General features: G+C 45.6%; 1 protein-coding gene, 1 non-coding gene and 2 pseudogenes across 2 annotated transcripts; 3 read left to right on the top strand and 1 right to left on the bottom strand.

Annotated features, from left to right (window-relative positions):
* The first annotated feature begins 14,216 nt into the window (after positions 1–14,216).
* On the top strand, positions 14,217–32,703 carry NNMT (nicotinamide N-methyltransferase). Its single transcript, XM_059707818.1, has 3 exons — positions 14,217–14,476; positions 15,198–15,405; positions 30,374–32,703. Exons 1-3 carry the CDS (start codon positions 14,323–14,325, stop codon positions 30,804–30,806), a joined length of 795 nt encoding a protein of 264 aa, XP_059563801.1. The 5' UTR covers positions 14,217–14,322; the 3' UTR covers positions 30,807–32,703.
* On the bottom strand, positions 18,835–19,134 carry LOC132241636 (UPF0729 protein C18orf32 homolog; annotated as a pseudogene).
* On the top strand, positions 29,807–29,984 carry LOC132242405 (U1 spliceosomal RNA; annotated as a pseudogene).
* Positions 32,704–37,308: 4,605 nt separating the features above from the next.
* LOC132242369 (U6 spliceosomal RNA) lies at positions 37,309–37,414 on the top strand. Its single transcript, XR_009454574.1, has one exon. It is a non-coding gene; the product is annotated as a U6 spliceosomal RNA (small nuclear RNA).
* Positions 37,415–61,586: the final 24,172 nt, after the last annotated feature.

The following is a 61,586-nucleotide window of genomic DNA, read 5'->3' as shown; positions in this document are numbered from 1 at the left end:
AACGGTGACGGGGTCACGGGGGAAGGTTCCCAGAGGAAGAGGCAGCCAAGATGTGTTAACAAGGAGGAGGTGGCTGGAGAGGCCTGCCCTGGGGGAGTTGCCAAAAACACAACCGTGGGCAAACCTGGGTGAATGGAGAGATGCTTCCTTCGCCTGCGGGTGGGCTCCCTCTGAGAGGAAGGGGGAGGGGGGGATAGAAGGCAGCTCAGGGCCTTGGGCACCGAGAGCCTCTAGGGGGTAATCCAAGTTCATGAGTAAATATTTACTTAGCATCTGCCAGGCTCGGGAATGTGAGCATGACTGACTCAACCCCTGCCCTTGCTGGGCCCACAGGCAGTGGTGACAGCAGTGTTCTGGGAGGTGAGGCACCAGAAGGGATTGCCTAATGCGGGGAGACTGGGGAGGGCTCACAAAGAGGCCATGTTTCAAGGGCCCTTAAACCAACAGTACGTGCCGGGCTCCAGGCAGACAGTGAGGTGGGTGGGTGGGCTGGCGAGTGCCCAGGTGGAGGACCGGCGTGGCCCAGGTGGGAGCTCTGGAGACACCAGGCACGCGGGGGGAACTTTATCAGGAAACATGGACCGAGTGACCACCCGGTGCCAGGCCTCTTCTGTACTCTGGGGGTGCAGTTGAGGAGTCCACCAAGGCCCTGCCTTCCTTCCACTTGGGAGGAGCAGGGAAGCAGGTGAGAGTTGACAAGGTAGGGACACTGTCGCAGCCTGAGGAGCCTTAAGGAGGAAATAAGGCCCAGTTGGTTGGAGCGTCGGTCCCCTACACCAAAGGCTGCCGTCGATTCCAGCCAGGGCACATACCTAGGTCGTGGGTTCCATCCCTGGCTGGGGCACACATGGGAGGCAACTGATCGATGTTTCTCTCTCACATCTATGTTTCCCTCCCTCTCTCCCTTCCTCTCTCTAAAAAGAAAAAAAATCAATAAAAACATATCCTTGGGTGAGGATTTAAAAAAAATTAATAAAAGAAGGAAATAAACAGGGTGATACTATGGAGAGCAGGGCAGAGGACATAGGTGGCGGCTCTGGCAGGTGCTGAGATGGGCAGGCGAGACCGGGACCTGCACGCCAGATGGTGTGCGAGCAGGGGCGGGGCAGGGGCCAAGCCCGCAGCCGCCCTCCCTGTGGCCGTGCTCCCCAACACTGGCCTGGAGAGGCCCCTGGGAGCAGAACCTGCGGGAGAGGGGGTGGCTCCCTGCCTGTTTGCATTCTGCCTGTGGGCCTCCCGTGGGGAAGCCCTCGGAAATGTTCTTGCCACCCGCCCTGCGTTCCAAAGGAGGCCCCAGGCACTCAGACCTGGGGGAATGCTGGGCATGAGTGGGATGGGTGGCACATCCCAGAGGACAAGGCAGGCATCTTTGTGTGTGTGTGTGTGTGTGTGTGTGTGTGTGTGTGTGTGTGTGAGAGAGAGAGAGAGAGAGAGAGAGAGAAAGAGAGAGAGAGAACATGCCCCTGCCTGCCCTTCAGGAGGAGGGATGCATGCAGTCCATGGACGACTCCTTCCAGACCAGTGGAGACCTGTTTATGTTTCCCTAGCCCTTCTCTCTCTGGACACAAGGGGGCAGCAGAGCCTTGGTCTTGGCAATCGGCAGAGCCTGCGTGGGAAGGCCTCTGCTCTCAACCTGGTTGGTCTATCTCCTGCTCCTTTGCCTGAACCTTCCCTCTTGTTCAAGCTGGAATCTGCACGGGGAGTCAGGAAAAGGAGGGCCACTGCCATAACAGAACACCCTGGTTTCCCCTGCCCCCACTCAGCCACGGTCCCTCCCCTCCACAGGGAAGTCAGGCCCAGGAAAGCTAGCCCAGATCTGCCTGCTCCAGGGCCACGCTGGATGACAGACAGGCCGAGGGAGAGGGACCCTGGCTGGCCCCCAGAGGGAATTTCTCTGGGCCTGGCTGCTGTCATGAAAACCTCCCCAGAGCCCAGGAAGCTGGGGCAAGAGGGCCAAGTGCAATGGAGGGGGCATAGCAAGCCCATCAGGTCCACTAGACAGCTAGGAAGGCCCGTGCATGTGTGAGGTCCCCTGTAGTAGTAGGAGTGCAAAGGGGAAGCAGATTCCAAAAAGTTCACGATCAAATGGCCACTGGCATTGCCATATAGTGTGGTAAGTCCAGTGAGAGATGTGTAGGATGTTGGGGACCACAGAGGAGGTGTGTTAACCTAGACTTCGGGTTGGGGTAGAGGGAGGTGAGAGAGGGCTTCCTGGACGTAATGCTAAGGTTGAGTCTTGAGGATAAAAGGGTGTAGCCAGTAAAGGTAGGGAAGGCTAACAGTGTGAGCAAGAGACCCAAGTTAAGAAGCAACATGGCAACCCGGCCGCTGTGGCTCGGTGGTTGAACATGGACCAGTGAACCAGAAAGACACGATTTGATTCGTGGTCAGGGCACATGCCCGGGTTGCGGGCTTGGTCCCCAGTGGGGGATGTGCAGGAGGCAGCCAATCAATGATTCTCTCTCATTATTGATGTGTCTATCTCTCCCTCTTCCTTCCTTTCTGAAATCAATTAAAAAAATTTTTTTTTTAAAAAGCAACATGGGAGGGAGATCAAAAGTTCCTGCATCTGACAAAGTTCTAACATCTAACAACACCTTTAATGATGCAACTTTTAATAGGCTCACGCTCCACGGTCTGGCTCTTGCCTAGCACTGCGGGCAGTTCGAAGAGCTTCCTGGACAGTTTTGCCCATTTGCATAGGAGATTTGGGGAACCGAGTTCTTCCAGACGAGGGTCTCCAGGATTAGGGGAAGCTAGATGCTGGGAGGGAGACTTGGCGGCTGAGAAATTAGTTTCTGGTGGGACTTCCCCTTTGGGGACCTTCCTCTTCCCTGGGCCTTCGCAAGTGACTCCCCTTCAAATTGGGGACCGATGGGGAAACTGACAATGGAGGTAGTGATGGTTTTATTCAAGAGGAGTCTAGAGGTTAAGATGGTAAACAAATAACAAATATAATTCTAAAGACAAAAACCATAGGCTGCTAAACATTGATTAACTAGGTAACGTAAAACTGAGATACCTGCTTGAGTCAGACAGAGCGGGAGAAATGTTTGCAATGGATAAAACCAACAGAAGAGGAAACTCCAAAGTCAGCAAATATTCTGCGGCAGAGATGATGTAACGCGTCACCACTTTCACGTCTTCTCTTTGGCACATAGCTAAACACTGCTCAGCCCCCTTGCCTCGGGCATGTAACTGGAAAATAAGCATTTATTTTGTAAAGCCCCTGACACTTGGGGTTTGGTACATCACCTAGCCTGCCTCATTAATGCCCATGCTTAGATGTTCCAAACCGACCTGAGACAGGCAAAACTTCAAAAGGGTACAACGTCACTTATTTTCATCAGACTGGAGAAAAATTGCACGAATTGTGGAAAGGGTTGGAAACGTGTATGTGTGTGTGGTGATATAGGAACTCCCATAAGGAGTATCCATAGGGGAGTTTTTGTATCTGGTTTAAGAAATCTTTTTCTATACCCAAGCTCACAAGTGCCGCTTGTGGGATGTAGACCGATGCAGCCTTGCTGGGGTCCTCACTAAAATTAAACACACAGATAGCTTATGACTCAGCAGATCTACACCTGGGAATATACCCCGTAGAACTTCTTACACAGGTCTACACAGAGGAGACATGGATAGCTACAGAAACGTGTTGGGGAGTTAGAGGCAACCTGGGTGTCCTTCATGGGGGAGTAGGTAAGTAAATGAGGGGGACACATACTTGCCACAGAGAATGTGCAGTGGCAAGTAGTGGGCCACACATACTCATAGCAGCGTGAATGGGCCTTAAAAGCAAGTGAAAATGACGTAAATAAAAACATATGCATGCAAACCAACACTACGTATTTTACAAATCTATACATAAAGAATCGGCACTCAGCAGCTTAGGTGGGGAGAAAGAGAGTGGAAATGGAGGGAGAAGAGAAAAGGGGGTTGAATGAATGCTCCACTCCCCCAGGCAGACAGGGCCTACGCTTTCCGCGTCTCCGCCTGAGGCCGGTCTCCTTCCGGAAGCTGAGTCCTGGGCGGCTGCTACAGCTACCCTCAACTTTTTCCCATTCCAGACATGGTCTCTTTTCATTGCCTGACCTCATGCTATTTCAACAACTACACGAAACAATAAAAGAGGAACAGAATTAAAAGATCCAATCTTAGTCCAAACAGCTTTTGCTCAGAACATAACACTATATGCTTTTTAGATATATAATAAGCAGATGTAGAAAAGAGTGAAATGCAACATCCTTATATTTGTACAGGATGATGAGCCACAAATATCCTAAATATATATAAGATAGCACCACAATGACTAGTAGGAAGCAAGAGAAACACCAGTGGACCCTGGACCAGGTCCTGAGTGTAAGCAAGCATGTGACAAAGGACCCTCCCACCCAGCCGGGAAGGAAACCAAGCAAAGCATCCAAACAGCACAGGAGCCACCTCAGCTCTCAGCCTTGCCCCGTGGGTGTGCGGAGGCTCCACGCTGGTACTCATTCCCACTGGGTTTTGCTGTTACATCTGCTGGGCACACGCTGATCTCCCGCAGGCTGGCCTCCTGACACCCCAAAGCCTGAGGCCCTGATGCCATGTCCTTGCAGTTTGCAAACCTGCGATGGGTGGGCTGCGGCTGCTCACCTCTTGGCGGGAGTATGTAACTGGCCTTATTTTCCAAGTAGCCCTTAGCCACCCCACCCCCACTATCTCTTTCCTCCCATCACTCTTCTTTAGCCAAGCAGCTCTCCACCTTATGCCCTGCCTTTCCTTCCCCTCCTCAGCATCCTCCCCTCCTTAAGCCTGGGCAGTGGATTCGGTGGCCAGTTTAAAACTTGGAGATGCCTGCGTGTAGATAACCAGGTAACTAGAGTTTCTGGCTGAAGCAGTACCTGTGTGGCCACGGGTTTAACCCAGCCATCTGTGAGGCTGTGCCCTGCTGGAGGGAGCCACGTGGAGCACAGCTGTGTGCACACAGCACCCTCTCCTGGTGGCCCAGCCTCCTCTCTTCTCCACAGCCGGCGGGACGCCTAACAAAAGGAGGAAGCCAAGGGGTTGTGGGCTCCCAGAAAGGACTCCCCGCCTCCCTGCACTCAGGCTCAGCTGAGTCCCCTGGACGCGCCATCGGCATTCATTAAAATCTAGAGCAGGCCCCGTGGCATCACGTGGCTTGGTGTTTTTGTTTATTTTTTATTAATTACTGAGCGCATGGAACCCGTTGCTGGGTCCTCAGGCTCCAGGGGCTGCTTGGTTTGGCTTGGCCTTGGGTTCTGACCTGGGCTCACAGCTGCCTCAGGCCTGGTGCGAGCCCAGAACTGGGGTGAGGCCCGGTGGGGAGCTGCTGTGCTGCGTGAGCCCGGCCCCACGCTGCAGGGAGAGATGGCCAAGCGGCTCCACCGCCAGGTGCGCCTGGACGCCCTTCTCCCCGTGATGGCTGGGGTGCGCCTGGGCGCCCTTCTCCCCGTGATGGCTGGGGTGCACCTGGGCGCCCTTCTCCTGGTGATAGCTCGGGTGCACCTGGACGCCCTTCTCCTGGTGATAGCTCGGGTGCACCTGGGCGCCCTTCTCCTGGTGATAGCTGGGGTGCACCTGGGCGCCCTTCTCCCGGTGATGGCTGGGGTGTAGCTGGGCGCCCTTCTCCCCGTGATGGCTGGGGTGCACCTGGGCACCCTTCTCCCCGTGATGGCTGGGGTGCACCTGGGCGCCCTTCTCCTGGTGATAGCTGGGGTGCACCTGGGCGCCCTTCTCCTGGTGATAGCTGGGGTGCACCTGGGCGCCCTTCTCCCGGTGATAGCTGGGGTGCACCTGGGCGCCCTTCTCCCCGTGATGGCTGGGGTGCACCTGGGCGCCCTTCTCCTGGTTATAGCTTGGGTGCACCTGGGCGCCCTTCTCCTGGTGATGGCTGGGGTGCGCTGGGCGCCCTTCTCCTGGTGATGGCTGGGGTGCACCTGGGCCCACAGTTTCTTCTCGGAGGTAAGCAGAAGCTGTGGAGGGTCAGAGGAGCTGCTGCCTGCTGGGGTCTGCGTCGTGTCCAAGTGTCCCAGGAGCTTCCCGGGCCCCTGACCTAAGCAGGCCTGGTTGCCCATCTCAGAGAAAGCCTCTCCCAGGACCGGAAGAGGAGCTCGGGGAGGGAAACTTGAGTGGCAGTTTCTATCAGGCTCCCCGCCATCCTTGCCACCTTTCTGTTGAGCTACTCAGTTACCCTTTAACCCCGTCGGATAAGGTTGATTAGAAAGCGCGGTGCCGGGCTGCTCACAGAGGCCCTGGGAAGACTCTGTGACCAAGCGCCTACCTTGATGTCACATCTGTGCTTGTTGCAAAGGGGGCCGCAGCTGCACAGGCAGGAGCTTGCTGGGAATGTGAGCATAAGACATTCACAACGTGTGTGGAGAGTAATGTAAAGTGAACACCAGGTGACCGCCCCCAAGCTGAGACGCAGAGCCCAGAAGATCCTAGCAGCACCGTTCTCAGGGGGAGCATACCCCCAATCCCCCAGAAGCAACCACTGTCCTGATGTCTAAGCAATCTTTTCATTGTTTCTCTTGACAGTTTACTCTTCGCTTATGCTTCACTAAATAATATTGCATACTTTTGCCTGTTTTGAAGCTTATATGATGGAATAAAAATGTAGGTCTTCTTTATGACTTGCTGCTTTCACTCCACATCATTGGAGAATCAGGTATTTTAATATTTATAGTGATAATTGGCTCATTTCCATTGCTGTATACGCCAATTTACTTATTTCTTCTACTGGACGTTTAGATTGCTTCTGGGTGGGGACTATTGCAATCAGTAATGGTAAGAACATTTATGTGTGGGTGCCGATTCGGTGCAGGTATGCCCTGGGCTCAGGCTGTGCACAGACTCCACGCCACGGTCAAGGCCGTTTTCCTGAATGGTGCACCTATCCACACGCCCACCAGACATGAGAGAGAAGAGCTGTGATCCAGGCGCTGGTGCTGCTCAGATGTTATTTTTGTCCGTTTCATGGCTGTGAAGCAATTTGCATTTCACTAATGAGATTAAACATCTTCCCATCGGTCTGTTTGTTATTTGGATTTCCTTTCCGATAAAGGGTCTGTTCAGGTCTTCGGTGTTGTCTTTATTTTCACTGTGATTCACAGAACTTCTCTATAGAGTCTGGATCCTTGTCCGTGGTCAGTTTTATGTGTTTTAGTATCTTTTCCCACGCTGGCTTATCTCTTGGCAATCTGAATGTGTCCTTGGTTGAACAGGCATTCTTAACTGTAATATACTCAAATCTACAAAGCATGTATTTTCACGATGGTTTTTTGTATCTGGTTTAAGAAATCTTTTTCTATACCCAAGCTCACAAAGGTAGTCTTCTATATTTCCCTCTAAATCCTAAGAGTTTTGCCCTTCATATGTAGTTTTTAAATCTTCCTGAATTGATTTTTGTGTATAGTGTGAAGAGAGGTTCTAATTCTATTTTCTCCCCTATGGATACTCAGTTATTGCAGCACTCCTCTTGGAAAGGTATTTCCCCGCTGAGCTGGAATACCACCTCTGTCGGATATCAAATGCTCATAAAGGTGGGGGGGTGTTTATGGGCTCTCTACTGTTCCATTAGTCTATTTGTCAGCCCTTGGGCCAAGACCACACAGTCTTAATTACTTTAGCTTTATAATAAGTGTTATTTCTGATAGAGCGAGTCCTCCTACCTTATTTTTCTTCTTCAAGAGTAGCTACTCTTGGCCCTTGGCACTGACATATAAATTTTAGAGCCAGCTTGTCAGGTTCCAACAAAAACCTATTGGGATTTTAATTGGGACTTTACTGAGTCTATAAATCAATTTGGAGAGATATGACATCTTTACAATGTTGAGTACTCTAATCCATGAAGTGGTGTATTTCTCCATTTATTTAGGTCTTCTTTAATGTCTTTCAATAAAATTTTACAATTTTCTCCATCAATGTCTTGTACATATTTTGTTGGATTTATTCGTAGATACTTCATATTTTCTAATGCCATTCTGAGTGAAGTCTGTTTTAAATTTCATTTTATAGCTGTTGCCTGTTAGAAATGAATTTGATTTTTATGCTGATTTTATATCCACAAACTTTGCTAAACTAATATTAATTCTAGTAATTTATTTATAGATTACTTTTTATTTCCCATACATACCATCATTGTTATCTGCTTATCATAATAGTTTTATCTTTTTTTCTTTCCAATCCTTATATTTTTATTTTCCTTACCTACTGTGTTGTCCCAGACTATAATAGAATATTGAATAAAACTGGTAACCATTAGCATTCATGTCTCTGTCCTCAACTCTAAGGGAAAGCTTTACAATGAGTCATTATAAGGTATGATGTTTGTTAAAGTTTTTGTAGATAATCCTTATCACATTAAGGAAGTTCCATCCTATTCTCAGTTTGCCAAGAGCTGTTTTCATTATGAATGGATGTTGAACTTTTTCCTCTACATAACTATTGATTGGATCAGAAGGTATTTCTTTTTTAATATGTAAATGTGATGATTTATATTAATTGATGATTATTAAATGTTAAGTCTTCTTGTATTCCTGGGATAAACCCACTGTGGTCATAGTGTAGTTACTAAAAGAATAGGCTTTTGAGTTAGACCGCTTGAGTCAGATCTATGAAACCTGGCTGTCCCACCATCTAACAGGGTAACCTGGGCAAGTTCCTTAACCTCTCTGTGCCTGGGCCTCCTGGTATGTTGAAACAAGGATGGCAATAGGACCTAACTCACAGAACTGCTGTCAGCTCTAGGAATATGTCCGAAATGCTTAAACCAGTGCCTAGAACAAAGTAGATGCCATGTGCATGTTTGCTAGTTTGTTGACTACACAATAATTTATTTAGGAAGTTAGTACTTGTGTTCATGAGTGATTTCAACTTACAGTTTTTCTTTCTCATAAATAAACTTGAAATTAGGGTTTCGCTAAACTTCTGAAATTAGTTGAAAGGTGTTTTCTCTTTTTCTATTCTCTGAAAGATTTTGTGTAAGATTAGAATTATTGGTTCCTTGAATATATGGCAGAACTCATTTGTGAAGCTATTGTTACCAAACTGAACCGGGCCAATTACTCAGCAGTTGCTAGCCGAGGAAACTATGCCTAAACGTCCAGAACTTCGTCATCACATGCGCAGTTAGAAACATGCCTATGCAGACATCACCTGTCAGAAACGGCGGAAAACCTCTGTCCGGGGGGAGACTTGGGTATTGGGTGTAATGAGAACAGTTTATGCCGAGGTCAGCGTACACTCCTGCAGGCCGCTGTGGGCAGCCACGGCTGGTTTGAGACAGATTAGCCCCCCGGTTCTGCAAATCCTCCTGGCTTCTCCCTGGAAAAACAAAACAAAACAAAAACAGGTCTGGCTTTCGTCAATGTCAGGGAGGGCATCTGTCAGGGAGGAAAGCTTAAGTCTCAGCCCTTCTGTTAAACTCTGAGCAAATTGCAGGATGTGGTTAGGGTGGCCTAAAGGGGTTTACAGGTTAATCTAAACCAGCAGTTCTCAACCTGTGGGTCGCAACCCCTTTGGGGGTCGAACGACCCTTTCACAGGGGTTGCCTAAGACCATCGGAAAACACATATATAAATACATATTGGTTTTGTGATGAATCACTATGCTTTAATTATGTTCAATTCGTAACAATAAAATTGGGGGTCACCACAACATGAGGAACTGTATTAAAGGGTCGCGGCATTAGGAAGGTTGAGAACCACTGACATAAACAAAGTTATGAATTCTAAATAAAAGCTATTCTATGCTAGGCTGCCTGCATATGTATATATAATAGATTATACCATCTGCCCTGAAGGTTTTATGTAGGAACAATTTTCAGTTTAAATTCTTTGATAGTCTCTTCGGGTTTTGTAAGTGTTATATATTTACTTAGGACCTGGTAAATCTAAAATTTCAATACATTGGCATAAGGTAATTCATAATATCTTATTATCTTGTAACTATCTACAGCATCTGCCATGAGGTTCCCTTTTCAAGTCCTAAGATTGGGTATATGTGCCTTCTCTCTTCTTCGGTGATCGCTCTAAACAAAAACTTGTGAATTTTATTAGTCTTTTTGGGGAGCCAACTTTTGGGCCTTGCTGATCTTCCCTATTGTATCTTAGCTTTTTATTTCATTAATTTCTGTTCTGTATTATTTTTTCTTTCTACATATGTCTTTTTGCTGTTCTTTCATAACTTCATAAGCTCATAGATTTTCAATCTTTCTTTTTTAGTAGTATACACATTTGAGAAATAGAGTTCCCTTTAAATACTGCCTTCACTTCACATTTTGATATGTAGTATTTTTTATTATCACTCAGTTCAAAAAGGTTTATAATTTTCAATATGATTTCTTCTTTGACCCATGGTTTATTTATGAATACTTTCCTTAAGTTCCAAACAAATAAGATTGTTCTGGTTATCTTTTAATTTTTACTTTTAACTTAAATGCATTGGTCAGAGGATATACTCTATATAACTTTATTCCTTTGAAATATGTTGAGGCCTGCTTTATGAGCAGTATAGTAATTATTAATGGCCTCTATATTTTTGAAATGAATGTGTAGGTGTTGGATGCAATATTTTATGTATGTCCATTAAGTAAGTTGATTAAAGCTGCTGTTCAAAGCACAAGGAAAATAGTCAGTCTAGAATAATAAAAGCATAATATGCTGATTAGACTGGATGTCTTTCCAGACATCCTTCCAGACGACCTTCTGGATGAAGCCAGGGCTGTGAGGGAAGCCCAGGTCCCGGGTGCCTGCCAGTGGCCGGAGGGAAGCCTAGGTCCCAGGTGCCAGAGGGAAGCTGGTGCTGGCAGCCGGGGGAAGGAAGGCCTACTCTTGCATGAATTTCGTGCATCAGGCCTCTAGTACCATATTATCATAATAACTATGCATGGTGACAGGTGGTTACTAGACTTATTGTGGTGATCACATCATAAGGAATATAAATGTTGTACACTTGAACTAATATAATATTGTATGCTAACTATATTTTAAACAATCCTGCTTTTACATATATTCACTGATGTTTTTGTCTGTTTTAATATATGACTTTCTTAATTTATACTTTGTATTTGCTCTGACAGGTCTGTGTTTCTTTTTCTCTCAGTTTTTGTCTTCTTCTGAATTGATATGTTTTTGGTCACTCTGTTTCCTCTCCTCTACTAATTCCAAAGTTAATGCAATTTGATTATATTATTTCTGTGATGCCTAAATTGCTGGTAGGTATTTTACTTCGGATCCCATGAAGCACTAAATGAGTGAATGAGACAGTGAGACAGAAAGAAAAAAAGCCAGTGCAGGCTACATTGATGAACCAGTTACTGCTATGGGGAGCTGGGACCTCTGGGAGAGCATGGAGAACAAGTTTCTGCATTCCCATCCCACAAGCAAGGAAGCTGGTACATTTATTCAGAACTGAGCTTTCATTAGCTGCATTAACGCCCTATCCTTACTGGCCTGCCCTACAGTGAGGCTGAATATACTCCTGCAACCAGAGAAATCCCTCAGGCAGAGTCTCAGGTGCTTGCTGTAGGAAAACATTGACATGTGTGGCCATGGTAAGTGCCGACAGAATGTGGGCAGGCACCATCATCTGCTTAGAATGACATCATGCATAGCTAACTTATCAAAGTCTAAAGACAATCAACACTTTACCCTTCCTGGGCCCTACACAGGTCTAGAACACTTCGACTCTATGTAGTCACCCTTCCCTGAAATCCTTAGGCTATTGTTACTGTGTATTTTAATTCTATCTCGCTTATTTTAACCACATATGGCATTATTTTTCAAATGTCTATTAGAATTACCCACATATTAGCCTGCTAACTTGTTCTTCATTCTTTCTTGCATCTCAGACCTTCTATTTGGGTCACATTCCTTTTGTCTGAAATAGGTTATTGGTATATTGGAGAGTTGCAAACATTTGCCTTTTTGGTCTGACATGTCTTTATTTTGTCCCAAATCTTGAAAGACTTTTTCTGGTTATATAATTCCAAGTTAACAGGTATCTTGTTTTAAGCTATTGACAACATTATTTTCCTGCCCTCCCAAGCCCCCATCCAAAAAAAGTCAGCTCTCAGTGTACTTGCCACTCTTTAAGGGTAATTGGTATGGCCCTAGCTCCATGGTCGGCAAACCGCGGCTTGCGAGCCACATGCAGCTCTTTGGCCCCTTGAGTGTGGCTCTTCCACAAAATACCACGTGCAGGCGCGCACGTAAGGTGCGATTGAAACTTCGTGGCCCATGCACAGAAGTCAGTATTTTGTGGAAGAGCAGGTATCTCTCCCTCTCCCTTCCTCTCTGAAATTAATTTAAAAAATATAAGAAAAATATCGCTATGAAAAATGGCAGATTTTAATGCCTATGTTTGATTTAGGATTTTTATGGTTTTGATTCTAACATTTAAATCTTTAATCTCTTTTGAGTTATTCTTGTGCATGGTGTAAAAAGGTGGTCTAGTTTCTTTTTTTGCATATATCTGTCCAATATTCCCACCACCATTTATTGAATAGACTAGCTTCACCCCATTGTATGTTTTTGCCTCCTTTGCCAAATATAAATCAACTATAAAGGGTGGGTTTCTTTCTGGGTTCTCTATTCTGCTCTATTGACCTATATGTCCATTTTTATGCTGTTTTGATTACCATGGCTTCATAGTATAGTGTGATATCAGGCAGCATAATTCCTTCAACTTTGTTCTTCTTTCTCATGATTAGTGTTGCTATTCTGGGTCTTTTGTGGTTCCATATACATTGTTGGAATGTTTGTTCTAGTTCTGTGAAATACTATCTTGATAGGAATTGCATTGAATCTATAAATTGCTTTGGCTAGCATGGACTTTTTTATGATGTTAATTATTCCTATCCATGAACACTATATATTCTTCTACTTACTTGTATCTTCTTCAATTTTTTTTTTACAGTGTATAATCTTGTGAGCACAGGTCTTTTACATCTTTGGTTACATTTATTCCTAGATATTTTATTGTTTTTAAAGCAATTGTGAATGGGATTGTTTTCTGAAGGTGGCCACTGAGTGTGTTGATTCTGAGTCTCTTGTGAGAGACTCTGATGCAGGCCAATATAAGATGCTGCCTGTGACTGGCTCTCAGCAACCTGTTGGAGCCACAAGTAAGACACAATTTGTGGCTACCTCTGCTGGGTGTGCACAGGAAGGACCAAGCTGCACACCAAGGCTGGCTTTTAGCAGCACCAGGTCCAGGGGCAGGTCAGCAAAAGTCCTAAGGCACCCCAAGATCTGCCTCTGCCTACCTCCACCTGCTAGCTGCCTGTCAGGCTCAGTCACTGAGAGAACCTCTGGCTGTACTCCTCAGCAGGCTGTGAGCTCCACAGTGTGGAATGAGAGGGAGTCCAGAGGGTGGGGCTATTGCTTTCCCCCAGGGCGATGCCACACAGAGGGGAATGCTCCCCTCGAGAAAGATGGCAATGTGGTGTGGGAGAATGACCCAGCACGGGGATCCTGGCAGCTATCCCTTCAGCTCCTCCCAGAGCCTCAAACCCCAGTCTCTCCTCATGCGATTCTAGTCCGCTTCACCTCCCCTCTGCTGGAGCCCCGGTGAGTGGCAGTCTCCATGTAACTTCTGTAATCCTTGCTTACAAGACTTCTCTCCAGCTAGTTTTCAGTTGGTTGTTCAGGATGATTATGCTATAATTTAGTTGTAATTCCAGTTTGGTCCTGGGACGAGGTGAGTGTAGCTTCCACCTATTCTACCACCATATCACATCCCTCCTCATTCAGGATTTTTAAATTGCTCCTCACTCTTCCTTTTTCCAGACCTCATCTGAGACTCCTGAACACATTTCCTATCCTCGTCCTTCTCATCTTTTCTTTAACTTGTTTAAATTTAAGCCATTCTTTGTGACCCTCTTTCCTGGGATAATCACTGTAAGAAGGAAGAATGATGTACGGTGGGGAGGTGACCCACCTCGCTGGACTTAGTAGTTCTATGAGTTAAATCATTTCCCCGATGAGCTCAGTTGATCTCTCCTGTCTATAATCCCTCCAAGCTGAACTTTGCCCCTTGGCCAATATTGCATGCAGCTCATGGCTCTGCCCCTGCCACTCCCCCCTTTGCGAGGATCCCTTCCCCAGGAATTTCATCACTTCCTAGAACAGCCAAACTTTTTTGGTATATTTCTCTCAGTTAGTGTTTAACCAAACACCTGTCTCTAAGGGGTGGGCTGAACTGACAGAGGAAATGTTAAAAACATGAGACTCAGGAGGACAATTTCTGCAGGGACTCCCTGGCTTCTGGAGGAGAGGGAGATAGGGCAGTGGACAGGTGGCATAGGAGAGAGACACAATGGAGTCTGGCTTCACCTCCAAGGACACCTATCTGAGCCATTTTAACCCTCGAGATTACCTAGAAAAATATTACAGCTTCGGGTCCACACAGTCTGCAGAAAACCAGATTCTTAGGCTTCTTCTGAAAAAGCTTTTCAATATATTCTGTGTGGGTAAGTTCGTCTGTCGTCTGTGTCTCCTACCTCCGCTCCCCACCCCAAAACGTGAGTCATATAGATAAGAGTCTCAGGGCATGACTGGAATTTTTGTTTAGTCATTGCTATTTAACAGCCCTTTTGGCATCACCTTCTTATGTAGCTAAGATAAAAACTAATGTTGGTGTGGGTATTTTACAGTTTACAAAGTGCTTTTATATCCATTATCTTGTTGGGTCACACTAAAGGGAAACCAGAAGACTGGAGTTCTGTCCTTGATTCTACATGGATTTGCTATGTGACTAGAGCCAGCCATTTAACTCTTGTGATTGATCACTTAAGAAATGGAGGTTCTAATACTTATTCTGTTCCTAACTCAATGGACTATTGTGAATATGCATGAGATAAAGACCTCCCAACATATGAAGAACTGGATGAAGACATTATATAAACTCAAATTTAAAAAAACAACACTTTACCCCCAAAATATTCCTTAATAGTTTTGAGTAGCATGCCTCCACCCTAGATGAGGGAACAGAAAATGAAAGTCTGTTTTAAAAAAAAAAAAGACTTTGACAGAATAGTCATGATGATCTATGTGGTGAGATGACCTAGGCGTTCTGTCTTTGGGGCCCTCCGTGGGGCTCTCCATCATAATGCCGGCAAAGGCAACGCAAGTCGGCTCTACCGCCACCATATAAAGCCTAATTCCCCTTCCTCATTCCTTCCTCTCACCCAGCTGGCGTGAAGGGAGACCTCCTGATTGACATTGGCTCTGGCCCCACCATCTATCAGCTCCTCTCTGCTTGTGAATCCTTCAAGACGATCATTGCTACTGACTACACTGATCAGAACCTGCAGGAGCTAGAGAAGTGGCTGAAGAAGGAGCCAGGGGCCTTCGACTGGTCCCCGGTAGTGACCTATGTGTGTGAGCTCGAAGGGAACAGGTAGAGAAACTGGGCTCTGCTTCTGGCCTTTCTGAGGGGACTTGGGTGACAGTTTGTTTTTCAGAACCAAGAATTATCCTTAGAGTCCAAGTTGAAAAGCAAAGGAGAAAGAAATCCAAATGGAGAATGAGAGAGCAAGAATGAGGTGGGGATGGGGAGGTGTGCGCATGCACCAGAACACAGGTAGAGGGCTGAAGAGATGCACACCGAGCCAAGAGGAATAGAGCTTTCCAGGCCCGTGTGTGGGCTCAGTGTCCTGGCCAGGTACCTTAGGACCTTGTTTTAGGACCACTTCAAGAGGCGAAACCAGCTCCTCACCAGAAGCTCTTGGGTGTCAGAACTGTCCCCCTAGTGCCATCCTGTTGCTAGCCACCCAAGCACACAGGATTCTGCTGTGAGGGTGGCTAAGCTAATACCCCAAAAAGCTGACTCTATTTTTTTTATTGATTTTTTACAGAGAGGAAGGGAGAGGGATAGAGAGTTAGAAACATCGATGAGAGAGAAACATCGATCAACTGCTTCCTGCACACCTCCCACTGGGGATGTGCCCGCAACCCGGGTACATGCCCTTGACCGGAATCGAACCTGGGACCTTTCAGTCTGCAGGCCAATGCTCTATCCACTGAGCCAAACCGGTTTGGCTGACTCTATTTTTAAACTGAGATTTGCAGCATAAAGGGATTATTTGAAAGGAACTTGTTGCTTCCCCATCCATAAAGTGAGAGCTTTACATACTCACAACTCATGACCAAAATCTGACCCCGCCTTATCAACAAGTGAATTTATGCCACAAATCTAGCTTAAATTGCTCCTTCTCCCCCATGAGAAACTGGCAGTAGTCCACTAGGCAGGAGTGACAGGTCTGTGTTTCACTGGCTTGTGCTCCTGTCCTGATGTGGCTCCACTCTGCTGCCCAGCCGTCTTCAGTCCTAGAGCACCATGTCTGCTGCTACGCATACTGCTGAGGCCCCAACAACTCCTTTGCAAACTGCATAAAAATACTACTTTAGCCCTAACCGGTTTGGCTCAATGGATAGAGCGTCGGCCTGCGGACTGAAAGGTCCCAGGTTCGATTCCGGTCAAGGGCATGTACCCGGGTTGCGGGCACATCCCCAGTGGGAGGTGTGCAGGAGGCAGCTGATCGATGCTTCTCTCTCATCGATGTTTCTAACTCTCTATCCCTCTCCCTTCCTCTCTGTAAAAAAAAATCAATAAAATATATATATTTTAAAAAATACTACTTTAGTATTTTTCCTAGGATCCTGCTGGCCCTGTCTGCTACTTGCTCAGTTTACTTACTGTTTTTTCCTGCTCTTGTGGTTGTTTTTTGTTTGTGTGTGTATTTTTGGTGCATTCTTTCTGTCTTTCCCCAAGGATTTAATTTTTACATGAAATCTCTCTCTTCCTTCCCCAGTCCATTTTGCCCTGTATTCCCCCCTTTGCTCATATAATACACACTTTGTGTGTTGCACCACGTCCTCTGTCTTTCCTTTTCTTTCACAACGGGAAAGCATATATATATATTTAATTCACATATCTCAAGATTTGGTCTAGAAAGAGCTCTAATTTCCTGGCAAGACAGGCCTCTCAAAAAACAAGCACTGACACTTTTACACATGATTGAAGAAATTAGCTCCTTCCTCCCTCCCTCCCCCCCCTCCTTCCTTCCTTTCCTTCCTTCCTTCCTTCCTTCCTTCCTTCCTTCCTTCCTTCCTTCCTTCCTTCCTTCCTTCCTTCCTTCCTTCCTTCCTCCCTTCCTTCTACAAACTTGTACTGACCACCTATAATGTGCTGCAGTGCTAGCTACTGGGATAGAATGGTAAATGAGATGGAGGAAGGCCCTGTCTCATAGAACTCACATCAGGAAGGCACACAAGTGCCACATCACTTGGGTCCTCAAGACCAAGTCAAAGATTGTTGACTTCACATATAACAGGAATGCAGAGAGGAATAACCAAGACAGTGCTGTGACCCAATTTGTATTTGTAAAAATCTCTCTGGCTGTTGTGTGGGAATGGATGAGAGGGGGTTAGAGGAGAATGAGAGATGCAGAAAGGAGACAATTTAAATCCAGGTAAGAGATGGTGGTGGTCTGGACTAGGTGATGGAGAGAGGTAGATGATTTTAAGATGCATTTTTGAAATAGGATGGATAAGCATTGGTATCACATATCAATGGTGACTTCCATATTCCTGAACTCAGAAAACAGGAGGATTGAGGCAATAGTCCTGAATCTCAGGGGAAAATATAAGGAAATGTGGTCTTCACATGTCCCTAGGAATGTGCCACCTCCACCGTCTTCCTCTGGAGTGGTGCTCATTTCCCTGTCCTTGTACTTACCTCTGGCTGCCATCTAGTTACCAGCATGCTCATTGCCTTCTAAAGCTAACTCTAAAGTCTGTTCTTTAACCCTCCCATATGCTTTGAACTGTTTGCTAACTTTGAGCTATTAAGGGTGTTCTACGCTTTATCTTCATTTCTTTACATATCATTGCTGCACTTACTGTTAGCAAACATGAATTGTCAAATGGAAATAAGCAAGGTGACTCATGGTGGTACAATTCTTTATAACTTTGGTTGTGATTTCTTTGACTTTACAGATCAATTTAGGAGAATGGGTATATTGGCTCTTCAGTGTGTGAGCATGGCTTATTTCTTCACTTATTTAGGACTTCATTTCTCTCAGCAATATTCTGTAGTTCTCATGTTTTATTTTGCTAAAATTTTCCTTTGTGTCACATTTTGAATGCTATTGTTAAATTTATTTTAAAACGTTTTAATTTTATTTTATTAATTTTTACTTCATTAGCTACTATATAGAAATACAATTGATTTTTGTATATTGGCCTTGTGTCCTGTGATCTTGCTGACTTCATTAATTAATTTATGAGTGTTTTTGTAGATTCCATAGGGGCCGTTTTCTTTGCTTTTTAGAATTTTATAATATACATTAGACATTTGTATACGTTAAGAGGTATTCCATTTTTCAAAGACATTTCCTCTAGCTCCTGTCTTCGCTATCTTCTCCAGAGCAGTAAGCAGTAATTACTACTCTTGTAGATGAGCTGCTCCATTGTGTTGGGCAGTGGTTATAACTTTATGTTTAGAGTCATTATCATCTCCCCAACTCGTTTCACCACACAGTCTCACTGCATTGTTCACAGTAAAAATACGCTCTACTCAGATTTGAAGCACCTACTCAAAAGCTAGAGGCCCCGAAGATGTTTGGGTGCTGGCTTGGTAAGTGTTGACTGGCACCAATGTCTATTTGTTCAATTACTAAAACTACAATAATAGAAATGAAAGCTAACTTAATGGAAGAGGAACTTGGGAATGAGATCATTAAATATAACTAATACATTGTAGATACAAATGCCATGTATTTCCTGATTACTACCAGGTAAATATCTAAACTGTCCAATATCTGGCCTAAGGGGAAAAGGTCAGAGACTCTCGGGTCCATTGTGAAAACCTGAGGTCCTCTGGGACAGTCACTTCAGTCTTTTTCTCAGAGACTTCGGTTGGTCCTTTTTTGGTACCCATTTGTGCCTGCATCTTTAGAGTCTACTTTGCCTTTGCTTTTATCATTGGGTTGGTGGGTAGCTTTTCTAGGCCATACGCCACCTACGACTGACAAATGGGGAGACCACAGGGTACGTGCATGGTGCCAGGAACTTTTTGTAGACCCAGAGCAGAACTGGAATGAGGATGTACAGGAACGCATACCATTGCCTCAGGCCGGAGCTCCTGAATGAGAGAGTCCGGGGCAGGAGAGCAGTAACCGGGCTGGGCTCCTGGTGCGTGGTCAGGCTGGAGCCTGCAGAGCAGCCGACAGTGCCCAGGCCCCAACCTCCTCCCCGCCCCTCACTCCCCACCCTTCCGCCCCCTACCGAAAGCCTGAGATCAACTGGGTCCATAGGGTTTCTGCATACAAACTTTTAAAAAATATTTTTTTTTTATTGATTTCAGAGAGGAAGGGAGAGGGAGAGAGAGATAGAAACATCAATGATGAGAGAGAATCATTGATTGGCTGCCTCCTGCATGCCTCCACTAGGAATCAAGCCCATAACCCGGGCATATGCCCTTGACCAGAATTGAACCTGGGACCCTTCAGTCCGCAGGCCAATGCTCTATCCACTGAGCCAAACCCGCTAGGGCTCTACTTACATTCTTTTATCATCTGCAAATAAAAAGTTTTACTTTTATTCCAACTTTCCAACTTTCCACCTTTTATTTATTTTTCTGGCCTATTATACTGACAAGGACTTCCAGAACAGTGTTGAGTAGAAATTATGAGAGCAGACATCTGTGCCTTTGTCCATATGTTAGGAAAACATGTTCAATGATTCATCATTAAAAATGATGATGTTAGCTCTGGGTTTTTTCATGCATATTGTTTATCAGACTAAGTTCCCTTACAATTCCTAGTTTCTTGGGACTTTTTAACCAAATGTTGAATTTTATCAAATTTTCTTTTATTTGTTGAGAGAGAGTTCCACGTGATTTTTCTCCTTTATTCTGAAAATGTGAATTACATTGGATGACTTTGAATGTTTAAACCAAATTAACATAAACTCCTTGGTCATAAAATGTTATTCTTTTTGTATCTGTATTTATGAGAGATATTGAACTTTAAATTTAAATATGCTTGGCAGGTGTGGTATCAGCATGATGCTAGAGTCATATACCACGCTAAGAGTGTTTCTACACCCTCTGTTTTTTAAGAGTTTGTATTTCTTCCTTAAGTGACTGGTAGAATTCACCAGTGCAGCCATCTGAACCTAGAGGTTCTTTTTCATGTCCGTAAAGGATTTTTATGAAGAATACTACTCCTTTAATGGCTATTTGGATTTTCTATTTCTACTTTTGTGTTTTGATAAGTACTATTTTTCAAGAAATTTGTTCTCTTCATCCTGCTTGTCAACTTTTTGGCACAAGGTGTTTTTTTTGTGTGTGTGTGTTTTTTTTAACATATTCCGTTACTAACCTTTTAATATCTGTAGCTTCTGTAGTAATCTTCCCTCTTTCATTCTTGAAATTGGCAATTTGTGTTTCTTTAAATCTGGGTAAATCTTGCTGTAGATTGGTAAAATTTATTAATCTTTTCAAAGGTCCAACGTTTGCCTCTGTGATTTTCTTTTTAAAATACATATATATTTTTTTATTGATTTCAGAGAGGAAGGGAGAGGGAGAGATAGAAACATTAAAGATGAGAGAGAATCATTGGTCGGCTGCCTCCTGCATGTCCCACACTGAAGATCAAGCCCACAACCTGGCATGTGCCCTGACCAGGAATCAAACTGTGACCTCCTGGTTCATAGGTCAGTGTTCAACCCCTGCGCCACTCCAGCTGGGCTTGGCTTTGTTGATTTTCTTGATTGTCCATATTATATTGTATTGATTTCTGTTCTTATTTTCTTCCTTTCATTTACATTGGTTTTAATGTGCTCTTTTCCCCTAGCTTCTTAAATAGAATCTTAGATCACTGATTTCACACATTTCTTTCTTCTAATGTAGGTGTGTAAAGCTATAATTTTCCTTTAGCATTGTTTTAGTTGCATCCCACGATTTTCGATAGGTCATGTTTTTATTATTCAATTCATCATATTTTCTAACTTTCTTTGTGATTTCTTCTTTGACAATAAATTATTTAGAATTGTGTTGCTTAATTTCCAAAATTTCTATTTTTTCTAGATATCTTATTCTTATTAGTTTCTAATTAAATTTTGTTGTAGTCAGCCTGGCCAAGGTAGCTCAGTGGTTGAGCGTTGATCTATGAACCAGGAGATCACAGTTTGATTCCCGGTCAGGGCATATGCCCGAATTGCAGGCTCAGTCCCCAATGTGGGGCATGATGATTCTCTCTCATCAATGAAGTTTCTATCTTGCTCTCCATCTCTCTTCCTCTCTGTAATCAATAAAAATATGTTTTTTAAAATATTTGTAGTCAGAGATTTATTTTACGATCAGCATATAGTCTACATTGGTGAACAATCTACGTGCTTTTGACATTGAAAAGAATGCATATTGTCCAGGTCTCAGTTTAGTTTCTATAAATATCTATTAAGTCCAGTAGAATAATAGTATTGTTCAAATTTTCTGCATGATTTTTTAATCAATTACTGAGAGGTGTTAAAATTTCAAACTATGATTGTCAATTTATCTCTTGCTCCGCAAGATGAGTCAACATTTCCTTCCTGTACATTGACGCTTTGTAATAACTGCATACATTTTTAGTATTATTATATCTTCTTGATGAATTGACTATTTGTCATTATGAAATATCTCCATTTTCATCCAGTAATACACTTTGTCTTGAAATGTGGCCACAACAGCCATCTCATGCTTGGTGTCATGCAGGTAGCCTCCATGGTGGCTCCCAGTAATCCTCACCTCAAGTTTTCAAACTCTTGTTGAGCTCTCTCCACTTGGCTGTCTGTCGGATTTAGTGATTGATTCTAACAAATACAATGCAGCAGAAGGATGGGTGAGCAATTCTGAGGTTAGGTCATAAAAGACCACAGCTTCTCTTATGGGGTGCTTTCTCTTACTCTCACTCACCTGTGCTGAGGAGTGAGCTTGGAAGCAAATTTCCTCCCCGCTGGGCTTTTAGATGAGTCTGAAGATATGGCCAACGCTCTGCAGCCTCATGAGAGACCTTGCACCAGAGGCACTCAGCTAATCTGTGCCCAGGTATCTAACACAGAGGAACTGGCAGATAAATGTTTGTCATTTTAAATTGCTAGGTTTTGGGGTAGTCTACTAGTATTATACAGAACAGATAACTAATTTACATGGTACGTTTTTTCCCACCCTTTTGTTTTCAACATGTCTGTCTGTATACTGAAAGTGTTTTTCTTGCAAATAACAATGTTGTAGGTCTTGCTTTTCAAACCAATCTGACAATTTCTGCTTTTAACTGCATTGTTTAGCTGATTTACATTTAATACAATTACTGATAATGTAGGTTGAGTCTAAGTCTACCATCCCGGCACACATTTTCTATTTGTCTCATCTTTTGTCATTCATTTATGCCTTTGTTCCTGCTTCTCCTTGGTGAATGGGATAATTTTTAGTGTTCTATTTAATATAAGTATACATAATTTTAGTATGTCTTTTTGTCTTTTCTATTGACTTTTAGCACCTCTTTTGACCACTTTGTGTTTTGTGTGCGTGTAAATGTGATTTTTCTAGAAATTACATGATATATATTTAACATATCTATTATCTCATGAACAAAGTAATATATTAAAACAGTATAATTCCTTTAACCCACTCTACCACCCCATATGCACATGTTATCATATATTTTACTGGATATACTATACTATAACACTACAATACCTTGCACCACAGCACTCAGCTAATCTGTGCCCAGATTATCTGACACAGAGAAACTGTTAGATAAAAGTTATTTTTGCTTTAAGCAGTCAGTAGTGCATTTGGTTTTTTATTACTTTATTTATCATTCTAACTATCTTTAAGTTCAGCAGTTTTAAGTATATCCAAATAAAATATATCCAGTCTAGTATTCTTCATTCTTTTCTGCAGATCTAGGCTTCTATCTGGTATCATTCCCCTTCACCCGAAGGACTTCTTTTAGTATTTCTTACAATGCAGTTCTGCTGAAGACAAATTCTCTCAGTTTATTAATATCAGGTAAGAACCAATCATTCTTCCTTCCTGTACTATGAGGACTTTAACAAATTTTGAATCCCAAAGTTCTTCTGGCAAATCTTTTCCCAATGTTTTATTGCTAAAATTGGGGATTTTAAATTGAAATATTATTCAAAGTATTATTTTTATATTTCCTTTCAAGATCAATTTGGACATTTGCTTTGTAATTATATTTGCAATTATGCAGACCTATTTTATGCTCACTTTATATGATTTTTCTAGTTATTTGAATTATTTATTCTGATTCATCTCTTAGTCAACTAGTCTTCAAATAATTTTTTCCAAAAGTACACATAGTCCCCTGCAGTTTGGCTCAGTGGTTGGCCCTGGAACTGAAGGGTCTTGGGATCAATTCCCAGTCAAGGGCACGTACCTCAGTTGCAGGCTAGATCCTCAGGTGGGGTACAAACGGGAGACAACCAATGTGTGTGTGTGCCCCTCCCCCCCACCACCCAATTCTCCCTCTCCTTCACTCTCTCTAAAAAAATCAACAGAAAAAATATCCTTGGGTGAGGATTAAAAATAATAACAATAATTTAAAAAAGAAATACACATAGTGACATATTTTCTAAGCTCATGCATATACAGTATAGGGATGAATTTTTGCTACCCTTCACATGAGTAACTAAGTAAAATTGTTTAATACTGCTTAAATATTGCTCCATTTTTTCCTGGCATTTAGTAGAAAGTTGAAAAGGTCCTGGTCAGTGAGGCGCAGTGTCATCCTGTGCACTGAAAGGTTGCCAGTTAGATTCCCGGTCAGGGCACGTGCCAGGGTTTCGGGCTTGATCCCTGGCAGGGGTCATGCAGGAGGCAGCTGATGGATGTCTCACTCTTCCGTGGATTTTTTCTCTCTCTCTCCTTCTCTCTCCCTCTCTCTTTCTAAATAAGAGGCTATTTTCACATGCCATTTTTAACTTGTAAACCCCCTTAGAATTGTATGCTAGCTATAGCCTTTAAATGGAAGGTATATTCTTCAAAATAAAAGTAATTTAAAACTGTTGTATTATCTATGTGTTCCCAAGAATTAAATTAGTATTAACTAGAAAAACAACTGTAGCTATAAGAATTAGGATAATATCTAAAATTACTACTAAATAAACAAGGAATTTCCCAGAATTTATAGAATTTCAGAGAAAGTTTGTAGTAAAAAAAAGTTCTCGGTCATTGTCAGACAATACAGCTTTCTGAGGTCCAAATCATTTATCAAGAAGGCCTCTATAACTTCCTTAATTTCTCTAGCCATCACAAGCCTTTCCTTCTCATTCAGAAATGAGCCCTGAAAATCTGGCAGGGTACTGAAAGCATCACTTATCTCAAGCAGAACCAGCAGCTTACAACAACGGGCTCTTAAGACACTGTCCCTGCCCAATTGCTCTGTTAGACTAAAGAACGATATTTCTGGCAGGAAAATTCTGCATTCTCACCCTTATCCTTGTGCTAGATCCCGTGGCTTCAACTATTTTGAGAATGATAGTGATCCCATTCAACTGATGTCTTTCTTGAATCTTCAAGTGCCTCTATCAACCCACAACCTATTTCTCCTGAGAGCATTTCCTTTTTATCTGAAGCTATTTCTTCTCCTGACTGCTGCCGAAGACAATTTGAGCTGTCTCCCGTTCCCCTGCCTTTGGAGTGTGACTCATACATTTCAATACCACTCATTTTTATAACTAGCCTAAAAGTTATAAGACACCGGCACCCCATTCTTTTTTCACACTATTCATTTATCAAGTGAGAATGTCAGATACTAACATAGAACTAATTACTCAAGCATGAACCGAGAAAAATGAGGTTTTACCTTACGAACTCCTAGAAAGAGCATTAATTAACCGCTGGCTCCTGGAGCTTGGAGCACATTGCCTTGCGGCCCCAGCCTATCAGCTTCCCCATCACCTGGGAGCTGGTGAGAAACGCAGACTCTTGGTCCCCACTCCCTGTCTACAAAATCAGGATCGTGGTGTATGCAAGGTCTGCAGGGAACGGCCAGCGTCTTACCGTCTTACCGTTTGGGAAGCACCGGTGTCTGGAGCAGAGCGTCCCAGCAGGTGCGCCAGGGCAGCTGGCAGGTGGGGATGAGAAACAGGTGTGCTCTGCCAGCGGCCTTCTTGGCCTCGGCCGGCCTCGGGGCAGCCAGTGGCCGGGGAGGCCGAGCCCTGCCCAGTCACCTCCCCCAGAGCAGCTCCCCACTTACCTCTGTATCGAGGGGCGTTTCTCTGAAGTGAGTGTTCTCTAGACGCAGATTTCCGATCTGTTTGAGAAGATGTTTGTCTATCGTCCCAGATGGACACAGTTGTGCCAAATCTGGTCCCTGAACTGGTGAAATGCTCGGTTCCCAAGCACCTCTGCTCCCATGTCTTGTAAAGGCGGCATTCGTTCTCAGCATCCGGATGCTGAGGGTCGGGAGGGTTGTTTCAGGGGCACCTGGGAAATTCCTGCCTTGCCTGAGAGTGCCCTTCTCTCATAGTGCTCCCGCGCAGTGCCTCTTGGGGAACATGAGCAGGGCAGGTGGGAGCCTTCAACTGGCCATTTCCTTCCACAAGTAAACATCCTACTCGTGTCTCAGAGCGCTTCAAGCCCAGTGTGCTGCAGTCGAGCTAGGATCCTCCCCAGGTCTGCTGCGTTGCTGGTGTTCCCATCTCCTCCAGGGGCACCATCATGCAATTGGACAAAGCACGGCCTGGAAGCCAACCTTGCCACCTCCCTCGCAGTCATGTTCCGGGCCCAGCACCAAGTTCTGTCTTACTGCCTGAGTCTCTCTTGAACCAGTGTCTTTCTTCCCATATTTTCCATTGCCCTGGTCTAAGTAAGCTCTTATCCTCTCCCTCCCAACTGGCCCCCCACCTCCACTCGCCTCCTAACATAATTAACTCAAGATGTGAATCTGTTTGCACCCCTCCCTTCTTTAACATCCCTTAACGACTTCCCATGGCTTTCAGGACAGAAAGCAAAATTCTTAGTGCGGTCCGTAAAGCCCTGCCTCCCCCCCCACCCCCCCGACCTGTGACCCCGGTTGCCTGCCTTTACTCCGTGCTCTGCTTGGCCTTCGGAGACCCAGCCTCACTGCATTGTCCTCTCCGGGGCCCTCGGCCTTTGCATGCAGGCTTTGCCTGTGCGAGCCTTTGCACTTGTTCGGTCCTCTTACCGGAATATTCCACCGCCCCCCCACCCCCGTGCTCTCTTGGCCTAGTCAGCGCTACTGCGGCAGCCTCTCTGTCTCGGCTTACCCGGCCCCTTTGCGGAGGAGCTCTGCTGACACTCTGACCAAGTCAAGTCCCAACAGTCCCCCGTTCGTGCCAGGCCCCTCCCCTTCCTAGCACTTATCACAGCTTTCATCTTTCATTTCTGTGGACGATCACTGCATGGCTCTTCCTGGCACCTAATAGAGGTTCAAAAGATCCCTGTAAAATTCTGACTGTGTGCACACTCCCCTCAGACGCTCTCTCCTAGAACTGCCTTCAGCTGACCCAGCTGGCCGCACCGACGTTTACCAACGATTATGCCTGTTCTTACAATCCTTACATTGACATCCAAGTGTATTTAGCTTTTTATTTCCTTTACACGTCTGATGGCTCTCCCTCAGGGGGCCCAGGTGGAACCTCTGGGGTGGGGCTTGGGGGAGGTGAGTTTAATGGAATAAAAGCCTGTGTGTGTGTGTGTGTGTGTGTGTGTGTGTGTGGTGGTGGTGGTGGGGATTCTGATCAGCCACCTGCCTGGCAGAGACGGGGCAGGAGGGGCCTCCTCCAGACCTGGGGTGCATACTCGGGGTGGGAAGACCTGCTCCAAAGCCTTCTTCCCAGGAGAGCTACTCTATCCGTTCCCCCTCCCTGCTCCTCTGGCTTTCAGAGGTGGCATATTTACAGAGGAAATCGCTGCCCTTTTTGCATATTGATTCATTTGAGAGAACTTCTTCAGAACAAGAGGCTCGGCCGGCCGCACTGCTGTTAGCTTTCTGTAAAGCTGCACACGGCTTTTCTGTGTGTGTTTATTACGCGCCCCTTGAGCTAAATGTGAGGCGGAGTGGTAATTGCGAGTCCATTTCCCTGCGGGCGAGCTGGCCGCCCTGAGGAGCCCCGAGGTGTAATCTTTACGCAGCTGCCTTGGCAACGGAGTTCACCGGTGTTTGCTATCCGTCCAAGGACAAGCAAACATCCACAGAGTGGCTGTTTCGAACGAATTTCCCTCTCAAATTGGCACATTCTCTGCGAGCTTTCCAGACTTCACAGCGTGCCTCACAGTTTGGGAACAATTGCCATCCTCACCTGAGCGGCAAGTACTGGTTCTGTGGTGACTTGTGTCTTTAAAAGGCCACAGAGGTCCAGCCTGCTCTGCCGCAATCACTTAGATACACGCCCCCACACGTCCCCAGGATAAAAGGTCACCTTTTAACACGTTAAAACATCACTGTTGCCATGTCTTAAGCTTTTGTGTACACTGAAGTTAACCATAGGGTACTTGAAATTTTTTATACTATATTAATTTACCAGTTCAAATCCGTGTTTCACACAAGACTTCCTTTATGTTGAATTATTGGGGGTTTTTATTCTTAAAATGTCCTGTCGAAGAACTTCTTCATGTTCTATCAGGGTGGCTGGCAGCTTTGTCACTGGTTTGCCCACTTTTAGAATGACTAACGGTCCTGCTGTGACCCAGGCTGAGAGGGGTTCCCAGGGCCTGGGTTTTCAGTGAGAAAACCAGAAAGTCCAGACCAATCAGGACAGATTGGTCACCCTCCTCCCACTTTTCCCCAATCAAAGGTAATTCCTCCCTGTGTGTGCGTTTCTTGGTGGTAGGAATTCCCTGAAACCAATAACTTGCTAAGCTTTCTCTCTCTGAGTCTGTCAATCTCTCTCTTTCTCTCTCTCTCTCACATATAACAGCTTTACTGAGATAAAATTCACATAACATGCCATTCACCCATTTAAAGTGTGCCATTCTGTAGTTATTAGTATATTCACAGAGTTGTGCGATCCTCAACACAATCTTAGCACATTTTCATGACTCCCACAAATACCCCGTGCATTAGCAGTCACGCCCACTTCCCCATCCTCGGTGCCTGCCAACCACTGGTCTGCTTTGCCTTTTCCTGTGACTGGAATCATATAATATGTGGCCTTTTGTGCCTGGCTTTCTTTCACTTAGCATGATGTGTTTAAGGTTCTTCCATATCATAGCACATATCCATCGTTTATTCCTGTTTTATCACTGAATAATAGTCCAGTGTATGGATAGACCACATTTTATTTATCTAGTCACAAGTTGGCGGACACTTGAGTTGTTTCTGTCTTTGGACTATTACGAATAGTCCTGCTATAAATACTTATGTATAAGTTTTTGTGTGACCATATTTTTCATTTCTCTTGAGTAAAAACCTACGAGTGGAATTCCTGGGTCATGTGGTAACTCTAGGTTTAATCTTTGAGGAACTGCCAGACTGTTTTCCAGAGTAGCTGAACCATTTGCATTCTCACCAGCAGTGTGTGTAGGTCCTGGTTTCCCCCGTTCCTTGTCAACACTTGTTGCTACCTGTCTTTTTTGTTATAGGCACCCTGGTGGGTGTGGCATGGCAGCTCAGAGGGTGGTCTGCATTTCCTTGATGGCCGAGGATGTTAAACATCTTTTCCTATGTTTATCGCTGAGCTTCTTAAATGGAAAGTTGTAATAAATATAAGGGATGTTGCAAAAACTGATTATAGGCTGTCGGCTTAAGATTTAAATTAAATATTTATATAGGATGTCCACATTATTATCTATTATCTTATCATTCCACCTGGAGGTAAACCTCCACGTTTCATTTAAACCACTGCCTCTTCCTCGCTCTCTCTCACCTGCTCTGATGTCGGGCCATCCTCCGCTCCCTCCACCGAGTGACTGCTCCCTCCTGCAGCCAAGGACTGTGTTCTCTGCACGTAAGCCTGGACTTGCAACCCGGTGCTTCACCGATTAACTTCCTCAAGGCTGGGCACCCAGTCAGTGCTCCTGTTATCCGGGCTCCTCTGCACCCTCATTCCTTCCCTTCTCTCACCGCTGCTTCTTTCTCCTTTGTCTTTTCCTCCGGTTTCTCTTGTGCATTCTGTATGTTTCTTTTTAATGTACCAGCTTGTCCCTCCCTTCCTTCCTTCCTTCCTTAACAATTTATGAGAGGATCCAGGCGCTCTCTTCCATCGCCAGCCCTTGCCTCCTCTGCTCCTGTCATTGACTGATTTTCTCTCAAGAAACCCCACTGACTTGGCAGAAGAGGACAGGACTCCTAGCAAGGCCACAGAGAACACGGTCTGCTTTAGACAACACACTCTCTACTGCAATCTGTTCTGGAGCCTGAGAAGGGTAATTAGTAGTTTTCTCCTCTCTAGAGAGGCCCTGGCCACAGTTGTGCGATAGTGATTAAGAGTTTCTAAAAATGTCTATGGATGACCCCACTCCCCTCATTAATCAGCCGCTCCTTCAAAACACCACTTCAGCATTTTAAACCCATTATTGCCTGATATGTGTCGGTCAAATGGCCATACCTTGCAATTTGGTAGAGGGGACAAGGTAATAATAATTAATAATTAATAATCAGTGAGCCAGGTGCTATCTAAGCAGTGGAGAAAGAGTAATTTCATGGGGACAGGCCAGTGGAGAAGTGGGTAGCCAGGTATTTTCATTATCATTTCCACATAAGGAGATTCAGCCAGCACAGGGTAACGTGTCCACAATTCAGATACAAAAATGGTTTCTCATCATACTTACCTGGTGGGGGGGAGGGGGATGGGAGGGTGTACCATGATCACGAAGGTGTTTTCCCAGGGAGAGGCTTATCCATTGCACTCCGGATGCGCTGACCCCTGCGGTTTCCCCACATGTGGGAAACTCGACTGCATATCTGTGGTCGTGGGGGACTGCATTCGTGCTCTCTCCTGTAAACAAAACAAGATAAAATATAAGAAGGTTTCTCATTTCTCCTTCCTTAAAGATACAACACTTGGGACAACGCTCAGATTTTTTTTAAAAATATATTTTATTGATTTTTTACAGAGAGGAAGGGAGAGAGATAGAGAGTTAGAGAAACATCGATGAGAGAGAAACATCGATCAGCCGCCTCCTGCACACTTCCCACTGGGGATGTGCCCGAAACCAAGGCACATGCCCTTGACCGGAATCGAACCCGGGACCCCTCAGTCCGCAGGCCGATGCTCTATCCACTGAGTCAAACCGGCCACGGCAACGCTGAGATTTTCAGCCCCGAGCAAAGAGATCTGTGGTCCCCACAAGTGAGGTAGCACAATGTTTGTTGGTCTTTGTGTTTCAGAGTGAAGGGGCAAGAGAAGGAGGAGAAATTGAGGCGGGCAGTCAAGCAGGTCCTGAAGTGTGACGTGACCCAGAGCCGGCCACTGGGGGCCGCCTCCCTGCCCCTGGCCGACTGCCTGCTCAGCACGCTGTGCCTGGACGCCGCCTGCCCAGACCTCCCCACCTACCGCACCGCCCTCAGGAACCTCAGCAGCCTGCTCAAGCCGGGGGGCCACCTGGTGCTCGTGGATGCCCTGAAGAGCAGCTACTACATGATTGGGGAGCAGAGGTTCTCCAGCCTCTCCCTGGACCGGGAGGCCGTCGAGGCTGCTGTGCGAGAGGCCGGCTATGCCATCAAGCAGTTTGATGTGATCTCGCAAAGTTATTCTTCCACCGTGGCCAACAACGAAGGCCTTTTCTTCCTGGTGGGGCAGAAGCTGAGCAGATCTGCATGACACCTTGTGGCCACAATGAAGGCACTTCCGTGGCTTACCCAGTTGACTTCAGTCCTTGGTTCTAATTGTTGCGGTCACTGTGCTGAGTAGAGGCTAATGGCTGGGCGCTGAGGGTTTGTCTAGGACAAGGTTATAGCCGTCAGTAAACCTGGAGGCGGTTGGTTGACCACCTATTCTGTGTCTAGACTTCACTACCTGTGATTATAAAAGAAAATATAACGTTCCTTAAGCATCTTGCTTATGAAGGCTCAAGCCCACGCCTGCCTGCACAGCAATGTCTGAAGTTACTCAGCATTCATTTCCTTGGGGCCTGCTTCCTCCTTCTCTCCCACAAACAGACTTCTCTTCAACTCTTGCCTTCCCTAGAGACCCCATCTTCAGCTGGGGTCCCCTGGTACCACCACTGCCTCTGGGGTCAGAGAACAGCTGTTGCTTTGCTCCTGGGTCTCAGGGAGGAGTCAGGCCCTTCTCTTACTTCCCTCAACACACCTACCGGAGAGAAGCTTAGGAGTTAGCAAGCGCGATAGCAGGTGCTCATTACAGCTGCTGTTAGAAACAGTCTTCTGAGCCCGCCTCCTGAGAGGGTCCTGTTGGCATAGCCTTCGGTCAAGTATCTCCTTAGAGTTAGCTTATATCCTGATGGCATGCCTATGCTCTCCTCCTAGGTACCATCGCCCACGATGCTCTAAAGCAGAGGTTGACAAACTATGGCCCATGAGCCAGAGCCAGCCTGCTGCCTGTGTTGTAAAATCTTACTGAGACATGACCAGGCATTTACACATTGTCTGTGGCTGTTTTCGTGCTATAATACCAGAGTTGAATAGTGTGACAGCAACTGTATGCATGACCTGTGAGGAACAGAGTAAAGACGTAAGTTGGAGTCAAGCTGCTAAATGATTAACTTCAAGTGGGCTGAGTCATAGGGAAATGATTATTTTTGTTTTAAATGACTCTGGGGACTTAAACTTTTGAACTTTCCATTCTGTGTCAATACCTCGAAGCACATCAGTACATTGTGTGTCAATGACTGGACATGCACCAACCTCCAGGTAACCAGCTGAATGACGTCAACAAGAAAATGTCTCGATGTCTAGACCACTGGATATCTGATGATTGCCAGCACACGTATGACGGTGACCATCTTGAACCAATTCGGGGGCTAGGAATGTAGAACTGGTTTTCCTCAAGAATATACTTTTTATTGTAAGAACCCTCAGCTATTCTTTCCCTTCCAGAACACTCTAGATACTGCCTCGTTGTGTTTCTGGTTTGCAAACCCTTAAGACCATTGAATAAATCTTTGTCAATTATTTCTAGCCATAGCTCCAGACTCTACTGAGCTCAGTTGACATTTAGCAAAGCCCAAACTAGCTATTATCTGGACCATTACAGAAAAAGTTGCCGATCCCAACATAAAGGAGAGAGGAGTGTCCCTTCCCACTCTTCCTCATCCCAAGATTTCCCTTTTCCTAGGATTACTGACAGTGGACCTTTCTGCTTTCCACAAGGTAGAGTCCTTCCTCCCACTCCCCCAACATTCACGGACAATCACATCAGAGCACAAGAGTCCAACACCAGTACATTTTTGTTTACATGGTTGTTTAGGACAATGGTGTCATAACACAATATGGTCCGTTTCCAGGATATTTCAATCACTTAAGCTCATAGGGCATTCACATTAAAACACAATATTCTGCCCTGACCGGTTTGGCTCGGTGGATAGAGCGCAGGCCTGTGGACTGAAGGGTCCCAGGTTCGATTCTGGTCAAGGGCATGTACCTTGGTTGCAGGCACGTCCCCAGTGGGGAGTGTGCAGGAGGCAGCTGATCGATGTTTCTGACTTTCTAACCTTCTCCCTTCCTCTCTGTAAAAAATCAATAAAGTATATTTTTTAAAACCCCCCACAATATTCTAATCTGATTACAATTCTAGAGATTCCATCCTGAAGGACACAAACGGGCTAGTCCTGGATGGAGAAAGCCACGCCCAGCTCTGTTCCTTTAGCCGGTGCTGATGACTGGGCCTGCACATCCGTTCTGCAAGCAACAGCCCCCAGAAGAGCGCACTTAATTCACAGGAGCCAGCACAAAGCACCAGGCTGCCAGGAAGTGCCCATGTCTTTAGAAACGGGGTTCTCTCCAACACGTGCCACATCTCCCAGCCCAGAGGGAAGGCCACAGCTTCGCCCAAAACTTCTGTATTTGGTTACCTCCAAAAACAACAGCTCTTGCTGATTTATTTTTGCATAACTGTAAACAAAAACACGTTTTCATTTAAAAAAGGATTTTCTGGTTTAAAACTCTTAAAAATAAGCACTCTTCACCATTATTTCCATTATTGAAAATACAGCTCCTTCGATTGAATATTGCCTTCAAAACATTTTAAATTAAATATAGCACCCTTGCCTGGCCGGTGTGGCTCAGTGGTTGAGTGTCGTTCTATGAACCAGATGGTAACTGTTAGATTCCCGGTCAGGGCACATTGCCCGAGTTGTGGGCTCGAACCCCAGTGTGGGGTGTGCAGGAGGCAGCCAATCAATGATTCTCTCTCATTATTGATGATTCTATCTCTCCCTCTCCCTTCCTCTCTGAAAAAAAAAAGTGTAGCGCCCTTGAAAATTAAGAACAAACAACAGTTTGCTGTGCTCTGGCATAAAGGATGTAGGGAAACTGGAATACAGCCCTGCCTACGTTTCGGGCCAGTGAACTCGGAGCAGACTGTCCGTGAAAACCAGCGACACTGAAGACAGATTTATAGGAGACATAAGACTAATTAAATACCGTAGCATAGACAAGAAAACAAACAAGAAAATCCCCAAGTGATCTCTTTTTAAGAGAAGCTTCAGAATGATAGGTTTTTACTCTCTCCTGTGAAAGTCTGGGGAGGGAGGGATGGTGGCTCAGCACTGTGGGAGGGATGGTGGCTCAGCACTGAGGGAGGGATGGTGGCTCAGCACTGAGGGAGGGATGGTGGCTCAGCACTGAGGGAGGGATGGTGGCTTAGCACTGAGGGAGGATGGTGGCTCAGCACTGAGGGAGGGATGGTGGCTCAGCACTGAGGGAGGGATGGTGGCTCAGCACTGAGGGAGGGATGGTGGCTTAGCACTGAGGGAGGATGGTGGCTCAGCACTGAGGGAGGGATGGTGGCTCAGCACTGAGGGAGGGATGGTGGCTCAGCACTGTGGGAGGGATGGTGGCTCAGCACTGTGGGAGGGATGGTGGCCCAGCACTGAGGGAGGGATGGTGGCTCAGCACTGAGGGAGGGATGGTGGCTCAGCACTGTGGGAGGGATGGTGGCTCAGCACTGTGGAGGGATGGTGGCTCAGCACTGAGGGAGGGATGGTGGCCCAGCACTGAGGGAGAGATGGTGGCTCAGCACTGTGGGAGGGATGGTGGCTCAGCACTGAGGGAGGGATGGTGGCTCAGCACTGAGGGAGAGATGGTGGCTCAGCACTGAGGGAGGGATGGTGGCTCAGCACTGAGGGAGGGATGGTGGCTCAGCACTGAGGGAGGGATGGTGGCTCAGCACTGTGGGAGGATGGTGGCTCAGTGTCCGCCAGCGCTGGGCCCAGGTGGCATCTTCCCGTCTGTGGGTGGGTCATTCATGGTTGGAAATCTCTTTCAGAGGCCCCCGCAGGTGTCTCATGTCTTTTTGCCCAGGACTGAGTAAAATGCCCGCCTCTAGACCAGTTACAGACAAAACAGAAAGGCACTGGCATATTCCTTAAGATGTGTTAAAAGAATGAACAAATTCTTAGATAACAACAAAAAGAAAAAAGAAAGCTCATGGAGTCCATGAATGAGCCAGCAGCTCTGTCATCCTAGCAGTCCATTCCCCCACCTCCACCCCCACCCCCTCAGTTACGAAGATCATCCTATTTCCAAATTCTGGCTCGGTCACTTCCAAGCTGTTTTTCCTTGGGCAAGTTATCTAGTTCCTCTGTACCTCAGTTTCCCCGTCTGTAAAATGAAATTAAACTAGAACTTCTTGTCAAGAGAATGAAAATAAATCGCTCCCTGTTAAGGACCTAACAGCGGTCGGCAGACTCATTAGTCAACAGAGCCAAGTATCAACAGCACAACGATTGAAATTTCTTTTGAGAGCCGAATTTTTTAAACTTAAACTATGTAGGTAGGTACATTGTTATTAACTTAGTTAGGGTACTCCTAAGGCTTAGGAAGAGCCACACTCAAGGGGCCAAAGAGCCGCATGTGGCTTGCGAGCCGCAGTTTGCCGACCACGGACCTAGAACAATGTTTAGCACTTGATATGCACATACTTCTCTATGTACGTTATAATCCTTATTTCATCATCTCCACTTGCGGTGTTAGTTGCCAAAGCGGCTGAGAAGAGATGTATTGTTTCCAAGAAGTAGAGATTTCAGTTCTGGGCTGCAGGTGTCCAGGCCCTTTCCTGGCAATGCCTTCCAGAGGGGCTCTGCGAAAACTCAGCTTCTACACCACAGGCCACCAATTCCTTCTCGTTTCAGAAATATTCAGCAAACATGTATGTAGCACCCCCCTCCCCCCCTTCCTACCTGAGGAACTGGGAAGGCAAATAAAACCCCAGTGTCAGCCCGCTCACGGTCCTGGGCTTGCAGTCACGGTAGCTTCCCCTGTGTCCAGGCACTTCCCAGGCGCGCTGCAGGCTGCAGCCCGGTCCCACCCAGAGCCCTCGGTGCCAGCTCTGCTCAGGCTGTGCTCCGATGGGCATGGGTCGGTTAGTACACTTTTTCTGCAAAGGGCCATATAGTAGATATTTTAGGCTTTGCAAGTCTTATGGTCTTGATGGAAACTACTCAAGTCTACAATTACAATGAAAGCAGACCTAACAATATGCAAATGAAAGGGCAGGGCTGTGTTTCAATAAAACTTTATTTACAAAAAGAGGTCGATGAATGGATTTGGCATTTGGTACAAGGGTTGTAGTTTACTGATGCCTGATCTTGTCCCTGAAGCCGCCTTGCTTGTGCCCAAGGTTTTACAAGGTTTCTCATGGACATTCTGGTTAGTTTCAAACATCAGTCCTGCCTACAGGAGCTCGAACCCAGTCCAGGCTGGGGCTGGAAGGGGACTAGCAGAACATTGTTTCTCCACGTTGTAGCCATGCTCCATCACTCTCCCCTGCTGCCCCCCCAATCAGAACTCCTCCCTCCTCCCCAGTGTGAAGCATTCAATAGTTACAGACAGAAAGTGGGGGGCAGGGGGCGGGGGAGAGCAGATGAAGCCAACTACACTAATAGTTTTCAGACTGCAAGTTGGCCTTCAATAGCGTATCATAAAATCAACTCAGTGCACCAAAACAATCATTTGGAAAAAACAATAGTGAGCAAACCAGAAGACAAACTTCCCGTTGTAGCATTTCGTATGGTATTATTTTGTGAAGTTTTGTATAATTACATAAATATATATATATATTTGTTACTACATCATGATATACAATATATATATTACTTCAGCTTGTGATAGAAAATGTTTGAAAGTCACTAGGCTGTACTCCGGGTTCTGGAACTCATTCCCAGTAGCCAACATTTTCCTTTCAAACAGAGATGAGAGGCGTGGCCCTGTTCTTAAATAACCCCGAGCCACGGGGACACGGACAGGCACACCGTCCGCATGGGCACGGCCAGGGCTCGGGATGAGTCAGCACACAGTGCCGGAGGGGCTTGTCAGGAAAGGTGCTGTTTGCTCTGGGTCTTGTGAGCTGACCAGGGGCGTGTTTAGCAGATGGGAGGCGGGCAATCGCCCTTCTCATAGGTCTGTTGTCCGACTGAAGCTGGGACCTAAGCAGATATTGGGCTGCTGGTCTTGTGTTTGTTTTCCTGAAGTCAAACAGACCGACCCGGGCACTAGCAAACACCGGCTAGGGGTCACTCTGGTACTCACTTATAAATACCTTTGACCACTGACCCAGCACAGAGGTTTTTTTGGTCCACTTTCCAGGAAGATGTTCAGCAGCCTCACCCTGAGCAAACTGTTAGGATGCGGGAAGATGCGGGTCCTGTAATCTCCTGGGCGAGGACCGGGAAGGGAGCGCTGTTAACAAGGCTGCTCACTGCTGGGTGCTGCGCAGCCCGACCAGCCCGGCCTCCGTCACGCCCATCAGCTGGCTGTCAAGAGGAATATGGACACGTCCATGGCGGGACTTACCAGGCAGATCTTTAGAAGCCAGGACCGCCCCCTCTCAGCCAACTGGAGAATGCGACATGACCACTAAGTCTTGTGGAGGCTACGCAAAGGTGGGAAAAGCTCAGGATTGCAGGATAGGCCCGGCCAGCGTGGCTCAGTGGTTGAGCGTCGACCTATGAACCAGAAGGAGGTCACGGTTGGATTCCTGGTCAGGCACGTGCCTGGATTTCGGGCTCGCTCCCAAGTAGGGGGCGTGCAGGAGGCAGCCAATCAATGATTCTCTCTCATCACTGATGTTTCTAACTCTCCTTCCCTCTCCCTTCCTCTCTGAAATCAATAAAAGTATATATTTTTAAAAAAAGATTGCAGGACAGGTGCTCGCTTCAGCAGCACATATACTAAAATTGGAATGATACAGAGAAGATTGGTGTGGCCCTGCTTAAGGATGACACACAAATTCATGAAACATTCCATATTAAAAAAAAAAAAAAAGATTGCAGGACAGAAACTGTGTGCGAATCTTCGCCATATCGCTTCCTTGCTATGAAAGCATCCTCCCACCTGTCTCCAACAGCCACGGCTCAGGACGCCTGAAGTCAGATGAGATGCCTGTGAGGCCATCTTGTGACCTGTTAAGTCATGCATAGCTATGAGGTCGCTTCGGTGTTATTAACCCTGTCTAGGCAGCCGCTGTGCCCGTGTTGCTACATTCATTAAGATTCCTTTCATGACCTGAGTGGGGGTGGACTTCAAAAGCTCTTGTAAAGCCGGATCGCGTCATGGAGAGGCTCCAGCACGGCTAGGGAAACCCAGCCGGCATACGCTTCATGTCTAAGTCAGCACCACGCACCTTTATAGCCCCTCCGTCAGTCAGGAGGTGTTTGCTGTGCCTGCCGGGTGCCAGGCATTGGGCTTGAGGGTGAGGATGCAAGGCTGAAGGTGACGCAGCCTCAGGGGATTATGCCGCTGTGAAGGAAACCAGAAGGTGATGCGCTCTTACAGAACCTTCAAATAAGTACTAAAAAGGAGGAAAGAAAAGGGAAGGAAGGGAAAGGAAGGGAAAGGACAGGAAAGGAAAGGAAAGGAAAGGAAAGGAAAGGAAAGGAAAGGAAAGGAAAGGAAAGGAAAGAAAAGAAAAGAAAAGAAAAGAAAAGAAAAGAAAAGAAAAGAAAAGAAAAGAAATACTAGATGTTTTTGTTTCTCAAGTCAGGTTGCCCTTTCTGAGAGAGGGCAAAAACAAAATGAGAAAACAAAAACAAACAAAACCCCCACTATGGCTCAGGTGTTTAAGAACGATGACCACAGCCCTGGCCGGTTGGCTCAGTGGATAGCGCATCGGCCTGTGACTGAAGGGTCCCGGGTTCAAGTCCAGTCAAGGGCACATGCCAGGGTTGTGGGCTCGATCCCCAGGAGGCAGCCAGTCAATGATTCTCTCTCATCATTGATGTTTCTATCTCTCCTTCTCCCTTCCTCTCTGAAATCAATAAAAATATTTTTTAATAAATAGAGAAAGAAAACATGTAAAGAAAGACGATCACAAAGACAAACAGGGGGTGAGTGGAATAAGAGGCTGTCCACGTATTCCCAGTGGAGCAGGGACTCTCTCCTCCTCGCCCACCACTCGCCCTCCCCACTTGCTGGCAAGTTTTGGGCAAAATGCTTTGCTTGGCCCTCGACAACCAGAAGAGGGCGAGCGAGGCTGCCGCTGGAGCCTTCCTTCCTGAATTTGCCCTTTGCTGCGCGAGGAATTTAAATTGAGCGAAGCCTTTCACAGCCAGAAGCCTGGCCACAGCATATCCTGTGTGCTCTCTGCTCCGGGCTGCTAGGGAAAGGCGAGGGAATCCAGCCTATTTTCCCTTAACAAAAAAAACGTATAATTATTTTTACAGATGCATACATTTAAACATTTCCCCTTTGCCGTCTATACCCAAAATGCAAATTTTAATAAACCATTCAGAGGCTCTGGGCCAGCTAAGCATAAGAAATGTTAAATATTAGATTATGCAGTTAACTCACCATCATCTCCTATTTCCTGTTTATTCAAAGAAGAAACTAAAAGTTTTTGTGCTTTTTCAAAACTCCGTTTTTTTGTTTTTGTTTTTTTAAAATATATTTTATTGATTTTTTACAGAGAGGAAGGGAGAGAGATAGAGAGTTAGAAACACCAATGAGAGAGAAACATTGATCAGCTGCCTCCTGCACACCTCCTACTGGGGATGTGCCCGCAACCCAGGTACATGCCCTTGACCGGAATCGAACCTGGGACCCTTCAGTCCGCAGGCCGACGCTCTATCCACTGAGCCAAACCGGTTTTGGCAACTCCGTTTTTTATTATTGAAAAAAATAGTCTTTCTATGGTTTGGGGCCAAACCGTGATGTTTAAAGCTTTAAATTTTACTTCCATAGCGTCTGATGAGTTCAGGGGAAGAGCTGGGGTTGCATTGCAAACCCTCAAGAAATCCCCGGGAATGAAGATCGCTTCTGTGCTGCCCGGTGGAGACCAGGACAGGATTTCCTCCCCGGCAGCCTACTGTCTCTCTCCGCTCACCGGAAAGCCCGCGCACCTTTAAACAGAAGAGGATAAAAAACAAAACTGGGGACGTAGTTCGGTTCTCTCACAAAGATCGGTAGCAACAGGACCCACTCACTTGGAAGCCCACCACCCCTGACTGGTCTTCTCCTCTGAGCCTGGCCATCGCTCTCCCTGTGCAACAAGGGGAGGAAGATGTTTCTGGAAGGCGGGTAAACCGTTTGCTGCCCCCTTCTCCTCGAGGGCCCGTTTCTGCCCCTCCTCATCACCCTCTAACGTTCGGTAAAGGCTGTGGAAACCCCAGTCACTAGATGTGATCCTGGTCCTATAGGATGTATATCTTACTTGTGAGTTAAAATTTACAAAATTGAAAGTCAAAATCTATTTTATAGATGAAGGCTTCGAAATGGACCTGGGCCAAAAAACCTTCACCTCTCATCCTTCATGCACACCCTCCACTGGGGATCGAGCCTGCGACCCAGGCATGTGCCCTGACCCAGAATTGAACCACGACCTCCTGGTTCATAGGTTGACGCTCAACCACTGAGCTCACCGGTCTGACTGGGAGAAAGTGACTTTGAACCTGAGATCTAAAGGATGAACAGAGTAGGCCAAGCATATGTTGTTGGTGGTGGGTGGGGGAAGGGGTCCCATATTCCAGGTAAAATGCAGCCAAGACAGAGGGAAGAGAGAGAGAGAGAGAGAGAGAGAGAGAGAGAGAGAGAGAGAGAGAGAGAGAAGGAAGAGAGGCTTTGTCTTTGTTCGGCTCAGGTTATATTATCTCGGGAAGGACCAGGTAATGCTTCAAACTAACCAATCAACTTCCCAAGGTTTTGAGAGCTTCTGATGGGTCCACCGCCTAACCAATCGGTTCTTCAGATCTTTGGGGCTTCAGGTCCCCTATCCAATCCAATCCCTCTCCCAGGCTAGACTGACAGGCTTGTGGGGTCGACATTTGGCTCCTACTGTGCATGTGGCTCCCTCTTTATTGTTCTATCCTCCCCCTAGTGATCTTCCTGAAACAAACCGGTGAAGCTGTTTGTCCCCTGGAGTGTGTGAAGCTGTAACTTCCTGAGGAAGCAAGCCTGTGCTCCCTAGTCGATTATTTTGCATAATGTCTGGTTCTTTGGCTCTCTTCCTTTATTAATATCTAACTATCTTCGCCAACAAGCTGAATGACCAAATACATATTTCTTATAGATCACAGTATCACAGTAATTTATGTGTCTCTTTCTTCCACAAGAGCTAGAGACTACTACGCTGTAAGCTTTGTGAAGAGTTATAATACAGCAAGAAATAATAGCAACAACTAACGGAGATGTTACTATGAGACCTTCCACATTCAGTTCTCACAAGAATTCTCTGAATTATATACTATTATTCCCACTTTAGAGATGGGGAAACCGAGGCTCAGTGATTATAATAGTACTTGCTTATGAAGTAATGGAGGCAGGATTTGCACACAGGCCGAGTCAGAAGCCCGCGTGCTAATTGCTGGGCCCGCCTGTGAATTTAAGCTCTTGTGGAGAGACGTTTGGAAAGGAAATACAAGGTCTTCAGCATAATTGGATGGCCACTCATTGGTCTGAGAAGGCAAATGGTCAGGGCTATCAGTGTCCGGGAAGGTTTTCTGCTTATGGGCGAAACAAGAAGGTCTCCACTTAGCGGTGGGACCTATGTGCTTGAGGCAGTGGTATAGGCACCAGGGCCTGGGGGGTGGGAGGTTCTTGACAGCACCGGGTGGTAGGCTGGTACCAAACAGCAAAGTGGGGGCCCAGAGAGGATATGACCTTGGGTATGAAGGTCCCTCAGGTAGCAGCCAGGAACCGGGTTATGTCCGAAGCGATAAGATCATGCTGCAGCCACCCAGGATCTGGAAGGCACGCATGTTAGCATGAGGGAAGCCCACGGAGGGAAGACGCCTCAGCGCTCATCCCTCAGGGGCTCGGGTCAGAGTGGGATACTCAACCAGGCCAGGCTCTGCGGCGGGTCATCTGCCGTCATCTGCCGGCTGAGCCCAGGCTGCTGGGCCTGAGGAAACGGCTCAGGGGTGAAGGAGTGTAGAGAACCGCCACCTCGGTACAGAGGCATCCACAGCCCTCGGCCAGAGAGGAGCTCCTTTCCCGCTGGGGGAACTGAGACTCACAGCCCATTTGCGGCCTGGAGATTCTGATTCGGAACATAACTGCACTTTGTTCAAAAACACGGTCCCCATTCACACCACCAGCCGCTCACAGTCCTCACTGGAGGTCCTCCAGTGGCCACGGGAGTCTAGGGGAGCCAGCGGGGAGGTCTGAGGCTGGCGGAGACCCTGGCATGTCCCCAGTGTCCATACCTCAGAGCAAGCTGTCAGCCGTTTCCAGGAACAGAAAGGCCAAGGTCTCTAGAGAACAGACCACCACGGCCTGTGCACAAGTTCTCCTGCTGCCAGAGGCGGCGCTTGGATCTGTCTCCCACCCCCACCCCCAGGGAAGATAAAGAAGGAGCCCCCCCCCCCCAAACCCCTCCACAGTGTCTCCCTCCCAGCGCCCCTGCCTGCCACTGCTCAGATGATTTCATCTCGGGGAAGACCAGCCTCCCCCACCAGCGTTCCTAAGGCAGCGGCCTCTCTGAGGAGCCTGAGGACAGTGACAGTCTTAGCACAGCCCTGCGCTGCGGTTATGTTTTCACCTTTAACAAATTCTCCTTGACCGTCATTTATATTCTTCAGGTCTGATCTAATTTCTCCTAGGCCTTGGCCTATGGACTTGTGACCATTTGTACAACGAGAACGGATCTGGTCAAAATGATGAAGTGAATGAAATCTGTCTCCATTAACCCTGCACCAGCCAGTTCTCTCCTATTCCAGATCCTTCCTGCTGCTGGGCGGCCGCAGCCTGTGCCTTCGCTCCCTCTCAGGGTTCCTTTCGCTGGTGCAGGTGTTTCGCCCCTGCCACTCGCACTGTTAAGAAACAGTGGATGAATGTGCCACCCAAATAAAACCTGTGGCCCGCCTCCACTGACACTACCCTATAATGAAAATTTTAAAAATCTGACTTTAAAAGCATTGAAAGCAACAAGGGTCATATCTGAGGTGTCCCGGGGCAGTGGGGCGCGGCTTATACAACACAAAGCAAGATTTCCTAAAATCCCTCCTTTTGAATCTCCTTCTTCAGCCCCATCCCTCACAACAGCAAATGTTTCTCCTTTCTCTTTCTTTTTCTCCCCCAAAACTTTTCTGCTCCCAGCCCCTGGCTGTCACTCATGTCTCATGGGGCAGCCACCCAGCTCTCATCCCCTTCGCCTGCCTCCTGAATAGTCCTCCCTCGGCAGCCCATTTCCTAGGTTTCTTCAGTTTTGCACTTGCCCCAGTTTTCCCGCTTGCAAAGTTCTAAGGTGATCAGAGGAATGGCTCCCGGGAATGGTGTCCCCTGCTGAGATGCTCCTCTCTTGTGTGTGTTGGTGAGACATAAGCAAAATGCTTTGTTCCCACTCAGAATCTATGGCTCCTTGGAGCTGTGCTGGTGTTTCAAATAGGCAAGGGGAACAGAGATTTCTTTTCAGGAAAATATTTTATTACCTTAAAATCATCCAGTGAGCACATTGCTTCTAAGGGTTCAAGCTGTTTGCAAAGTTCAGAATCTGACCCCTGACCGTTGTATTAGCACTAGCTACTTGCCTAGATGTTTCCTCCACTCTAACCTTAACTGATTACTAGCATCTTTTTTTATTTTTATTCTTTTTTGTTAATCCTCACCCGAGAATATTTTTTTCCATTGATGCTTAGAGAGGGGAAGAGAGGGGGAGAGACACACAGAGAGAAACATGGATGCGAGAGTGACATATCAGTTGGTTGCTTCCCACACATACCCCGTCCAACCAGGGCCGGGAATCGAGCCCACAACCGAGATACATGCCCTTGAGGGGAATCAAGCCTGTGCCCTTCAGCCCATGAGCTGATGCTCTAACCACTGAGTCAAACCGGCTAGGGCTAGCATCTTTTTTGATGCATCGTGCCATTTTATGTCAGCCTGCCCTCAATCCCTCCCTTCTCCAGACTGTGCTCTCTATAATGATTGCCACCACTGCAAACCCCAAAGGCCTAACAAGGAATCTGACAGATAAGGGGTTCTTAAAAACATTTCCTGTATGAATGAATAAAATAATGTGTGAATGAATGAAGAGTTAGAAAACGATTACAGTGTATTTCTAAGCTTTGGTCAAAACTTTTTCAAATCACTATTGTGAAAATTATTACTGCAGATAAACTGTACACTGAATTACTCTTGTTTTTTTCAGTCTAAGGATTTATAGTTTTTCTTTAATTCTGGAAAATTCTCAGTTTATTATCTCTTGTAATATTTCCTCTCCCTCATTTTAACTATTCTCAACACTTGGAACACCAATCCTGCACATGTTGGAGCTTCTCAGTCCAGCCTCTGTGATTTAAAAAAAAATCTTTATTGTTGAAAGTATTACATATGTCCTCCTTTTTGACCCATTGACCTCTTTTAGCCCATCCCAGCCCCCTGTCTTCTGCCCCAGGCCTTCAGCACCCTATTGTCCGTGTCCATAGGTTATGCATACATGCAGACAAGGTCTTTGGCAACCAAAGAACTTCTATGATTTTATTTTCCATTTTCTATGCATTTATCTTATTTGCTTGCAGTCAGGAAAAGCGGTTTTCTTACGTACCCAGGAAGAAGAAATGGAATTGGTGAATATGTAGCGAATCTCTACCACATTTATTTAATTCTTTTTTCCAATAAACCAATTATCTTTTACCTTATCTACTCTACTATTGATCACATCTACTAAGTTTTTACTCATCTATTTTCAATCATTTTTGGCTATTTTTTTACATATGCCTTTTCCAATTCAATAATCAGTTGCCATTTTGAGTATGCTATTTCATCACTTATCTCTGAAGATTCCAAACAAACCTGTTTTAAACACCTTGGCTAGTTGCACCGTTATTTCTGTTTCTGTAGGTGTGATTTTTCCTATATCCTGGGTCTGCCAACCAGCTTCCGTTATTATGGATATCACTAAGCACTTTGTAATCAACACTAATAAAAGAGAAAAATGGTAATTGGCGTACGAGCTACCCTTTTCATTGGCTAATCAGGTCTATATGCAAATTAACTGCCAACTAAGATTGGCAGTTAACTGCCAACAAGATGGCGGTTAATTTGCATATGTAGGCACAATGCAGGGAGGCGAAAGGGAAAGCAGGAAGAAGCCCCCTGCCACTGACAGTGATCAGAAACCCATGGGGGAGCTAAGAGCTGGGGGGCAGGGCAAAGGCGGCCCTGGGGCCGCCTTTGCCCTGCCCCCCAGCCATGATCGGAGAATCAGGTGCCTTTGCCGCCCTGGCCAGTGATAGCAGGAAGTAGGGGTGGAGCCAGCGATGGGAGCTGGACACGGTCGAAGCTGGCAGTCCCAGGAGCTAGGGGCCCCTTGCCTGGGCCTAAAGCGAAGCCCACGATCGCGGGGCCGCTGCAGCTGCGGGTCTCCACTGCCTGGGCCGGACGCCTCAGCCAGAGGCGTCAGGCCTGGGCAAGGGGCCGATCCTGCGATTGGAGGGTGATGGGGGTCAACGCCTGAGGGCTCCCAGTATGTGAGAGGGGGCAGGCTGGGCTGAGGGACACTCCCCCCCCCACACACACCCAGTGCACGAATTTCGTGCACCGGGCCCCTAGTTTTTGTATAAAAGTTGATCATGATGGAAATTCTTTCCCCTGCTTGCTCCTCCCTATAGAATGATTTCATCATTGCGTCAGCCTGGTCCTCTGAGATACACAGCTCTAAACTAGATCTTTGTATAAAGAATTTGGGCATTTGGATCAATTATATATAGTACTAGAGGCCCAGTGCGCAAAAATTTGTGCACTGGGGGGGGGGGGGACCCCCGCAGCCCAGCCTGTGCCCTCTCGCAGTCTGGGACCCCTGGGGGGATGACCACCTGCTGGCTTAGGCCTGCTCCCCAGGGGATTGGGCCTAAGCTAGCAATCAGACATCCCTCTGGCAGCCCGGCAGCCCTCGGGGGATGTCCACTTGCCAGCGGGGAGCAGGCCTAAGCTGCAGTCAGACATCCTTAGCACTGCTGAGGAGGCAGGAGAGGCTCCCACCACCACCGCTGTACTGGCAGCCATCAGCCTGGCTTGTGGCTGAGCAGAGCGCCCCCTGTGGGAGTGCACTGACCACCAGGGGGCAGCTCCTGCATTGAGCGTCTGCCCCCTGGTGGTCAGTGTGTATCATAGTGACCAGTCATTCCCAGTCTTTCTGCTGTTAGGGTCAGTTTGCATATTACCCTTTTACTATATAGGATAGAGGCCTGGTGCATGGGTGGGGGCCGGCTGGTTTGCCCTGAAGGGTGTCCCGGATCAGGGTGGGGGTCCCACTTGGGTTTCTGGCCAGCCTGGGTGAGGGGCTGATAGCTGTTTGCAGCTGGTCACACCCCACTGGGGTGCCTGGCCAGCCTGAATGAAGGGCTGATGGCTGTTTTCAGGCTGGCCACACCCCCTTTAGGGTGGGGGTCCCCACTGGGGTGCCTGGCTAGTCTGGATAAGGGGCTGAGGGCCATTTTCAGGCTGGCTGGTGACTGAAACTCCCAGCCTCTCCTTTTTTTCTTTTTTCTTTTTTATTCTGGGATTTATTTACCTTCTATAATTGAAACTTTGTTGCCGTCCTGCTCGGTCCAGCTCTGAGGCTATGGCCTGCTGAAAGCAGGTATCTGGGGTTTGTTTAGCTTCTATAATTGAAACTTTGCTGCTTCCGGAACTCAGAGCCGGGCTGCGGCAGGCGGGGAACCTTGGCTTCCTCTATCACTGGAACAAGCAAGCCTCCTGCTCGCTTCAGCTGCGTGGCTGCCGGCCGACATCTTGGTTGGCAGTTAATTGCATATCGCCCTGATTAGCCAATGGGAAGCATAGCGAAGGTACGGTCAATTACCCTTTTTTTCTTTTATTAGATAGGATATTCGCTTGATCCAATGGTTGATTGTATATAGTACCATTTTTGGATGCCATACACAGGCCCAATTCATGTTTTTATATAAGAATCATGGCTTCCTGTCTAAACAGAAAGGTTCTAAAAATTTAGTTGGAGTTTCTTAGTCCCTGTTCACTGGGAGATACCTTTGGCTTGGCCCCAGGGTTCAGACAGGAAGCCGGATTCCAATTTCCATGTGAGGCCCTTAGATGTGTTCCTCACTGAAAGATTACAGACCGGCCCCCACACCTTGCTGAACCAGCTTTGCTTGCACGCATGGCTTCAGTTCCCTTTTGTCAAGCCGCCTCCTGTCTTTCAAACAATTAAAGGTACCCTTTTCTGTGTTACCCAACACATTATTTGTGTGTAGCTCTGTCTTCTTAACTGGACTGTAAGCCCTCTGAAGGTGGAGAGTAAGCCCGGTTTATCAATGATTAGAGCGTCCACCCACGGACTGAAGGGTCCCAGATTTAATTTCAATCAAGGGCACTTACCAGTGCCTAGCAGTATGGCTGCAGCTTAGAGATACTCCACACTGGTGAACTTGAATTGGAGATGTTTTAGGGACTCTTGAGAAATCTAATTTTTATTGTAACCCAGAAATGATTCTTCAGTGATATGACCTGATGTTTGTGGGAGATAATTTCAGACATGACCGCAGGCGTGCATTTGGACACTGAAAGTGATGTCCTGGTCTGTTTGTTGGGGTGCTAACTTGTGCAGGGCCTTTTATTTGCTCTCATTTTGCTCCTTTGAAGATATAATTGCTTCTTGGTTCTATATTTCTATTGCTCATTACACTGTTCCATACCATTTCATTCTGAAAATAAAACAAAATAGGATATTTAAAATTAATGATGTGGGGCACCGCTTTTTTTGCTTTCCCTCTACCTCTAGGCAGAATTAGCAAACGGCTTGAACACCAGCCATTTTTTTTTTTTATCGGAAGCATCTGGGTTTCATTAGAGTCGGAAAAATCACTGATTATAAGGTGAGAAGCCTGAGACTTCCTTTACAACGGATCACTGGGATGTTCATCGACTCCTACGGTCTCCTGGCCAAACCTGGCCAGCGTGTGGCAGCCACCTCTGTTTCGGAACAAGTTGAAGAGCCACCCTCATTGGTTTGGGAATTTGGAGATTCCCAGGATAAGGCTTCCCTCACTGGCTTCATTTTCGAAGACGCAGAAAATGCCAGTTCCTTGGATGACACAAGTTCCTGTATGGCTGAGCTCTGTGTCTTTCGCAACTTTCCTTGTTCTTGAAGAAACTCATATCACTGGAGTCCATTGGTCATGTTCTCAAGGTCATAGGGTGGCTGAAGGTTTGTCCTTTCCTTCCCAAGCACCATAACTGAGTTAAAATAGAATCTGCAGCCCTGGCCAGTTTGGCTCGATGGTCAGAGCGTCCACCCTCGGACTGAAGGGTCCCAGATTCAGTTCCAATCAAGGGCACATACTTTGGTTGCAGGCTCCATCACCAGCCCTGGTGGGAGTATATGCAGGAGGCAACCAATCGATGTGTGTCTCTTTCACATTAATGTTTCTCTCTCTTCCCTCTCCCTCCCTTCCATCTCTTTCAAAATCAATGGGAAAATATATTCTGGTGAGGATTGAAAAAAAAAAGGAATTTGCAAAGACGAGCAACATTCAGTGAGAGATGTTACAAAAGTGGTAGTAATAATAACATTCGTATTTGGTTTTGATTGTGACTTTATATACCAGGCCCTCTGCTTATCTTATTTCCTTTGGGTATATGTCTGTTGGAGGAATGTTATTAGAGATCGTTCAGCTTACCTGAGCTTGGCTCTCTCTTCTCTCCCATCTGGATGATGTAGGTAAATCTGACTTCCTATTCTGGGGATCACCGCTTTTATTTTTAAATATATTTTTGTTGATTTCAGAGAGGAAGGGAGAGGGAGAGATGTAGAAACATCAATGTTGAGAGAGAACCATTGATCGGCTGCCTCCTGCACGCCCCTACTGGGGATCAAGCCCGCAACCCGGGCACGTGCCCTTGACCGAATCCGAGACCCTTCAGTCCACAGGCCGACGCTCTATCCACTGAACCAAACTGGCTAGGGCTGGGGATCACCTCTTCCTTTGAAAACTCTAGTAGGATTAGGGGAACCATGAAATAGGCCTCCTAAACTCATATGCTTATGTGTCATAGTACATGTTAATTTTAAATACGCAATTACTGAAAATGCAACCCCATTTGGCTTGAACATAAAGGAAATGTATTGGCTCATAAGCCTGAACAGACCAGTAACACCAGGCTTCAGCCGAGGCTTCAAGCAACAGGGTTGACAGGCAGATCCGAGCCCTTTTTTCTCCTGCATCCACGGCATGCATTTCCACTCGTGGCCACTAGATGGCTGCAGGTAGCTGTGAGGGCTGAGTATGTCCCTTTTCACATCCAAGAAAGTTCAGAAAGAAACAAAAAAAGAAACAAACAAACAAAAAATAAAGGAGAAAGTTCCTCAAGTAGTTTCTAAGGAAGGGTGAAGCCGTTTTCCCCAGAATTCTCCAGAAAACGTGTCTTTGTGTCACCCTAATTAGGTTATGTGTTCAATCCTACCTGTGACGATGGGAAAGGGGGGACCCACCTTGGGTTAAAGTCCGTCTCCCCGGCACCAACTGTGTGAGGGAGGGATGGACACCTAAATGGAAACCAGGTCCCTGGGTCGGAGGGCACCGGTGGCAAGCGCTCCAAAATGGGGTATTTCCTCAGGAGAGAAGCGCCTGGCTTTGTCTTGTCTAGTCCTGCAGGGGAAAGACGGGGGCTCGGTCAGCCCCGGGATGAGGCCCCGAGGAAGGACACAGGGAGCAGACCAGCCTCTCGTCCAGCTGGAGCTGAAGAGGCAAAAAGGCTCACCTGTGTCCTCCCAGCTCACCTGTGTCCTCCCGGCTCACCTGTGTCCTCCGGGCTCACCTGTGTCCTCCGGGCTCACCTGTGTCCTCCCGGCTCACCTGTGTCCTCCCAGCTCACCTGTGTCCTCCCGGCTCACCTGTGTCCTCCGGGCTCACCTGTGTCCTCCCGGCTCACCTGTGTCCTCCGGGCTCACCTGTGTCCTCCCAGCTCACTGGCGAGAAGACCAGGTTTGAGAGCAAGGCTCTCCCGAGTGACAGTGGGCTCGGAGTCACGTGGGGTAGCAGCAGGGAGCTGATGAGCGGGTGTCGGTACAGGAATCAGAGATTCAGAATGTTGGCCACCTTCTTACCTTTAGCTCCACTAACTATGAAAGAGGCATCATCAGACCAATACTAATACTCACCAGCTGAATAATAACTCAGTCGTTTAATTTTTGTTTCTTCATTTCTTCATCTGTAAAATGGGGATAATCGGATCATCATAACCTCCTTGCCCATTTTGTGTGGAAGAAAGAGGGAATGTTTCCGTTCTTAGTCCCATTTTTAGTCTTGGCCCATAAAAATGAGATCATCGCCACCCCGACCCATATGGCCTCCCTCTCTTCCTCTTTACTAGCTCCTCCCAAAGGAAGGAGAAACTCCTAATTTGATTGGTCAGCTAGCTGTCATTCATCTAGTTACACTAGAAGGTGGAGTTATGTATAAAAGTGCTGAATGAAGGTCAGTCCTCATACGTGGCACGGCCCCTTTCTTCTTTCCTTCCCCTTTGCTGTGGGTAAGTAGGCAAGGCAGGACCTATCTCCGCACACCCAAACATCCTTTCCCATCACTCTTGTGGTGAAATTGGTCAACCCTGGTGGGATCTGGCCAATTTTCCATCCACAGGTCCCCCAAGAGTGCCGCTCTTAAATTTGCATATGAGTTTGGAGAGCAGAGCCCTCACTTTGACGTGGGCTCACCACTCCCAACTCAGCCTTTGCCAGACCTTCGCATTGGGATAGTGGGTTCTTGTCCTGGCAGCTTTAATACTAGTAGCACGTAGCACGGAACTCTTTCCCATTTGGCTGTTCTTTGTGTGCGAGCTCCTTTGGTAGGAAGCCAGGTGGGGACCTGGGGATGATGGGGAGGGAGGTAAAAAGGTAGGTATCGATACTGAGGTCTACCCTAGCCCAGAGTTGCAGAGGTGGATGAAATTATATACATGAAGCTGAAAACTGAACACAGATGTAAGGTGGCACTTACCTCTTGATAAATAATGTAGGAGTGATGCTCTCTCCTGGGAACTGCCTGGTACAGATATCGGTTCTGTGAAGGAGCGTTCCGACTCCAGACACAGGAACGGTGACTGTTAGCTGGAGCTTTTCTCCTCCCAGCTGTGGCTTGATAAAAGTGTATAATGGCATAAGACAGAGGCACTGCTCAGGAGGTGGGACTGATGGTCAACTTGGGGGAACAATTAGTGTTGTTACTGGACTGCTTCTGCACCAGGGGCTGGCCCTGCCGCGGCACGGCCTGGGACCTTTTGCATGTCAGGCAACCAGGAAAAATTTCAAGACACGAGTCCCGGTGAAAGTGAGAGTAAGTTTACTAAAGCTTGGGATAGTCAGACAAAGGAAGGGCCACTGGGGACAGGATTGGGGGTGAGCCTGGGACCAGCAGCCACTGCCCATAATCTCATTGGGACCGTGAGAGCTTAGAGTAGAAGCAGCAGAGAATGGGTCTGAGCAAAGGGGGCCACGGGTGCGCTCAGGGAAGAGCGTATGCTGCATCCTTTGTCCTCAGGGTTTTCTCTGTCTTCTGTGGGCGGGAACTTTAGGGGTGCTCCCAGGGGAGGGCCTCAGCAGAATACGCATCACACCTCCAGGTGTGTCGTTTAGTATGCTGGTGTATCCAAATGAGTGTAGACTGGTTGGTTTCACCTCTATCTTTGGTTAGTCTGGCTCTCCCTGGCTTTTTTTGTTATCTGTGTCCTTAAATTGACTTTAAACCATCTTCTCTTAGGCGTCTTTGTTTAGGGGGAATAGGTTGCAACCACCTACTCTTAGGTGTCTTTGGTTAGGGAGGACAGAGACTGGTGATTTATCAGCCGGCTGTTAATTGCTCCGCACTTGTCCTTTTCCTCATTCCACTTCCCAAGGAGTTTTCCTAGTTTCTTACTAACCTGCCTCATTAGGTCCTCTCTTCCTCCTTCTAAGTCGATTTCCTTACAACGTGCCTTGAATTTCAGAGTCTCTGCGTCTTTGGTCTCACCACAAGGACTCGACTATTTTGAAAGATGCCTGTTTTAACCCTGCCTTTCTCTTGAGCTACGGCTCCCTCTTCTCACTTCCCTCTACTATCCACCCCGTGTTTCTTGGCCACAGAATGATTGTCATGCCCATGGCTGTTCTAAGGTGCTCTCCCTAACGTCACCAATGATGTCATATCATCACATTCAAACTCAAACGTCCTCTTAGTTCTCACCCTCCTTGATGCCCCTGTTATTGTTGTTCACCATTTCTTCCAAAATTATTTAATATTTTAGTAGCTTATTTTCTAAAGCACATCCACAATTTTACCATAACGCAGCCATATATATATATATATACTCCTAGTCTTTAGCCATATTTATAGTTTTTATAGAGTTGGAAATGATGTTCAAAGAATTACTTGTTCTTTCACTTAGTATTATTTATAGACACATTATACAAAAGTAGAAATGAGGAAGGCCAACGTATGCGCCCTGACCTGAATCAAACCTGTGATCCTCATTGCACAGGACAAGGCTCAACCAACTGAGTCACACTGACCAGGTCATGTGACTTTTATAAGAAGCCATATGGTTTCTAGGTTTTGAGCTATGGGAGAAAAGAGGGAAGGAAGGAAGAAATAGCCCAAGAGAGTTGTGAGCTAGCTATTAACAGCATCTAAGAAACAAGTTAACCCCGTGCAGTTATAATAAAAATCATTATTCCCGCCCTGGCTGGTGTTGCTCAATGCTTAGAGCATTAGCCTGGGCACTGAAGGGTCTCAGGTTTGATTCCTGTCAAGGCCACGTTCCTCAGTTGCAGGTTTGTTTCCCACCCTCAGTCAGGGTGCGTGTGGGAGGCAACCAGTTGATGTGTCTCTTTCTCCCCGCTTCCTTCCTCCCTCCTTTCTACTCTCTCTGAAAAAGCAATGGGAAAAAAAGTATCCTCAGGTGAGGATTAAAAGCAACAAAAGAAATCATTATTCCTTCTGACATAAATATCCTAAACTTAGTTGGGTATAAAGGTTGCATGACTACTACAATTACTGCCATCTATGGCTCTATTTTGGCCATGACCTTTATTAGAGCTTTCTTTGGGTGTATTGTGTGTGTGTGTGTGTGTGTGTGTGTGTGATTTGGGGAGGGTATGGATGTTAGAGAGAGGTGAGAGAAGTGTTGGCAATAAACTTTGAGCACTCCTATAAATGAGACTGGTGTTTTATGAACTGATGGTTGTGATATATTAGTGGGTTTGAAATCATTTTATTTTAGTGACTATTATTTTTAAATGGAGTAGAAAGGAATGAAATGGAGAATAAAATAGACCTTTGTAAGGGTGTGTGTGTGTGTGTGTGTTCATAGTGGATCAGAATGTAAATTTTCTTAATTTTTTAAAAAATATTTTTATTGTTTTTTTTTAGAGAGAAAGGAAGGGAGAGGGGTGAGAGCTAGAACACTGATGAGAGAGAAATGTCATCAATCAGCTGCCTCCTGCACGCCCCCTACTGGGGATCGAGCCTGCAACCTCTGCAACCTGGGCATGTGCCCTGACCAGGAATCAAACCTGTGACTTCCTGGCTCATAGGTTGACGCTCAACTGCAGAGCCACGCTGGCGGGGCATATTTCTTAATTTTTATAGTGGTCAAAACATTTGAAAGCTGCTAGGTTATAAAAAGAACTGCATTGTTAGAAGGCTAACACAGCTGAGGAAGTTTGAATCCTTAGTGTAAGGTCATTTGAGTTTAGGCCTCTCCACCACCAACCCACTCAGGGAAGCCTACCCTCCCTCTGTGTGCGGAGTCCTCGTCGGCTTCCGTTTCTGCTGATGAATATTCGATTAACACAACGTTACTGCTTCCCTACTTGAGTATTTCATTTTTAGCTATTATAAATAATTCTGCTATAAGTATTTTTATAATTATAGGTTTGTTCTTTTTTGAGTTAATTAGATGGGATATGTTTTCTGGTATGATCATTTTTATGACTCTTACTAAAAAACACACACAACCAATTTACACTTCCACCAGCAATGATTTCCCCCTAGTCTCACTGATACTGAATTTTATCATTTATCCTTATCCTTGCTTATTGGATATGTGTTAAATGGACCCTTATAATTGTTTTCATTTGAATTTTTTAAATTACTTTTGAGGTTTAATGTTTCAAACGTTGGTTGATGATGGCTGTTGCAGTGAATGAACTGCCTATGTGTGTCCTGGACTATGTCTCTACTGGGAACCTGGTTTGAATGATTCGACATATTTTAGCCATTAAACTTTAAGTAAGAAGCCGTATTTATAACAAACATTTTTCTTATTCTACTTCTTTTTGTTTTGGTTTTGTGGAATTTTATGGTTTTATATTTTTATATAATTCTATACACCATTATTCTTACTTTGAATTTCTTCCCTTTTTAAACAAATATGTTTTTATTGATTTTAGAGAGAGAGGAAGGGAGAGGGAGAGAGAGAGAGAGAGGGAGGGGGAGAGGGAGGGAGGGAGAGAGAGAGATCAGTATGTGTACTGAACCCAAAACCTGGGCATGTACCCAGACTAGGAATTGAACTGGCAACCTTTTGGTACACCAGACAATACTCAACCAACTGAGTCACACCAGCCAGGGCTTCTTCCATTTTTTAAATCATATAAAGAAATAATCTCCTAGTTGTTAGAAAAAGCATTATTTTTCTCTTTTTCTGTAATATGATTTTTAATTCTGATAAACATGCACAAAATAAAGAACCCCTTCCTTTTGTGGAATGTGAAGAACAGAGTTGGTATTTTAAAAAAAGGAATAAAAAGAACAGTTATCAACCCTTTTGCTCTTCTAAATTGGTTGTTCTCAGACCAACAGCATCGCATCACCTAGGAACTTGTTAGAAATGTACATTCGCAAGCCTCATTCCACACCTACTGAATCAGAAGCTTGGGGGTGGGGCCCCCTTAATCTATGTTTTAATAAGCCCTCTAGGTGATTCTGATACACACTCGAGTTTGAAAACCACTACTCTAGATCAATCCTAAGGCGTTTTTATTTGGGTACAAACTCAGCCACAATTATACTTGCTTCTAACTTTTAATTAATGGATAGTGGAAATCATCTGCCTTTACTAGGCAATTCCCTTGGAGCCTGCAGAGAATCATTTATTCTGTTCATCAGAATGTTGAAATACAATGTCCCTCTACCCCCACCCTTTATTAGCGTGGCCAATTATGTTCTATGCCTACAATTCCTAGTTTTGCTTATAACTATCCTCCACTCAACACCCCCCTTAGTACTTTATACTCTTTAAGGTTTGCACGAAGCTATTCTCCCAGTTACCCTCCAGGGCTATTAGCTTTGAGATATGATGTGTATTTTTGTCTTTGCTTATGGAGAACTTCTCAGCAATGCTTTCTGATTATTTCCTGCTCTCCTGGGTCTATTCCTAGTGGCTTCACTGCTGGTCTTTTCCTTCTCCCAAGGTCAGTTTCCAAGTACCCTTCAATAATGCATATAAATTGGCAAAAGGTAACACTCTTAAGTTATAATTTTAAAAAATGTTTTATTCTCTAAAGTTTTACATATCTTTTTTTTATTCTCTAAAGTTTTACATCTCCTTTTTCCCCAGTTGACCCCCTCACCCCCGAGCCTTTCCCACCCCAGGCAAACCCCCACCGCCCCAGTGTCTGTGTCCATTGGTTATGCTAATATGCATGCATACAAGTCCTTTGGTTGCTCTCTAACCCCCATTCCCTTACCATTTGTCTCTGGATCTATTCTTGTTCATCAAATTATGTTGATCATTATATCCCACATATGAGTGAGATCATGCGATATTTATCTTTCTCCGACGCTTATTTCACTTAGCATAATGCTCTCCAGTTCTATCCATGCTGTTGCAAATGGTAAAAGTTCCTTCTTTTTTATAGCAGCATAGTATTCCTGCCACAAAACAAACAAACAAACAAACAAACAAATAAACAAATAAAGATACTTAGGAATAAACTTAATCAAGGAGGCAAAAGATCTGTATTTGGAAAACTACAGGATGTTGAAAAAAGGGAAAGAAGAAGATATAAACAAGTGGAAGAATATTCTGTGTTCATGGGTTGGTAGAATGAATATCATTAAAATGTCCATACTACCCAAGGCAATCTACAGGTTCAAATCAATCCCTATTAAAATGCCAACAGCATACTTCACAGATCTAAAACAAATACTCCAAAAATTTATATGGAACCAAAAAAAGACCCTTAATAGCTGTAGCAATCTTGAGAAAGAAGAACAAAGTTGGAGGAATCACAATACCATATATCAAGTTATAGTACAAAGCCACTGTACTCAAAACAGCCTGGTATTGGCACAAGAACAGGCATATAGACCAATAGAACAGAACAGAGACCCCAGAAATTGACCCAAACCATCATGCTAAATTAATAGTTGACAAAGGAGGCAAGACCATACAATGGAGTCAAGACAGTCTCTTCAATAAATGATATTGGGAAAACTAAACCAATACATGCAAAAAAATGAAACTAGACACCAACTTACACCATCCGCAAGAATAAACTCAAAATGGATAAAAGACTTAAATGTAAGTTGTGAAACCATAAAAATCCTAGAAGAAACCATGGGCAACCAAATCTCAGACATCTCTCATAGCTATACGTTTATGGATACATCTCCTAGGGAAAGAAACTAAGGAGAAAATAAAAAAAAAAATGGGACTACATCAAAATAAAAAGCTTCTGCACAGCAAAAGAAACCATCAACAAAATGAAAAGAGAGCCCACTGCATTGGAGAACATATTTGGCAATGATACATCTAACAAAGGGTTAATATCCAAAATATATAAGGAACTCACCCAACTAACAAAAGGAAGACAAAAAGACCCAATTAAAAATGGGCAAAGGACCTAAATAGACACTTCTCCGAAGTGGACATACAGATGGCCAAGGGACATATGAAAAAATGCTCAAAGTCACTAATCATCAGAGAGATGTAAATGAAAACAACAATGAGGTATCACCTCACACCTGTCAGAATGGCTACCATCAACAAAGCAACAAATGACAAGTGCTGGTGAGGATGTGGAGAAGAGGGAACCCTAGTACACTGCTGGTGGGAACACAGACTGGTGTAGCCATTATGGAAAACAGTATGGAGTTTCCTCAAAAAATTAAATATGGAACTGCCATTTGACCCAGTGATCTCACGTCTAGGAATATATTGTAAGAAACCTGAAATACCCATCAGATAGAATGTATGCACTCCTATGTTCATTTACAATAGCTAAGATCTGGAAACAATCCAAGTGCCCACCAGTAGATGAGTGGATAAAAAAGCTCTGTACATTTATACCATGGAATACTATGCAGCAGTAAAAAAGAAGGATCTTTTACCCTTTGAGACAGCATGGAGGGACCTGGAGAGCATCATGCTAAGTAAAATAAGTCAGACAGAGACAGACAAGTTTCACATGATCTCACTCATATGTAGAATCTAAGCCAGCAGTTGCCAACCGGTGGTCTGTGGACCACTGGTGGTCCGTGAAGTCTGAAAGGTTGGTGGCCACCGGTTTAAGGAAACCTTTGGAGCAGCGGTCGCCAACCAGGTGTCTGTGGACCACTGGTAGTCGAGGTCCGAAAGGTTGGTGACCATTGATCTAAGTAACAAAATAAACTGATGAACAGAGTGGATCCAGAGACATGGAAGCATGGAACAGAGTGCGGAATCTTGGAGGGAAGGCAGGAGAGGTTGGGTGGATGGGAGGTAATTAATCAAAGACCTTGCATGCATATATGCATAACCCATGGACACAGACAGTGGGGTGGTGAAGGCCTGGGGTGGGGGGCGGGGGCAGGCTGGAGGGGGTTAATGAAGGTAAAAAAGGAGAGATATGCAATACTTTCAACAATAAAGAATTATTTTAAAAAATAAAGAAAAAGAATGTCATATAGTTGAAATCATAAAGTATGTAGCCTTTTTGAATTGGCTTCCTTAGTAAATATGCATTTAAGTCTCTCCATGTCTTTTTGTGTCTTCATAGATCATTTATTTTTAGCTCATTTCTTTTCAACACTGAATAATATTCCATTGTTTGGACCCACTGTTTTGCTTATCTATCCTCCTATTGGAAGACCTCTTGGTTGCTTCTATGTTCTGGCAATCTATAATAATAAAAGCGTAATATGCTAATTAGACCAGACATCCTTCCAGACGTCCTTCCAGATGACCTTCCGGAAGAAGCCAGGGCTGCAAGGGAAGCCCGGGTCCCGGGTGCTGGAGGGAAGCCTGTGCTAGCAGCTGAGGGAAGGAAAGCCTACTCTTGCACGAATTTTGTGCATTGGGCCTCTAGTTATAAATAAAGCTGCTATAAATGTGTGTGCAGGTTTTTGTGTGGGCATGTTTTCAACTCCTTTGGATAAATACCAAGGAGCAGGATTGCTGGATAATATGGTAAAAGTATATTTAGTTTTGTAAGAAACTTCCAAATTGTCTTTCAAAGTAGCTGTATCATCTTGCATTCCTGCCAGCGATGAATGTGAGTTCCTGCTGCTCATTCTCTCCAACCTTTGATGTTTTCAGTGTTTTGCATGTCAGATATTCTAACAAATGTGCAGTGTAACTCATTCTAGTTTTAATTTGCAGTTTCCTAATGACATATTTTATTAAACATTTTTTCATATCCTATTTGCCATTTGTATAACTTCTTTGGTGAGGTGTCTGTTCAGATCTTTTGCCCATTTTTAAATTGGATTGTTTGTTTTCTTATTATTTACTTTTAATAATTATTTGTATATTTTGGATAACAGTCCTTTATCAGATACTAGAGGCCCAGTGCATGAAATCTGTGCATGGGGGAGGGTCCCCTCAGCCCAGCCTGCACCCTGCACCCTGCACCCTCTCCAATCAGGGACCCCTTGGGGGGTGTCTGACTGCTGGTTTAGGCCGGATCCTGCAGGGATCCGGCCTAAACCAGCAGTCAAACATCCCTCTCGCAATCCAGGACCGCTGGCTCCTAACCACTCGCCTGCCTGCCGGCCTAGTCACCCCCCCAACGGCCCCCCTGACAACCTGGCCACCCCCCAACTGCCCCCTGCTGGTCTGGCTGCCCCCCAACTGTCTCTCTGCTGGTCTGGTCGTCCCCTAACTGTCCAGAAGGAAGTTGGATATCCGGAAGATGTCCGGTCACCTGGTCTAATTAGCATATTACCCTTTTATTAGTATAGATGTGTTCTGCAAATACTTTCTCCCAGGCTGTGGCTTGTCTTTTTTACTTTCTTTAGTGTGTTTTACAGAGCAGAGGTATTTTTATTTAGAATTTTTTATTGATTTTAAAAGAGGAAGGGAGAGGGAGAAAGAGAGAGAAACATGGATGTTAGAGGGAAACATCAATCGGCTCCCTCCTGCATGCTCCCTACTGGGGATGGAGCATGGAACAGAGGCATGTGCCCTGGCTGGGAATCAAACTGGCAACCTTTCGGTGCACAGGACAATGCCCAACCAAGTAAGCCATACTGGCCAGGGAGGATGTTTTTAATCTTTATGAAGTTCAATTTATCCATTTTTTCTTTGATGGATTGTGCTTTTTCTGTTACTAATATATCTAAAAAGTTATTGCTACCTGGCTGGTGTGGCTCAGCTAGTTGGCGTGTCATCCTGTATACCGGAATGTTGTAGGTTCAATCCCTGGGCGCCTTTGGAAGGTGGCCAATCAATGTTCTCTCTCCCATTGATGTTTCTCTCTCTCTCTACCCCTGCCCCTTTTGTCCCTCTCTCTAAAATCCATTAGCATATCCTCAGGTGAGGATTAAAAATAAATAAATAAATATAAAATAAAATAAAATTGCCAAACCCAAGTTCACCTAGGTTTTCTCCTATGGTACCTTCTAAGAATTTAAAGGTTTTGTATTTTACATTTAGGTCTCTGATTCTTTTAAAGGTAATTTTTGTGAAGGGTATAAGGTTAATGTTAGGGTTCTTTTTTCGTTGTTGTTTGTGCGTGTCCAGTTGTTCTGGCATTGTTTGTTACAAAGACTATCACTTATCTATTGTATGGCCTTTGCTCCTTTGTCAAAAATCAGTTGGTTAGACTGTCATCTGACACAACAAGGTTGCGGGTTCATTCCCCAGTCAGGGCACATCCAAGAATCAACTAGTGAATGCACAAATAAGTGGAACAACAATCGATGTTTCTTTCTCTCTCTCTCCCTTCCTCTGTCTCTCTAATACCAGTTTTTAAAAATCTGTTGACTGTATTTGTGTGGGTGTATTTCTGGGCTCTCTATCCTGTTCCATTGATTTATTTGTCTGTTATTTTACCAATATCACACTGTCTTGATTACTTAGTTTCACAGTAAGTCTTGAAATTGCAGAGTGCAGTACTCTGACTTTGTTCTCCTCCTTCAATATTGTGTTGGCTATCCTGAGTTTTATGCCTTTCTATATAAAATTTAGAATGGGTTTGTTGGTAGCACACATTTTTCTGAAATTTACAATTTTTGAAATTTACAACAATTGACACAGAGGTTGGAAACGGTTACTCAACGTCCCCACTCATAAGGGAGCTGTGAGGATTTTCCCAGTGCCAGGCAGGGCTCAGATGGCAGGTCTCCCACAGCCAGGTCCCCAGTGTTGCCTTTCCACTTAGGTCTAAGTAGCAGGACCAAATGTGTATATGCCGGCTTCCAAGTGAGTTGATTGTCGTGCATACCTGGCCTGTGTGCAGAGCAGTCCCCAGTTCCTATCAGGGACACAGGCCTACTGCACAGCAGCCTGCTTACAAAGCCACCCACAGCGCCGAGTTGTGGGGAAGCCCACAGCTCGTGGTGTTCAGAGCACTGGCAGCGGGGAGGTTGGCACCCTCCACGTCAGAAAGGAGCGTGGTCACGCTGTTAGGATGTGGCTGCCTGAGCCTTTCTTTAACAGCCAAACGTGGCTCACGGGAACTTTCACCAAAACACTAAGAGGCCAAGTACTTCAGTTGTCTGAACGGAAGCACAGATAGCCCTTGGTCTGAGTCCTGGCTATTCCACAAGTACATCTTTAAAGCCGAGTGGAAAATTATTCTCTTCTCTCATGTGACACACTTCCCAGGCCAAGTCTTTAAAAAATCTATTTTTCTTATTAGAAAAATAATACAGGTTTTAAAAAGTAATTGAAAAGTACAAAAAATTCTAAGAAGAAAAAAAATTACATATATTCTTGTCACACAGAGATAACCTCCATTACCAGTTTAGTAATTTTTCCAGCACTTATTCTATGCATGTATACCTAGGGTCTGAGGGTTGGTATTTTTAATTAATTATTTTCCTTTGGCCCACAATATTTGGGTATGTGTGTATGGACTTTTTGTTACATTTATCACAGCATTTCCTATAACATTGCATATGCTTCATGAATATAACTTTCAGGTTGCATTATATATATTCTATGATTTTTTAACAGTCCCATTCCTCCTAGAAAATTATGATTCATCATAAGGATGACCAGATGACCCAGAAACCTTCTCTTCCAATCCCAGTCTTGTACATATGTCTTCGTCCATGTCTCTGACTTCAAAATTGTCCTTCCTAAATAAGGACAAGGGCACTGTTTGTCTCCGTGTCAGGCAGGCTCAGATCTTGTGTCAGTTTTGTCAAAACATGTGGTTTTAACACATTAGTGTCATATTCTTCCTTCTGTCTTCACATCTGAAAACAATGTGAAACACTTATCTTGTCTCTTTTCCATCAATTTGTTCATTTTTATCCTTCTGGTTCTTAGCCAGATATAACTATCCCCCCACCCCCAGCTAAGATAGTGATGTGGGACAGAGGCCCTCAAATGGAAACTAGGCCAAAGCGCTGTCAGAACGCCCCTCCCACCCTGTCGTTCACAAGGACCTGTCCGCCGCGGTGCTGATTTTGCAGATGCTTCTCTGCATAAGGACGACCCAGGTGACCCGAAAACCTTCCCTTCCGATCCCAGTAAGTTGAAGTTCCTCACTTTGAAATTTATAAATATAAATGCAAGAAAATTATAATGAAATGGGAAAAAAATACCTCTGGCTCTCTTTCTCTCT

The sequence above is a fragment of the Myotis daubentonii genome, chromosome 9 (assembly GCF_963259705.1).
Source record: "Myotis daubentonii chromosome 9, mMyoDau2.1, whole genome shotgun sequence".
NCBI lineage: Eukaryota > Metazoa > Chordata > Mammalia > Chiroptera > Vespertilionidae > Myotis > Myotis daubentonii.
The sequence above is the reverse complement of the archived record's forward strand: the minus strand, read 5'-3'. Positions and strand labels throughout refer to the sequence as shown.

Bases quoted from the DNA above. Each gene is read 5' to 3' on its own strand.
- NNMT (XM_059707818.1), top strand. From the start codon at position 14,323: ATGGAGTCTGGCTTCACCTCCAAGGACACCTATCTGAGCCATTTTAAC. The intron at 14,477-15,197 runs GTAAGTTCGTCT...CCTCTCACCCAG, and splicing joins TTTCAATATATTCTGTGTGG to CTGGCGTGAAGGGAGACCTC. The intron at 15,406-30,373 runs GTAGAGAAACTG...TTTGTGTTTCAG, and splicing joins TGTGAGCTCGAAGGGAACAG to AGTGAAGGGGCAAGAGAAGG.